General features: G+C 39.9%; 1 protein-coding gene across 1 annotated transcript; it reads right to left on the bottom strand.

Moving 5' to 3' along the window:
- Positions 1 to 4,363: 4,363 nt before the first annotated feature.
- On the bottom strand, positions 4,364 to 55,409 carry pip5kl1 (phosphatidylinositol-4-phosphate 5-kinase-like 1). Its single transcript, XM_085413329.1, has 9 exons — positions 54,993 to 55,409; positions 30,379 to 30,429; positions 30,140 to 30,294; positions 21,497 to 21,621; positions 18,752 to 18,786; positions 18,603 to 18,658; positions 18,141 to 18,253; positions 17,798 to 17,960; positions 4,364 to 7,995 (listed from the first exon to the last, which is right to left on the bottom strand). The coding sequence occupies exons 1-9, from the start codon at positions 55,407 to 55,409 to the stop codon at positions 7,554 to 7,556; spliced, it is 1,557 nt and encodes a 518-aa protein (XP_085269455.1). The 3' UTR covers positions 4,364 to 7,553.
- Between the last annotated feature and the right edge of the window lie 9,736 nt (positions 55,410 to 65,145).

Consider the following 65,145-nt stretch of genomic DNA (forward strand, 5'->3'; position numbering starts at 1 on the left):
AATAATTTTTATTATGCAAATTTAGGAGGGTTTTTATCTCAAAACATGCCAAGCTTAATAAAAATGTTTTTATAAGGAGAACGCTACAGTAGAGAGAGAGCGAGAGATAGAGATGAACTTTTCAAAACCAAAAGAGAAAGGAAGGGAGCACATGACCAAGAGGAATGACAACTGACTCAGTTGTACGGGCAACAAAGGTGGGAGGACAAAAATGAAACAAAGGAAGTGAAACTTCATGTGAGACACAGGCAACAGTAATTGCAAATATTAAACAGGAAGACAAACACAAGTGAAAGCAGAGAGGCTAACAGAAATGAGACCAGACTGGAAAACAAAACTGTTACTAAACTGAATACTACTCAACAGATAAACAGGAAAACTACAAATAATACAAACAATGCTATATTATCTTATATATCCATACAAATCATTGCGATTGATCCAGTAGGGTTTTTTTTAAGAGGCTGACATTTTTTCCAAACTAATGTTATTTTGGAAGAAAATTTTTATACTGAGTAATACACAAACTGTTTTTTGATTTCTAGTTCATTCGTTTTCTTAGCGATGCGCAGGGCAGTAGGTACGCGATTATTTGCATTCATATCTAATTCACTTATGTGAGGTTGTGCTACAGCTACACCTTAAACCTGTGGGTGGGTCCGCCTCTGCTAAGACCACTAAACCACACAGCATGCCTATAGTTCTCAATAGCGTTGCTTGTGCATCTTATTAAACCCCGTGTATTAAGAATATGCTGTCACTAAAGTTTATATGTATGTGAAGGCAGACGAGGGAGCAAAACTAAAACACCAATGATCCTCACAACTCTTCAAAGAAACTCAAATGACATCAGTCCTCTTTGTTTTATCGTGTCGTTTTCTTTATTGTATTTCCATGTGTTGGGTTGCCATTATGCTCTGTTTTTGCAAAAACTAAAATTAGTAAATAAATGAAAGCAATAATAAAGATATTGCCTGCAATTATTTTTTCAAAGTAGAAAGACCTGTTATGTATTCAAAACGGCACAGGGGATTTAGGAGTGGGATCTCACCGCTGCTAAGAGTTTTATTCACATCACATCATGCAGTTGACAGTTTACAGCTATGACAGCACAGCCTCCTTTAAAGTCATGAACAAAAAATAAATCAAGTTGCATAATCTCACTGTCAGTGTTGAGATTAGCACACTAGTCGCTCATTTAAAGTCCGCTGAGCACAGTGGCCTTTAAATGAGACATCAAATCATCTGCTCGAGGATGCGATACTGATGTGAAAAATGGTAAATGGCCTGCATTTGTATAGCGCTTTACTCAGTCCCTAAGGACCCCAAAGTGCTTTACACTACATTCAGTCATTCACACCCACATTCACACACTGGTGACAGCAAGCTACATTGTAGCCACAGCTGCCCTGGGGCGCACTGACAGATGCGAGGCTGCCGGACACAGGCGCCACTGGGCCCTCTGACCACCACCAGTAGGCAAACACGGGGTTAGTATCTTGCCCAAGGATATTTGGCATGCAGCCAGGAGGCAACCTGGGATCAAACCACCGACCTTCTGGTTAGTGACTGACCTGCTCTGCCACCTGAGCTACAGCCACCCATAAGAACAATGGAAAGAACAATGGAACCTTTTTTGAAAATGACGCAGCGTCCAAATCACCCAATATGTAGACATCAGCTAACTGCACATATTGTGCAAACAGCTGATGTCATACAAAATCATCTACATACTGAACAAAAAGGGGAGGAAATAATGAGTTCCCGAAGCTGCTGACGGTGCTTTTGTTTGCATAGACGTAATTAATAATGAATCACCAAAATATTGCACATATTGTGCTGATTTCACAGTAATCAGTGCAATATGTTCTGATTTCAAAATGTATGTGCAATCAGCTGATGTTGTACAAAATTGTACATTAACCTAACCGGGCCTTTTTTTCTTTGTACATATGACAATAAACGCTTTGAACCTTTGAAAATTGTATGAAAAGGTGAGAAAAAAAAAGAGTTCCTGAAGTTGCTGATGGTGCATTTGTTGGCTTGACGTAATTAGTAGGTCCATTTTAATTTGATATGCTCAGGCATGTAAACTGTATTATTGTTAGTGAATTAATGTTAGCTATGAGATTTTAAAATTGCTCTGCTGAACCCAAAATAGTTTCAGAGACTATGGCAAAAAACAAACAAAAAAACATAAACAAAACAAAACCCCACAGAACCAATTACAATCTCTGTAATCCAGAAAGTGAGACTTTTAAGCGCAAGTGTAAAGGTATCATAAAGAGCTACACTTACATACAGACCAAAATAAGAATAAAAAAACAACAACAACAACAAAGAAAAACAAAAAAAGGTTTATTGAAATGCTGATAAGCCAAATTCCAGAGCCAAACAAAAAAAAGGCAAAAACACAAACCACAAAAACTGTAAGCATAGGAGATGAAAGAAGAAAGGAAGTAAAAGCGAACATAACACATGAGAAAACAAATGGTCAAACTACAACAGGAAGTCAAATAATACTAAAACATGACAACATCCAAACCTGAAATACTGAACATAAAAACAATAAAAGGGGAACACAGAAATCAGAGGACATGACAACAAAGCCAACCAGCCTAACATGGATCACAACACGAGTGGAATCAAACTGTGTCATCACACACAGAAAGGTTTAAATCAATGAAAATCGGTATAGCGGCAGCCATTACATGCTGCTCGTGTGTCTGTTCTGGAGAAACCTTACCGTTGTAACAGCCTGGTGCCGGCGACTACCCATCTCTGCACATGTATGTACGGACCGAGTAGAGCCGTGGAGACCTGGCTAGTGTGGTCTTATTTTGCTGACAGCGAATAAAGGTCTGTTGTTTGATTCAACTGACTGGCTTTGAGTTATCCGGCTAACCTCCACACCTCATGCCCGCTGGACCTGCTAGCCGCTCCTTCCTCGCCAGACTGCTGTTACAACAGTTTGTCAGACAACATCACATAGACTAAACAGGAATTTTGCAAGGACAGCTTCTGATTCTGGATTTTTCTATTTTTCCTTTCAAAAACAGAAAGAAACTTCCATTGTATCATTCCACACATGCAGAAAAAACTGACGTAGTCTCCAAGTCTGGTAAGTGAAGGCAAAGACTGGTAGAGTCCTCCAGCTAGAGAAACACTCCTAGCTGTATAGAGGTCTATGAGAAAATGGCCCTCAGCTCCATTAATCTATAATCTATATCTATAATCTTCCCCATGACCTTCACCCATGACCCATAACTTAATATTTCCCCATGAAATATCAAGTTAATTTGTAAATTATGGTCATAATAACAGGCAGAATTCAAGTTATTCTAGGTATGCTTGTTGGCTAAGGACTTAAAGAAGCTTAGATATAGAAACACAGGGAGGAGGGTAGGGGAAGGGAGGTGGGAGGTGGCATCCATCTCATGTGGTGAAGGTGGCTGTCTTGTCCTAATAACCAGCCTTCCAAGATCCAGTGTCCTTGGATCTTGGCTCATTCTTCACCACCTGGCTCAGCCATAGTGGAAATCCTCAGCTCCAGATTTATTAAACCGGATTTTACAGGAAACAAAGCAATAATTAAACCTTGATTACATTTAAGTACAGCTTAAGTAATTTTAAGTAGTGTAATTGGTATCATGGTAATTATTTTTAGAAAAACCAAAATAAAACACAAAACATTCCCAATCTTAAATTGTTTTTTTAATTAATTAATTGCTGTTTGTTTTTAAATTTTCCTCGCTAAATATCTGTTGGGGTGACACGGACCATCATATTGTACTGTGTGTTCTGTCTGTCTGTCTGCCAGCCTGCCAGCCCGCCGCGTTAGTTTATTTTGTATGCTGTTCAGCCAGTTTTCTGTTTTGTCGTCCAGCATTAAAGCCTTATTTAAGTTCACCTTTTGTTTCCGTGAGTCTGCATTTTGGGTCTTTTTCCTGCCTGCACACAGCCTTCACTTGACAGAAGATCGCGACCATATTATGGACCCAGCAGACATCGAACTTCAGGAGCGACGCCGAGCAGCCTTTGTCCAGCTGGAGGAGGAACTCCGCTGGAAGCCATGGCTCACCCCTGACGTCGGGCGCATTTTCGTTGAAACCAAGCACACCATTGTTTTTCTTGTGACATTACCAATAAGTTTGATGTGTCACATGGCCCTCTTCCTTTTGAAAAAACAAAAGTTTTATCCAAGATGGCCGACTTCTAAATGGCCACCATGGTCATCACCCATCTTGAGGAGTTTGCCCCCTCACATATACTAATGTGCCACAAACAGGACTTTAATATCACCAACCATTCCCATGTTATTACGGTGTATCCATATAAATGGCCCACCCTGTACTTCAAATAACTCACGCTATACCTTGTATTTCCTTCCCTGTAAAATATTTAGGCACAACCTACATTGAAACTCAAATAAAATGCATAAATAAATAAAATAAAACAACTAAAGTCTGTTTAATTATAGGGGAATAATGCCCTTACTGTCGGGTCATATTATAAAGTGTCACCCAGGATTTCGCAAACTCGCAAGTGACCTCTCAATAGATACGGCCACATTTTAAACCCCTGAGTCTGTGACTGCTCTGTAACGCTACATGGTCAGAAACAGAAGCTGGTTTACTTTGGCAAAGATGCACAGAAAGAACGTAGCCAAAATAACTGTTTAGGTTTTTTTTTTTTGTCAGTGACTTTGGTGAGAAGCATTTTGAAGTAAGGGTGGTGTTTCTCCACCTTTAATGAGGCATTGCACTGTTTACTTCAAACTCTCAATCATTTTGTCCCATGGTGCAGTTAGTTTGTGCAGATACCAACATGCTAATCAAACTTGGGTGTGGACTAAAACAACCACATTGAAAGCCTTCGGAGTAGGTGGTCTTGATCTGGTTACAGTTGAACTCCGGAACAGTTAATTTATGGTGCAATTGTGATCCAGTCAAGTTTCTTCTTCCTGTATTTATTTATTTTTTGCTCTTCCCCATCTACTCAGTGGGCACACTTTACTTCTTTCTGTGGGAAAGGAAATTATTGTTTTTTGTTTTGTATGTTTGCATTGGGTGAATTACTGCTGCCCATGTCTTCATTTTTATTTAATTTTATTTGCACACATTAAATCCTTCATGCATTTGTGAGATCTTTGTATTGTCAGAGAAAGAATCACGAATGTATTCAACATCACAACACTAAATGCAAACAGAGCCATACAAAGAGAATGTGCAGCCAAGAGAAGATTAAAAGCACAGAGCCCTAAATAGGTGTCAAGGTGATTACAAGGTGATTACATAAAATATTAATTTGCCTCATTTTTTTACTGCTTGCTGCACTTTCAATTAATTTAGCTGTTTAATAAACCCATCATCCATCCATTCGCTTACGCTTCTCCTTTTCAGGGTCGCGGGGGGCGCTGGAGCCTATCCCAGCTGTCATAGGGCGAGAGGCGGGGTACACCCTGGACAGGTCGCCAGTCTGTCGCAGGGCCAACACACAGACAGACAACCATTCGCGCTCACATTCACTCGCACAATCACACCGAATGGCAATTTGGATTTTCCAATTAACCTATCCCCACAAGGGTTTAATAAACCCATCTATTAAATTATTTAACTTTTTAAAAAAAATCTTTTTATTCCTTTTTTTCCTCCATCTATTTATTTTTAAGGCATTTTCACTTTGCTTTCAGTGCCAGAAACTTCCAGTCAGTTTATCAGATTCCTGTAGCACTTTTACTTCCACTTTATCAAACAATGGTTTGTTCAAGTCATTGGCATTGGTTGGAAACACCAGATTATTAACTGCAGTTAATTTAATGGATGTTAATAACAGCAGTGGTTTTCTGGAAGTTACACTAAGCTCTTTTGCTATTAGCTCTCTAACATCACCCTATGCTTTCATTTATTCGGGTGTCGTTGTTCCAAAATGGAAATTTGGATTCAGTTTACTCAAAGACGTCAGTACAGAGGTTTTCAAGGCACATGGGGAATGATTTTCGAGTGGACTTTGATTGCAGAGCAGCTTTGCCCTGCGTATTTGGGTTGGCCCTGCATAGGCGTAGCTGAGTTAGGAGAAAAAAAATGTTTTGCTGAGAAATGCAAGCACACTCATGAACAATATAATTTATAGAGAAAATTCAATTACCTGTTTTTAATTTGTTTCTCTCAAATGTTTTTTCAAATCTAAGGGTAAGATGACATGAACCTACATGGCTGTAGGTCTTTTTTCTTTTTAATATATTTTCATTCTTATTGACTTCTGTAATGTACAGGGTGAACCTACAGCCATGGACCTTCTGTTGTTCCCCCATCTACAGGGTGAACCATTTATATTATATATAATAAAATGGGAATGGTTGGTGATATTAAAGTCCTGTTTGTGGCACATTAGTATATGTGAGGGGGCAAACTCCTCAAGATGGGTGGTGACCATGGTGGCAATTTAGAAGGTGGCCCATTTTATTATATATAATATAAATGGCCCACCCTGTAGATGGGGAAAAACAGAAGGTCCATGGCTGTAGGTTCACCCTGTACATTACAGAAGTCAATAAGAATGAAAATATATTAAAAAGAAAAAAGATTGCAAGTCAGCTTTATTCCATGATGCTAGAACATGTATGTGATCTTGAGGAATGAGGCTCCCTGTGCTGCAAATATATTTGCTTCACAAACTCACTGGTTTGCAAAACACAAAACAAGTATTTATTTAACCCTTTAATGCACCCATGTATTTAAATTAGTCTTTCTGAGGTAGCATTAGCAGTAACAGAAGAAGAAGTGGATAGAAACAATAACAGCTGGATAGAGGACATCACAGTCTCTGTGTATTAAAGGCCTTACACCTGCATTACTTTTAAAACCCTCTGGTTGCAAAAAGAAGTATGAATGTATAGAAGAGAAATCAGAAAATAACCCTGTGTTGTTTTGGATTCACGACTTCTCTAATCACTTTCTTGATGTGTTTGTGGTCAGAGTCACTCAATTTAAGCCATTTTGAACACAACTTGGTGTTTAGTCTGTAAATTATGGTCCCACTCAGAGTCAAAATGTAGAATAAAGCAGCTTATGCGTTAGGGTGGGCCCAAATACAGAGTTTTCGGCTCAGACTCATGGTCATAGCAAGCTAAGATACCCCAAACATTCAGCTTGAAGCGTCAAATCCAGAATATAATTCTAAAATTTGAACACAGTGGGCTGAAACGCATACTTGTCTTAAAACTATTTGGCAGGTTAAGGAAGTATAAAGAAGTAATCCAATCCAAAAAAATGTTCAAATAAATAATGAAATTCCTATTTGCGTACAGCCTGTTTCATTGCATTGTTTCGTAATCAGCCATCCATCCATTTTCTACAAAATCTAATTTATGTGTGTGCAAAAATCATTTTGGTATCTGCTAAAGGCTCAGAGGTGAGGCCCACATTTAATGTCTGAAGTTCTTATGATGAGAAGGTTTGAGAGGAAACGTGCTTTACGCCATGCGTTTGAACTTTGGTTATTTGGACTTGCAGGTGAGAAGTGGAAATGAGTTTCCACCTCTTGTTCAGGCTCTACTTGGTGTGGTCTTGCACCCACTGACACAGCCTGAGGCAGTAAGTCTGTGGACTGACGGTTGAGAAGGACCGACCGGGGTGCCTCAACCTCTTCCACAAATGCTCCAGCCTCTTCTTAAAACTGTAAACTGTGAAAATGTCAATGATGCCGACAAAGTAGCGCTGCTCGGGGCCATCAATGATGTGAAGAGGATTCTTTAAGTTTGGCAGCAAACGTCGGTTTTGGGCTTGGAAGTCTTGCAGCTCAGCCTCGGCGCTTGCTGGCCCAGCATCCTTTGCACATGTTCGAGGAGAGCTGCTCCTTGATGCAGCTTGAGAGTGTGGTGTCTTTAAGCCGCTGTCTGTTTCAGATAAGGATAGGGCAGGGTCCTCGTCCACGACTGCTCCGGGAACTGTGGCTGCATTCATATGGAGTGGACTGGAGCCTGGATTCACAGACCTGAAAAGAAAAGCCATACAGATGAGAATGAGTCACTGAAACGGACACCCTAATTGACCCTTTTGTAATCCTTTCAGTCCGGTCTAGACAGATTACAACAGAGTTTAGGGCACCAAGTGAATCCAGACTGAATATACACATTGAATTCCCACGCCATTATACTCATGCATTAATTTCTGAACACCAGGTAACTGATGACTCATTTAGGGTTAAGCCTGGGGCTTGGGTTAGGTTACAGTCTACCATTTTTTATAATATTTATTCAAATTTGAAACAGTTAAAAAGAAAATATGTTAAGAGAATATATAGTCAAAAATCTGAAAGGTAATATCTTTTGGTTTCTGAGAAATGAGCCTAAATAAAAGCAACCCAGAGCAACCCTAAAATTCCACACTGGTTACTGCTGGCCTAATGGGTGTCAAGATGGTAAAGGCAAATATTTCATCCACCACTCCTATAGAAGAATGCACTAAGGCGTGTGGACATGGTTGAAACGACTGCTGGTTGAACATCAGAATGGAAAAAAGGGCTTATTAAATTGACTTGGAACTTGGTGTGGTTGGTGGTGCCAGACAGGATAGTCTGAGTCAGAAATCCTGATCTAATGGAATTTTCACACAAAATGGCAAGGTGCACAGAGAGACAGGGAACCGAATTAAATTTGAGCATGGTTTTTTTTTTTTTGCCTGTCCCGTTTGGCTCTTTTGCCATCAGAATTATTGTCTAAAGGCAAAGAAAGATGCCCAACGGATTTACTTTACCAAACTGACCATCCCAGCCTTGCCGTAATGGTCCATTTGATTCACCTTTTATTGTTTATTTTATTTTCACTTGCTGAATACGGGAAAGACTTGACTGGGGGAAAGAAGGGGAGAAAGAAAGAGGGAAAGAAAAACAGCTGAGAAGAGGGACGGGGGAGAAGGGCAAAAAACAAAAACCAACAGAATGGGCAGAAAAAAAAATACATCTATCGATCACCTGGATCACCTGTTGAGAAAGAAAAAAGAAAACAAGCAGAAGAAAACGAGAGTAATAGAATAAACAACATCACAATGATATATGGGAATATGACAGTAAATACTAAATATTAAACATTATTGTGCAGCACATAAGATCAACAGAACACAGTGGGCTTTGAGGTAGGAGCCAAAAAGGGTGCAGTTTGTGGGTGTGATCACCTGTGTGTACACCTGTGAGCATACCTGTGAGCATGGACGCGCTTGTTTTTTTAAAAGGTTCCTTCATGTAATGATCTGCTAGAGGGTGTGGGGGGGCCACAGCCCCGTCCTCCAGGGCATGAAGCAGGTATGGAGGAGATCAAAACTCCAGACATCCAGAGGCCCCCAGAACACAAGAGACCAAGGAAGACCAACAGAGGGGCAGCCGCGCCACTGTCCCAGAAAGAGCTGAGGAGAGTCCCAGATGAGGGCTCACTCAGTAGCCGCGGAGCAGAAGCCAGGGCGGGTTGCAGTGACGCGCCCGTGAGCTCCGACGGCAGCCAGCTGTGCCTGAGTGACCGAGCCCCAGGCCGAGAGGCCGGGGGCACCCCACCTCCAAAGTGGCCCAAGCGAGCCCCAGGCTCCAGGCCCTGATAAGCAGCCGCCAAGGAGTGAGCCGGTGTGTACCCGGACGCCCATCCCCAGACACAACGAACTGATGTCTGAGGGAGTCTGCCACCGGCAGGGGAAGTGGTGGGGGGAGATAGGCCTCCAAACCTTGGAGGGCCTGAGATGTCCCCAGAGAGATGGCGTCTGATACCCAACCTGACATAAAGACACAGACATACAGGCACACACAGATACAAACATCCATTCCCACCCTCATGCTCTCATATGCACTTACTCCACACTCAACCAACGTGGAGACAGATATAAAGAGACGCTGTACACACGATCACACTCCCCAAGCGTACTCTACAAACCGGGTCTAGGTACCCTTGCCCCTGGAGGGGGGGACTGCACCCAGACCCAGGTAGTGTTACCCTTTTCCCTGCGGTGGGGAGAAGCAGACCGCCCCGACTCCGCAGCAGCAGGGAGGCCCCACACTCCAGACCGCAGTCGGACGACCAAGTCCTCCTTCTAGCCCCCCCGCTTCAGCAGGCCGCAGAGAACGGGGGTGAGAGAAGACTCCAAACCTCCCTCCACCCGCTCATTGTAGTGTTGATGTATGTGTGTTCTAAAGTGCATTTAAAACCCAGGAGGGCATGGAGCTACCTGCCAGAGAGCAGCAGGTAAGCGCATAGCCCCTCCTGCTAGCCCTCAATGTCTACGTGTATTTAAAATTGAGAGGTGGGCATGGAGCTACCTGCCAGAGAGCAGCAGGTAAGCGCATAGCCCCTCCTGCTAGCCCTCAATGTCTACGTGTATTTAAAATTGAGAGGTGGGCAACGACGCCAGGGGTGAGGTGTACACCCTGATGATAATTTGGATTCCGTGTAGCGTGTCCACCCCCAAGATCCTATATGTATGTGTAATGAGAGTGTGAGTAATGTGAATGTCTGAGTTGTGGGATAAAATTGAGGCAGAGGCAGCCAGAAGGGGACAGAGGGGGGGGATGCCTCCTCTGCACGCTGGTGACACACCCCTACTCCAAGGCCCTGCATGTGTCGGTGGTTGTGGTGGAGCTGGGGTCAGCTCCCCCGCTGACCCCAGTAGGCACCCCCATACTCCGCGACCCGCCAGGGAAAGTGGGCCCAGGCCCATCCAGACTGGGGCCCAGTGCAGCAGCGATTTCTGGGATTTCTGATTAGATGAAAGGTTTTTAAGCAAATCTGAGACCAGAAGTTTTGGTCTAAGTTAACTGATAAATCCGCTTCCCATTTTGCCATAGGAAGTGATATTGATTCATCTGTTTTAGAAAGCATTCTGTATATTTTGGATAGTAATTTGGGGGTTTTAAGAGTAAGAAACTGAACCACACTTGGTGGTGTTTGTAGTTTATTATGGATTTAATTTGTTGATATTCTAAAAATCTTTTCTTGTTGATCCCATATTGTGTAACTAGTCTGTCAAATGAAATAAATTCTGTTCCTTCTAGTATATGTTCTACATATTTGATTCCTTTACCACTCCAATCTGAAAAGTTTATCATATTATTGTTTTGTAATATGTCAGGGTTATTCCAGATAGGTGTACGTTTGCATGGGATTAATGAAGACTCCGTTATTTTTAGAAACTCCCACCATGCTGTCAGAGAAGAGCCGATGTTGACGCTTTTGAAGCATTCATGTCGTTGGATGTTTGAGCTGATAAATGGTAGATCTGAAATCTCTAGATTATTGTAAAGTGCTTTTTCTACATCTAGCCAAGGTTCATCTAAGAAGGTATGTTTTAGCCATCCTGAGATAAACTGAAGCCTGTTGGCTAAGAAGTAGTGCTGAAAGTTAGGTAGTTCTAATCCTCCTTTATCCTTGGTCTTTTGTAGTGTTTTTAAGCTTATACGTGGGGGCATATTTTTCCAAAGGAATTTGGACATATATGAATCTAGAGATTTGAGCATGTTGGGAAAGAGTGAAAACACAAGCGAAAAATGTAAAATGAGCAGTAGCAGCTATGTTTTAATGATGTTAGAGACTCAAAGCTGAGCACAGAATTAATAAAATTAGGAGGTGGCTAAAGTGGCTTTTTATTTTTAGCCATTTTCCATTGTGGAGGACAAAAAGCTTCAAACGTCTCCAGGCCTTAAACCTCGTTTGTGTAAAAATAAGGCTTTTATGAAAACACTGAATGATAAATTGATTCCTTGAAAAGTTTTAAGTTCAGTACTGAATATTACATAAAACTAGAAACAGTTGCATTTCCTGCGAAAGTGTGAATGCCATGTAGTGGAATCTGCTAAACAGCTGAAGAAGCAGAATTATCTGCTGAACAGAGGTGTAGAAGCTGAAGTGCTTGCTGAAGATGGCTGTATTTGAAAGGGTATACTGCAGAGTGATAAGAAAGCAGTGTGCATGCAAGCAGGGAAGATGTGCGGCAACCCCCACAGGTAGGATTCGAAACTTCGCCACTGGGTCTCACAGCGGCTACTCATCCCAGTAAGCCAAACCAGTTCTACTCCCAAGCAACGATATGATGAGAGAAAAAATGCGCACTGTGCAGAAGAAGCTGAATTGTGCTGAAAAGAGGTGAAGAAGCAGAACTTTGTGCTCAAAAGCAGTGAAGAAACTGAAATTTGTGCTGAAAAGAGGTGAAAAAGCTGAATTTTCAGCAAAAAAGAGATGGAGAAACTGAAAATTCTGCTGAAAAGAGCAGAAGAGGCTTAGATTTGTGCTGAAAAGAGGTGGGAAAAGCTGAACTGTCTGCTGAAAAGAGGTGAACCTGTTGAACGTTCTGCTAAAAAGAGATGAGGATACTGAAAGTTCTGCTGAAAACAGGCCAAGAAGCTGAAACTTCTGCTGAAAAGAGGTAAAGAAGCAAAAGTTTCTTCTGAAAAGGTGTAAAGAAGCAGAACTTTGTGCTGAAAAGAGGTAAAGAAGCTGAGGGTTTTGCTGAAAACAGCTGAAGAATCTGGAATTTGTGCTGCAAAGGGGTGAAGAAGCTGAAATTTATGTTGAAAAGAGTTAAAAAGGTTGAACTGTTAACTGAAAAAATTGTTGCCATAAGCAGGATTTGAACCCGGGCCTCACGGCATTCACACAATAAACTATATACACAGTCTCTTTGAATGGCAGAGATGCAGAAATGTGTGCAATTAGCACATGGCTCAGTGTCTGAGTGTCTAAATGAGACACACAGTCGTGATTGTGCACTTGCAGCTATTTATATTTCAAAAACTGGACACTGGTGCCAATTTCAGAAACTGAAAAGAAAAAACTGAACGTAACCCTAGCTCTAACTTTAACTGCAAATGAGCTGCTAATGACCTGTTGGTTTTGATTTAACTTTAAGACATTTATGCATTCACAGTTTCTTTGGAAGCTATGCTAATTTCTGTTTTTATAGTTGAGGTCTTGACTAAAAGTTGGCTTTATCAAATCTTTTATATGGTGCTTTGTAGTCAGGGCTTAAACAGCTGCGGTAAAACACACCAAACCCTACCAGCTTTGGAAAAAATGTCAGGAGAGACTGATGACGGAGTTTCCAACAGATTTAGAAACTACTGTTGGGGCTGGTATGCAGAGATTACATACCTAATTAGTTACTAAAAATGCTTTTTAATATTGATTTGGGTTTAGGGTTGGGGCTGGTAAGGCATTTGGTTTACCACTCACATGGTAAACCAAAACGTCATGTTTCTAATGTATTTTAGGTAGAATGATTATATTTTTGATTGCTAAGTCACTAAAAAACATTTTATAAATGCAAACAAATCACCTGAAGAGCAGAGTCCACCACTGAGGACTTACAGACCACAGGTACATCAAAAACACAGAGGCCTCTGTAATCCTGTCACTTAACATACACTAAAGCTGACGTGCATTGCTGTGGAAATATAACTGCTTTTCAGTACTGTCGATTGCTGCTGTGGATTTCAGGCTACTTTCTCATTGCAGCTTTTAATTTTATCAGTGAGAGAATAAGAGTCATCACTTTAGTATAAGGACAGATGAAGCTGTGGGACACAACCACAAAGTAATTAACACATAAAACATCACAGAAAAGCATGAATCCTGGTAATGGTGTCAGCTATTAATGTCAGTTACGTTGCAAGGTCTACAAAGATTCACCACAGAAGTAGTGCAGAAACCCTTGTTGACAAGCACAGAGGTAAGGCATTTAGTGTAGGTGGTCACCTGATCATTAACAAGTTCCTGTCATTAGGTTTTGGGTCATCCACCACCTTTTAAAGATCATCTTCCCTTCATGAGGCAAAATCTTGCATGACATTCCAGACCCAGGGCCACTAATGGTCATTTCATATTTCTTCCATTACCGTATAATCGGATCAATACTCGTCACCTCGGCACCAAGCTTCTTGCTGATGGCCCTTTCCCCCCCCTTCCAGCCTTAAGCATGTCTACAGTCTTGTCCCTGACTCCCTTTGTCAGCTCTTTGGTCTTTATCACAGTGTTGGAGAGGTTGGAATGACAGGGGTGCTTTAGGAACATGACGAATTGAAATTTGGATGAGCCACTCAATGACATGCAAATCAATTTATAATGTTTATGTAATAGGTTTTTTTTTCTGGCTTTTTGGTATTTTTGATATCCTGTCTCTCTCCATTAAAATTAAAGTACCATAAAAGTTAGAATCTGTTAATTTCTTTCTAAGCGAGTAAAGTTATAAATTCAACCAGGAATTAAATCTAACTAACCCTTGTTTATTTTAATTACAAAAAGTTTAATTATTAGTTAGAATATTGGCTCTATATCATCATGCAAACATATGTTCAAGAGAAAAGCAACAAAGAGCTTAGAGGCATATCAGTCAGACTTTACAGGGCTAAATGAAGCAGGCTTTATAGCTTGGGGAAGAAGACCTCAGACACTGACCATGAAGGCCCATTTCTACTAATGGACATCAAAATATTTATTATAATTCTTATTAGGCACGCACATTGATTTGAGAAACCTAAATATACAAATAACAACTCTAATAAACCCAAATAAATGAAATACAGTGGGGCAAAAAAGTATTTAGTCAGCCACCGATTGTGCAAGTTCCCCCACCTAAAATGATGACAGAGGTCAGTAATTTGCACCAGAGGTACACTTCAACTGTGAGAGACAGAATGTGAAAAAAAAATCCATGAATCCACATGGTAGGATTTGTAAAGAATTTATTCGTAAATCAGGGTGGAAAATAAGTATTTGGTCAATAACAAAAATACAACTCAATACTTTGTAACATAACCTTTGTTGGCAATAACAGAGGTCAAACGTTTACTATAGGTCTTTACCAGGTTTGCACACACAGTAGCTGGTATTTTGGCCCATTCCTCCATGCAGATCTTCTCGAGAGCAGTGATGTTTTGGGGCTGTCGCCGAGCAACACGGACTTTCAACTCCCGCCCCAGATTTTCTATGGGGTTGAGGTCTGGAGACTGGCTAGGCCACTCCAGGACTTTCAAATGCTTCTTACGGAGCCACTCCTTTGTTGCCCGGGCGGTGTGTTTTGGATCATTGTCATGTTGGAAGACCCAGCCTCGTTTCATCTTCAAAGTTCTCACTGATGGAAGGAGGTTTTGGCTCAAAATCTCACGATACATGGCCCCATTCATTCTGTCCTTAACACGGATCAGTCGTCCTGTCCCCTTGGCAGAAAAACAGCCCCATAGCATGATGTTTCCACCCCCATGCTTCACAGTAGGTATGGTGTTCTTGGGATGCAACTCAGTATTCTTCTTCCTCCAAACACGACGAGTTGAGTTTATACCAAAACGTTCTACTTTGGTTTCATCTGACCACATGACATTCTCCCAATCCTCTGCTGTATCATCCATGTGCTCTCTGGCAAACTTCAGACGGGCCTGGACATGCACTGGCTTCAGCAGCGGAACACGTCTGGCACTGCGGGATTTGATTCCCTGCTGTTGTAGTGTGTTACTGATGGTGACCTTTGTTACTTTGGTCCCAGCTCTCTGCAGCTCATTCACCAGGTCCCCCCGTGTGGTTCTGGGATCTTTGCTCACCGTTCTCATGATCATTTTGACCCCACGGGATGAGATCTTGCGTGGAGCCCCAGATCGAGGGAGATTATCAGTGGTCTTGTATGTCTTCCATTTTCTGATGATTGCTCCCACAGTTGATTTTTTCACACCAAGCTGCTTGCCTATTGTAGATTCACTCTTCCCAGTCTGGTGCAGGTCTACAATACTTTTCCTGGTGTCCTTCGAAAGCTCTTTGGTCTTGGCCATGGCGGAGTTTGGAGTCTGACTGTTTGAGGCTGTGGACAGGTGTCTTTTATACAGATGATGAGTTCAAACAGGTGCCATTCATACAGGTAACGAGTGGGGGACAGAAAAGCTTCTTACAGAAGACGTTACAGGTCTGTGAGAGCCAGAGATTTTCCTTGTTTGAGGTGACCAAATACTTATTTTCCACCCTGATTTACGAATAAATGCTTTACAAATCCTACCATGTGAATTCATTGATTTGTTTTTCACATTCTGTCTCTCACAGTTGAAGTGTACCTCTGGTGCAAATTACTGACCTCTGTCATCATTTTAGGTGGGGGAACTTGCACAATCGGTGGCTGACTAAATACTTTTTTGCCCCACTGTATAACAGTTAGATACATATCAAGGGGTAGCTAAATAGTTTGCATGCAATTCAAATACAAAATATTCAGTGTAAATATTTGAGCTCCACATGCATTATATTATTCTGTGATTCAGGGCTTGTGCTTGAATTGAAGCCAGATATCAAGCATATCGTGGGCCAAAAACAAAAAGGCAACCATGACTCAGTGTCTGAATTTTATATTCGCCTGAAGCTGTGTCTACAGTCTGTAACTGAACAAAACCAGTAATGACTCAGTTTTCTTCTAATTTAAAGCAGAGTGAAAAAAAAAAAAACTTAAGTGGAGGAATTCTGCAACAGGACCCTATGCAGGAAGCTTAGTCTGGGAGCCCAGCCCACTGCTCTGGATGTGAGTGAGTGATGAAGCAGCATGCGTCACACACTAATGGAAATTACAATTTCTGGCTTAGGACGAGGTGTCTGATGCTCCTGATGTTCCACTTTTATTTTAGGAATGAAAAAAAAAACCATTCGGCCAGCGAGTTGTTTCTGATTGTTTTCTCTTATTTTGTCTTTAGTGCTCCATCTGCTGAGTTAACCTTGTTAATACAGCAGCTGGATTTTAAAACACGTTTGTGTTTGTGTTTTTGTGTTCGTGTTCATTTGGAGCTTTTGTTTCATACACCTTAAAGATCATAATGATGTCATGCTGTGCTTTCACTTTCTCCATGCTTGCATGTTGTCATGACTGCAGGTATTTGTTATTGTATGGATAAATCTGGTGTTAAGAGATTTATCTATATTTATTGTAATGTCAGCAAAGAAACAAACCAAACCCAGTCTGCTGGTGAGGCTCTCTGTACTTTCTGTGGTTGTTAGTTCAAAGAGCACTGGCTGAGACAGAAGTCTCAGGTTTCCTAAAACAGTGATGCAGTGCAATTCTCACAACGCGTTACCCAACATTTTAACAGCCATGTTTAAAAAATGTTTAATTTGCAACTCACATGGCAGAAATTCTGTGCATTTAGGCACGTAAACCTTTTGAAGATTAAACCAAGCATCAGGATAGGGAATTTGAATGAGGCAGTGCCATTAGTGCCAGACCGGCTGATCTGAGAGTTTCAGAAACTGCTTAGCTGCTGAGATTTTCCCGTACAACCATATCTAGAGTTTACAGAGAATAGTCTGAGAAGAGAGAGAAAATATCAAGTGCCAGGCAGTTCTCTGGATAAACATGTCCTGTTAATGAGGCTGACAAAAGAGAATTGCCAGACTGCTTTGACCTGATAGGAAGGCAACAAAAAAAAAAAAAAAAAAAAAACCCCAAATAAACAAAACAAAAAAAAAAAACCCTCTCTGAACACACATGTTGAATCTTGAAGCAGATGCAGCAGCAGGAGAGCACACCAGGTTTCATGCTTGGATAGAAAAACGTTGCGTGGTTCGATGAAGTTTGGTTTCTGCTGTGACATTTGGATTGAAGCTGCAGCAACTGTGTGATGTGTGATGTCAATATGGACCAAAGTCTCAGAGGAATGTTTCTAACACCTTGTTGAATCATGAAGAATTGAAGCAGTTCATCACTTTTCAGTGTTTTAAAATTGCTGGAATCCTCCCAAAATTAATACGCAATCAGAACTCTCTAAATGCAACAAAAATGAAAATCAGGGTACTAAAACGTACTTTTTTGCTCTTACGATGAGCGTAGCAAAGGAGAGGCCCTGGTGGCGCTCGTCATGGTGTAGGGGCTGATGAGCCAGGAGAAGGCTGTAGTCCAACACGTTGAGCTGGCGAAGGAAGTGTGTGTCAATTTCCACCTGTCGCAGGAGCCAGGAACGCTGCTGGTCTAAACAATTAAACAACGCACAGCTCGAAAAACACAATACTGACACAAAAACTGGTATTTAATTGTTACTCCGGCACATGGACATGACATTTGCAGTGAGATACTGCAGTGACAGGCCTGGAAGAAGGTGCAATAATGCTACCTTTTGAACTTATACCCTGAATACATAAATGCTCTTACCCAGAGTGATGAACTGGCCCTCGAAGTTGAGGTCTTTGAGAACCACGATGATGTGGCTTCCCTCTGGTGCAGGCTCTGTCCAGCGACTCACCTCACAGCCCTTAATGTCATACCTGACAACACAAAAAAGGCATAACTGGATGTTTTCAAGGTTCTGCTAGAGGCTTGGACCATCGAAACGTGACCCAAAAGTTCCAGGAACAAGGTTCACCTGGTATAGGTGAACCCAATCCCTGGTACATAATGCATAGAAGGCACTACAAAGTAAATGTCTAAAAAGTGCAAGCGTGAAAAAAAAGTCACAAGAGAGTCACGGACAGCACCTGTCGCATCAGCATCCAAAGCCATGCAAGCATGTGCTAGTCTGTTTGTAAGAGATCGGAAGGTTTGCAGTTCCTGAGCAATAGTCAACTTCAACTTGTCGCATATGGATGCTTGTAAAGGACATCCTTCCAAGCTTACCTGGCATTGATGCGATCATCTGGATAAAACACACTTTGCATGACAATGAAGAACTTCTGGAACAGATAAATGGGAAAAAGTACTTTATAATCCTTTGTTTCACATTGTAATTCTCAACAGAACTGAACAGGTGTAAAATGTATCTGTACCTTTCGTCTTTGTGGGATTTGGATCCTGTGAACACCTAAAAACAAGCAACCAGTTACTTAATTGAGACATTTATTTTAAGTGGGATTTATTTTAAGTGGGATGTGGGATTTGCAACATAAAACCTCTTACTCTAAAACCTACTCTACGGTTTATTGCAAATGAGAACTCGCTGTCACCTGTTCAATTCAGTTTAATTCAGTTTTATTTATACAGCCCCAAATCACAATAAGGTGCTTTATTTTGTAAGGTAGACCCTACAATAATACATACAGAGAAAAACCCAACGATCATATGGATTATCCTTGCTCCCCTATGAGCAAGCAGTTTGGCGACAGTGGGAACGAAAAACATCTTTTTAACAGGAAGAAACCTCCAGCAGAACCAGGCTCAGGGAGGGGCGGCCATCTGTGGTGACCGGGTGGGGTGAGAGGAGGAAAGACATGCAGTGGAAGAGAGCCAGAGGTAACAGGAGATAAAGACAAAACCACCATGAGATGCAAATCACAACTCTAGGTAAAACAGAAAGAGAGTCCACCAGAAATACACGTACGATAACATCCAATACTTGTGATACTTAGACATACCAGGACAGTGGTGTAGCTTCCCTATGGAGGCTGAGGTTTATGATCCCTTGGTTCACCACCTTAGTCTGCCAATCCGAGGGCACTGTCCTTGTTTTCCATGTTTTGTGTTGGTGCATGGAATTGGTGACAAGTCGCATTCATCCGAGGGATTGTTCATAAAAATGTGTTTGTCATAATCTGTTCTTCAATTATTCACTGAAGTTCTGTACTGCAGTATTATTAAAGTTTAAGTTACTCATACAAGTAAAAAGAGCCAATGTTACACGAGTAATAACACATGGATTGTTCTTCTCATTCGCCTTTCAGGGCTCCATACATTTCCCCTCTGAGCGTTCAGTCTAGGTCGATCATTGAAGGCTGACATTTCTCTCAGTTTTGGTGTTTTCACTAGTTACAAAAATCGTTTTGGTTTTTTTTTAAGTTTCATTTTTAATCACTTTCTCTTTTATTTTGAAATTGCTTTCATTATTTTATTTTCCAGGCACTTCTTACTGGCTATGTTTGCATAGAAAAGTGCTTGATATTTAAAATTATGAACAAAGAGGTCCTACCCAAAAACGAAGTTCCTTTCATTTCTCATGAGATCCTAAAACAATAAGAAGCTAGCTGACCTCTTTTGTTAATACAAGTTAAAAGCAGCACAATAATGGAAACTAGTGGGCTCAACAGATGATAAATATCGTATTTATGAAGCCAATTAATCACAAACCTAAGATAAGATACAAATTTTTAACATGTGTGCAATCAGATACATGGACAAAAGAGGATAAAACTAATATTAGAAAAATCAGAAGAGGTCAAACACATGATACGCTGAAAGTGACAGCTACTGCAGACAAAGCAGCACAGTACGAGTGAAAGGAAAAGGATTCACAGGACTTTGTGTAAACTTTAAGAGCTTTGCTCCATAACACTGGAAAACAAACTTCTATAAACCTTTTTTTAACCAGAAAAGAAGGGCAGCAAAAATCACAGCTGTTTAAGCTGACAGTTCCAGTAATCACAATGTTCAGTAATAAAGTACTTTTCAAATTGAAGCTAACAGGGGAAAAATCAATAAAGTTGATTCTACTAATTCATAATTGTACTCATTTTCATTCACTACAGACAGACTTCACACCTTCTTACTGTCTGCACGCTGAAGGGATTTTATGCCCCTTGCAATACGCCACACCACTTTCTGTGGAGTTGCTGGGTTGGTTTTGGTTTTGTTCGTGCTGATCTGTTGTCTCGAACGTAATCTGCTCCAGAGCATGTTAGGCATGCATCAGCAGCAAGATAAGACGGGAACCAGTGATCAAAACCAGCCAAGTTTAAACCTGAAGTGACTTCCTACACACGTCTTCTGCATAGCACAGGCCTCTGCTTTTCACTCGCCCACTGTTTGGTGTATTTATAATAGGGAGCTAATTTCTGTTGCTTTTCACTCGCCCACTGTTTGGTGTATTTATTATAGGGAGCTAATTTCTGTTGTTTAATTGTTGCTGCAATTTCAACGAGGTAAAAATCAAACTGCAATGTGTCATTGTGAAGGTAAAAGGCTTTCGGTGGAATTTCCCCTGCAGAGTTTGTTTAACATTGCACTGAAAAAAGGGATCATTCATCAGAAAGCTGTAGGTGTGCTTCAAGTGTTTTCTGCTCTGATAGGACTACCACAGAGATATTATGCCTGTGCCAAGATATACAAAGGACGAGTGCAGGGTAAATGTCATCCAAGATGGCATTTTATTATTTGTGTATCATGGCACAGGTGTGAAAGTGCTGTGGTAGGCCCCGGGGCAGGTTTATTTTTGACTAGTAAAGCGCTATATAAATACAGGCCATTTACCATTATTCTGTAGCAATTACACAAGAATATCCAGTAATGTCCCTGCCTACAATTAAACACATTCACTTACCGAAAATCGGGGGCAAGCCTTTTACCACAAACTTAGTCACTGCTCGGTGACATTCGTCTATCCTGGCCTAAAAGGAGACGCTACCGGTAGACTGCAGTGAGAACTGCCAGCATCTGAGCCAGCCAGACTCTGGACTCTTAAAATGTGCCCACTATACTGTAACACTGTGAACAGAAGCATCCAGTCTAATGTGGAGGGTTGACCGGACCCTGGGGATTGTGAGTGATGTACAGAGATATTTCTCAGTCTGTGTGTGTGGTACCTAAAAACTTGACCAGCAGTGAATGTGGGTATTTCCTCAGGTGCTCCATGTAGATCTTCAGGTTGCCCAGAAGGAACTTAATTTCCCTTTTGTTCTGAGTCTTTAAGAAGAAGCGTTTATCATTCCTAAAAGTTGAAAAACACGGTGTCAGTATATCTCTCTCTTATCAGTGACCAGAGATGGGCAGTAACACATTACTTGTAACAGCACATAAAATAATTTTTTGTGTGTGTTTACCAGAGGTGTGGACTCGAGTCACATGACTTGGACTCGAGTCAGACTCGAGTCATTAATTTTATGACTTTAGACTTGACTTGAAAAAATGTTCTAAGACTTGTGACTTGACTTGGACTTTTACACCAATGACTTGGGACTTGATTTGGACTTGAACCGGTTTACTTGAAAAGACTTGATATTTTACCCCAAATATAAAATTTAACATGCATATTATATAGAGATTGAAAATGTGACGTCATTCACGGGTAGAACCGCAAAGGATTCTGGGAACTCGTGGCAAGCGGTACTAGCGCACGCAGGCTTTCAATTAAAATCAGTTATACAGCGATAAAAAGAAACACAAAAATGTCAAGAAGCCGCTGTATTATTAACTGCAATAGCCGGTCGCATGACAGCCACGGGAAGCCGACGGGTAAAGAGATCGGTTGTTATCGGATTACGTCGTTGAAGAGAAATTGTTCAAGCCATGTTTCCGAAGTAACAAAGACGACGGATGGCCTGGATTGCAGCCATTCAAAGACCAAATATAACGTCCCAGAACACTCCAGCTCACAGGTTAGTCTGCTCCAAGCATTTACACGAAGGTCAGTGTTTTTTAGTACTTAATACGTCATTTTCATAACATAATTAGTGATATAGGTTACAAGCAAGTCTGGCGCTGAACAGAAATTGTCGCGCTATGCTCCTTTGTTTATTGTGCATAAATAGTGAATTGTCCTGACACAATATTGCGTTTCGCTTCTGTTATTATGGTACATTGACAAAAACATATACTTTTATTCACAGGATAAAACAGGTTTTTTGTATCACTAATTGCCCAGTACGATTACAGCATACAATATTGTTGTCACTGCTACATTTCTGTGATGGGTACCAGAAATTATTTCCACTACTAATTAATTACCGTTGAGCTCAAAGGTCCTATTAATAAACAGTTAAGGAATGTGTATTTATGACGACAATTTGTGAGACTGGTAAACTTATGATACGTACGATGGTCTTTCGTTCTACACGGTGCATTTCAAGGTCCTGCACCCATCTGTCGGTAAACTGTACCTGGGCTTGTTGCAGTGACCTGAAGTTACTAAACTTCATGAGTGTATGCACTCACTCCAAGAACCGTATGATTATAAATATGCATATAAATATGCTAAGATGAGATAGCTGACTTCATCTAACTAGCAAATCTTGTCCAGGCTACGTTGGTGATACAGTTTTTTTTAATGTGTATGATATTTTTGTCATGCGATTTTAAAGCTGGTCCTACAACCGCATCCAAGAATAACATGCAGCTTATCTCAGAACTGTCGGTGAAAATTATTCTTGGAGCTAGGTTTAATTGAGCTGCATTTTAAAGAGGTGCAATTTCACAATTTGTGTATATTTTCTAAGTTCACTATTTTGTCATGTGTTGAGAAAAACACAGATTTTAAAATTACATGGTCTAATATTTACATTTAGCATAACTGCAACATTATTTTTTCGTTTTTTTTTTTTAAAGACTCGAAAGGACTTGAAATTCAAAGTTTCAGACTTGTGACTTGACTCGGACTTTTACACCAGTGACTTGAGACTCGACTCTGACTTGCCTGACATTACTTGAGACTTGACTTGAGACTTGAGGATAAAGACTTGAGACTTACTTGAGACTTGCAAAACAATGACTTGGTCCCACCTCTGGTGTTTACACTCACTCTTTCAAATAGATGCAAGTAAATCGCATTACAGTAACGCGTTACTTGTAACGCGTTACTGTAATCCGATGACTTTTTTCAAGTAACGAGTAAAGTAAGGGATTACTATGACAAAAACGGTAATTAGATTACCGTTACTTTCCCGCTGCGTTACTGCGTTACTAAAACTGTGATTTTTTTGCGAGAATGTCTCATGACAGTGACGTAGGCAAGTGCGGCGTTCGTGACAACAGCTGTGTGCAGATCAACAGTGGATAATATATCGAGTGCGGGAGAGAGTATGACCGTGCAGCGTTTAAAGCGTGGAAGTACTGACCTCACTTTAAGTTTGATTCCATAAAAAGTGACAAAAACATTACCGTCCAATGTGCGTGGGAAGAAAACTTCTTTTTACAGTGAAAAAAACCCTAAACTTCCAAGCAAGCACCGAGTGCGCAACGACGTAATGAGAAATTCACAGAGAAACTCGCGGATTCTTCCACTGACCGCCGCGGCACACCTGCACCAGGGTAAACCTCCGCCTACCGCACTCCTGCTTTACAGGTGAAAATAGAGCAACAGGACTGCTAGTCTTTGACTTTATTTATTGTGTGGATGCTTTAAGCACACATATTGAGTTCCTCTTGATACTTCCGTACACTTTTTGGCACTTAACTACTTCCACAATTTTCAGCCGATTTTCACTGTTCAAATTTTAAACTATTCTGCTACTTCTGCTAATGTGTGCTATGTCTTTTGGTATTTTTCACTATTATACTTTTTAAAATATTAAGCTTAATTTGTCCCATTGAAATGAATGGGAAACTTCTGCAATTCTGCTAAAATGTTCTTGTTTTTGAAACTTAACTACTTCCTCATATTTTCACGTAGAACAACCATTCAAACTTTAAATTGTTCTCAAATTATTGGGCTATTCAGGTATAAATCAGCTTTTTCAAATCTTTTACCGTTTTACTTTTATGCCTCTTAACGTTTTCAGTTGCAAAATTGTGATTTTTCACAAAATACATGCGTTGTTATGGTTGCTATTGCACTTGGCTTCCAGTGTGCCACTGAAGATTTTGCAGTCTTCTTTTCATGTCCGAACAACTTCTTGCTACTTGCTCAATTTCCACTCAACTTCCACAAATTATACATCAAAACGTAGGTATTTTTGCTGGCTTTCCGAAAATGTCACTATCATTGTTGTGGGATTTATAGAATTTTGGCAAATCTCCTCAGACCAACACAAAGTCGCAAAACTCTCCATAGAAAGTCAATGGAGAGTTTGTTCAAAATCACCGCTTGATTTCTGTAATGAGAGGCATATTCGAATCGTCATATCTCCTTAATGAAGCAAAGTTAAGACATAAGGCTTGTCCCAGTATATCTTCAGACACTCCTGACGCTCACAATTCAAGAATTATTTTCTCACCTATTACCGTTCTGAAATGAGTTAGACTTGTTTGAGGGTAGGAAATTCGTCCTTCGCTCAGATTTCTTCAGATTTCAAACTCTGGAAATGAACCACTTATTTCTCTCGTCATATCTTTTTAATGAATTTCCACAGAGACCTGAAAATTTCCATGATTGTTCACCAAAGCCTGCTGTCTCTTACAGAGAAAGAATGATATTGATACTCCAAATAGATTTAGAGTTAGAAAGCGTTGTTTGAGGGCAAGTCAAGGCAGTTTTTGCTTTGCTCTGCTCAGTTATGGTGCATTAGAAGTCAAATATCTTTAATAATTCATATTTTAATGATAAATTGTCAACACTTTAAGATTCCCCCATCTCTTCTGAACAAAACGGTGTAAGAATGACCGTTCTAGCCCCTACGGTTAGGAAATTATGGTCATTTGTTTGAGGGGAGTCGTCATTATGAGAAATAGACTGCAAAAATCCTGTGTCTCTCTGTGCTGCGTGCAGCTGTTTGCTTTTTATAGGATTTTTATAGGATTTTTATAGGATATTTATATTGCTTAATATAGTATTTCTGCTTTTTATAGTATTTGTGCTAAAACATAGTATTTCTACTAAATGTAGTATTTATGCTTAATCATACTATTTCTGCTTTTTATAAGATTTGTGCTTAATATAGTATATCTGCTAAATTTTAGTAATTCTGCTTTTTATAGTATTTGTGCTAAAATATAGTATTTCTACTAAATGTAGTATTTATGCTTAAGCATACTATTTCCATATATTACTGCCAGTTCCCCAGGCAGCCAATCCTCTGTGAGGCCTGAGACATTCAAATTTACATATCAGGGCCTCCACGGCTTCCCAGCCAGCCAATCATATATGTGGGCTGAGGCATTCAAATTTGCATATTGGGGCCTTCGTGGCTTCTAAACCAACCCGTCATCCATATCATATATCTCTAAAAATTCATATTTTAATGATAAATTGTCAACACTTGACGATTGCCCCATCTCTTCTGAACAAAACTGTGTAAAAATGACAGTTCTTGCCCCTACGGTTAGGAAATTATGGTCATTTGTTTGAGGGGAATCCTCACTATGAGAAATAGACTACAAAAATCCTGTCTCTGTGCTGCGTGTGTGCACCTGTTTTGGCGGGAAAAGTTTACAGCCTCTCTGATTGGTGGATTCAAATTTACCAGCTCCCAGGCTGCTTGACTGACCTAGAAACTTGCTTCTCTCCCTGTGTGTGTGTGTGTGTGTGTGTGTGTGTGAGAGAGACAGAGACAGAGAGAGAGAGAGAGAGAAAGACCCTCTTTAGGGCAGCATCTCATTGTTTGACTGGCATAGACCCTGTGTGTGTGTCTCTCTCTTTACATTTCTGTATTTATTTATTTGTATTTCTTTTTTTCCCCACAGTTGAACAATAATTAGTTTTGAGACAGCTTAACCATGTTCTGTTTTTTTCTCAGCTTGTCATTTTAGTTTTCCAGTATTTTCACTTAAGTTATAACTATTCTGCTCAATCATAGTATTTGTTCTAAATCATTGTTATTATGCTATATTGTAGTATTTCTGCTAAATCATACTATTTCTACTATATTATATTTTTCTTTCTAAATATAGCATTTCTGCTATATAATTGTATTTCTGCTATCTTATAATATTTGTGCTAAACCAGAGTATTTGTGCTGAATCATAGTATTTCTGCCAAATTATAGTATTTCTGCCAAATTATAGTATTTGTGCTAAAACATAGTATTAATTTAAAATTACAATATTCATAGTTCATCACAGTGTCTCTGGTAAAACACAGTATTTCTGCTATGTTGTACTATTTTTCTAAATCATAGTGTTTCTGTAATGTTTAAGTATTTTTGGCTAAATATATTCTTTCTGTTTTCTTATACTATTTCTCCTAAATTCTTGTATTTTTGAGAAGTTGTCATGTTTCTGGTAAGTTACAATATTTCTGCTAAGTTCTGCTATGCTATTGTATTTCTGCCAAGTATTATGTTTCCTCTAAGATATTGCAGTTCTGCTAAGTTATTACATTTTAGCAAAGTTCCTTTGCTTCTGCAAAGTTTTTACAATTTCTGCAACTTTTCAGCTTTTTCAGCTAGTTTTTGCATACAGCTTCAGCTTTAAAGCATCCACACTGCATTTTCGCAGGAAATGCAAATTTTTCTAGTTTTCTGCTGTGTTTTACTTGCATCTATTTGAAAGAGTGAGTGTAAACATACAAAAAAATTATTTTATGTGCTGGAATGTGCAGAAAATAAGTTTAAATATTAAACAATTTTCTTCCAGTCAGAGAATGTTGCATATAATTACATTTTTGCTTGATGCATGAAGTTAAAAGATTAAAACTAATAAAACAAGTTTTAAAAAGAGACTTTTCCATTTGATTACATTTTGTATGATGGATTATGCAGAAAAAGTAGAATTGGGCTGAAAGATCTATCACTTTATCACCTATTCAGGTTGTAAATCGTGTTTTTAAAAAGTAACTAAGTAATTAATTACCTTTGAAAATAAGTAATCAGTAAAGTAACGGGATTACTTTTTTGGGGAAGTAATCAGTAATTAGTTACTGATTACTTTTTTCAAGTAACTTGACCAACACTGTCAGTGACACACGTGGACTCAAAAAACACAATGTTTTTTTGAGTTGAGTTGAACATCTATCAGAATTTGAAAAGAATAAGAATTTTAACAATCTAATTCATCTAACTTTGCTTATATAATTTAAAATAATGAAATCCAAATACAAGTTATGAAGGTGATGCGAGAGTCTGTAACCAACAAGAACATTTACACTATTATTTACAGTATTATCATATTGTTAATATGATAATAATGGCTGTACATCTCTCTGGAAGCTCTTAAGACGAGCTGGAAAGCTTACCAGAGGGCAGTAAAGACCGCCAAAAACTCCTTTTTTTCTCACCTTATTGCTGTTAATTCACATAACCCTCGTGCTTTGTATAATACCATAAATTCTGTACTGAATACAGAGGATCATGTTCTTTTGCAGTCTTCTGAGGTTATGTGTAATAAGTTTCTTAATTTCTTTGTGGATAAGGTTGCCGGTTTCAGACCCTCCACTTTATCTTCTGGTGACCCGGCTGTGGATGTTCCCTGTTCAAATTTGTGTATTGCTTTCCAACCAATTGTTCTACCTTAACTAGAGGAGGTTGTGTTAAATGCTAAACCGCGTGGTTCTCCGAATGATGTTGTTCATCCCCGTTTTCTCAAAAAGGTGTTTCCTACTGTTAGACCACATATTCTGAACATAATTAATACCAGCCTCTTGTCAGATCAAGTACCAAGCGAGTTTAAGCATGCAGTTATTCATCCCTTACTTAGGAAGCCAGGCTCAGATATTTCAGTTATGTCAAACTTCAGACCCATCTCTAAACTTCCTTTTCTGAGTAAGATCTTGGAAAAGATTGTTCACGCTCAGCTGATGGATTATCTAAATAACTCTCAAATGTTTGACATTTTTCTTTAAGCCATTTCACAACACAGAGACAGCTCTCATAAAGGTTATGAATGACACTCTGGTAGCGATGGACTGTGATAAACATGTAGTGCTTATATTACTGGATATGACTGCTGCATTCAACACAGTGGACCACAACCTGCTGATCTCTTAATTCCAGCATTGTGTGGGCATTTCTGGCTTGGCTGTCCTGTGAATAAAATCATATCTCTCAAACGGGAGCTTCTGTGTTAAGTTGGGCTCGTCATCGTCCTCTGTGGCCCCTCTGTTGTGGGGTGTACCACAGGGATCTATTCTTGGGCCATAACTGTTTTCGTTGTATCTCCTGCCACTGGGAGCGATCTTTCGAAAACACAAAGTCTCATTTCATCTATATGCTGATGATTGCCAGCTTTATTTTCCTTTCAGTCATTCTGATAGCTCCCCAATTAAATCAAATCAAATCAAATCAAATCACTTTTTATTGTCACATCACATGTGCAGACACACTGGCACAGCACATGCGAGTGAAATTCTTGTGTGCGAGCCCCACAAGCAACAGAGATGTGCAAACACAACAACACAAACGAGCAAAATACAATTAGACTCTTGCTTGATTGCCTTAGTGATGTTAAGTCATGGATGGCTCTAAACCTTTTAAATTTTAATGAACGTAAAATGGAAGCAATTCTGTTCAGCCCGAATTGTACCTCTGATACCCCTGATGTCAACCTTACTGCTCTGGCCCCTCACCTGAAGAGCTCAATTACACGTGAATGGGTGGTGAAATCATCATTCTATCATCTCAGGCATCTGTTGAAGGTCAAACCTTTTCTTTCAAAGTGTGATTTGGAGACTGTTATCCATGCTGCCTGCAACTAGTACAGAATGCTGCAGCACGGATTTAAACTGGTAGAAGGAAATTTGAGCACATTACTCTAGTTCTGGCCTCCCTGCACTGGCTTCCAATTGAATTTAGGATTCATTTTAAACTCCTTCTATTAGTTTTTAAATCCTTAAATGGTCTGGCATCTGCATATTTGTCTGATTTGCTGAAGCCCTATATCCCCACTCGTTTGCTCCGGTCAGCTGAGCAGCTGTTTCTCTCAGTCCCCAAATCACGGATGAAACTGAGGAGACCGAGCGTTCTCTATTGTGGCTCCAAAGCTTTGGAATAATCTTCCTCTTCACAAATGGCAATCGACATCAGTGCTGGTTTTTAAATCCAGATTTTTAAATCCTGGCCTTTGACTCAGTGGTTAACTGACTTGTATTTAATTATATTTTATTGTTATTACTATGTTTATTATTTTATCGTATTTATTATTCTTATTGTGTCTCTTATATTTCTGTTGTTCAGCACTTTGGTCAGCCTTGTGTGTTTTTAAAGTGCTATATAAATAAACTATGATGATGATTATGATACACAGCTACTCTTAGACCGCTGCTTATATACAGTTAGGTCCATAAATATTTGGACAGAGACATCACCACAGTGAATTTCAAACAGAACAACACCGATGCAGTTCAAATGCAGACTTTCAGCTTTCATACTTAAGCACTGAAACACTTATTTCCAAAAAGGTAAAAATGTGCGGAACTAAAGCATTTTTACTACAATTTCATAGACTCAAAAGTAATTGGAAAACTTAAATAACTGACTGATGAAAAGCATAATCAGTCCCCTTTAAGCAGCATTTACTTAACTGGGCACATCTGTGTGTAAAGTTTATTACTCGGGTTCATTATTGCAGGCCCCGCTAGATTTATCTGTCTTTATCAGACTTGTACATTTTGGCAGATGATCAGCCAATTTGTTGTAACTCACGTGAGGAAGAAGTCTGCTTTGCTCTTGGAGTTGCTGATGAACTGGAGGTAGCAATTTTCAGAGCAGAGTGACTGCTGATACTCCTGCTCAGTCATTCCTAAAGATCCACGCAGCGTGGCAAACACAGGCCCTGCAAACGTCTCCATTGTGAAGTCCTACACACAAACAGAAATCAAACAGGGAAGCCTTCTGCACAGTAATACATCTGAGAGCTGTCAGAGAAACACACAGGATCCTACCTTATGGATCTGAGTGACCTCCAACCTGAAATCTTCATCTGTCAGTTCATTCTAAAGCATAAAAAGAAACAAAAGCAAGTCACACAGAAAAACAGGACAACTGACAAAATAGACTTATTAAAAGTTATGTGTGTACAGCAGAGATGGGCACTGTAATCCGATTACTTTTTTCAAGTAACGAGTAAAGTAAGGGATTACTATTGTGAAAACAGTAATTAGATTACCGTTACTTTCCCGTAGGAACGCTGCGTTACTGCGTTACTAAAACTGTGAGTTTTTTGTGAGAATGTCTCATGACAGTGACCTAAGCAAGTGTGACGTTCGTGACAACAGCTGTGTGCAGATCAACAGTGGATAATATATCGAGTGCGGGAGAGAGTATGAGCGTGCAGCGTTTAAAGCGTGGAAGTACTGACCTTACTTTGAGTTTGATTCCATAAAAAGTGACAAAAACATTAGTGTCCGTTGTGCATGGGAAGAAAACTTCTTTTTACAGTGAAAAAACCCCTAAACTTCCAAGCAAGCACCGAGTGCGCTATGACATAGTGGGAAACTCACAGAGAAACTCGCGGATTCTTCCACTGACCGCCGCGGCACACCTGCACCAGGGTGAACCTCCGCCTACCACACTCCTGCTTTACAGGTGAAAATAGAGCAACAGGACTGCTAGTCTTTGACTTTATTTATTTTCTGCTGTGTTTTACTTGCATCTATTTGAAAGAGTGAGTGTAAACACACAAAAAAATTATTTTATGTGCTGGAATGTGCAGAAAATAAGTTTAAATATTAAACAAATTTCTTCCAGTCAGAGAATGTTGCATATAATTAAATTTTTGCTTGATGCATAAAGTTAAAAGATTAAAACTAATAAAACAAGTTTTTAAAAGAGACTTTTCCATTTGATTACATTTTGTATGATGGATTATGCAGAAAAAGTAGAACTGGGCTAAAGATCTATCGCTTTATCACCTATTCAGGTTGTAAATCGTGTTTTTAAAAAGTAACTAAGTAACTAAGTAATTAATTACTTTTGAAAATAAGTAATCAGTAAAGTAACAGGATTACTTTTTGGGGGAAGTAATCAGTAATTAGTTACTGATTACTTTTTTCAAGTAACTTGACCAACACTGGTGTACAGTAGTAATGATTGTGTGTATTGTGTGGCAACTGTTAAAGATGGATAAAATATAAGTTAGTTTGTATATATTAGCTTAAAGTTAAAATATTCAAGTGGCTTAGATATCATTATTACTATTTTTATTTATTTATGTTACATTTGTATGTGTTGGTTTTTGGACATGCTGACTACCATTTAAACAGCCGTGAGCCAGCATCCTCTGATCAGGTCTGGGAACAGCTCGGAGCTGTCAAACCGTGGTTGAAGGAAAATTCTTATTGCATACACTAACATTGACAAGAGCCTTGGTATTTGTACTCCTTCGATAATCTCATTCAGTTATTGTCAGGATGCAATTAATCGTACTAACACAGCTTTAAATGGACTATGCACCACACACCCTGCTGTCTGTCCCCCTACTAGCCTGTTTGTTTTAGCGAGTCTATTTGAAAGGAAAATCTACTAGTTTTTGTGTTTATTTAGAATGTCTGTATTACAAATTCTTGTAATATCACCAGCAGATCACCAATGACAATAACTAAACACTGGCCTGTTTTAGCTCACATTTACACCTGTATCCTGTGAGACTTGTGTGCACCAAAGGGCTACAAAAACAAAATGCTGTCATGAGACCCTGTGGATGAAACACAAACAGAGCTGCCACACTTCTACCTGCTGAGCCAGCATATTGTGTTTAAACAGGATTAGGGTGAAGCAGCAGCAAATGGCTGCATCACAGCAGGCACTGCAGAGCTCTCTGTGGTTTAAGGTCTTGTTGAGTTTTGGGTGTGTTATTTACACACTTTCACATGAGGAAGGAAAATCACTGCCATTTGTTTAACCTACCATTTTAGATCTCACTTACAGGCTTTAAGAGTATGAGGCAGGCACTCACCACAAAACCAAAAACAAAACAAAACACAAGCCTTTCAAAATCTGAAAAAAAGAGCACTTTATATTCAGCAGGCTGGACCAGTGTTTTTACATTTTTGTGCCAAATATGTACTGGAGGCAGTATTCCACACCTGGTTTGTGTCTACAAACCTGGGGCCTGTTCTTCGTACCTCGCTAAGTAAGTTAGCTGGATTAGATTGTTGACGATTTTGCGTGATCCTGGATTGTTCGGTTCCCCGAAGCTCATCCGGGACTTGCTGTCATAGCAACAGAGCCGTAAGCGTAAACCTGCTCGGGAGCAGGTTTACTTTATGTAAACAGGATTAGATCGCGGCCACGCAGGTATGTCCGCTTCATTTATACGAAAGCAACAGCGATATTCCACCACTGTTTCACCATAAATAAATAACATCAATGTAACTAAAGATAATGCAGCACTTGATCCTTTTATTGATGTCACACAGATACATACAGGTCATTTCCTAAAAAAGGGAAATGTACTATTAACATTCTATTACATGTATGTGATTATTACAGATGTAATTCATATTTCAGAGTAGTAATTGTAAATTACTTCGTGTAATCAAGATGAGAGACCACGGCTATAAAAGCGAAGGTGGATTTGGGAAGCCTGTCGCAGCCATGTCCTGTCCGTATACGCGACCAACCCATTGCGGAAGGTGCAAGATTGATAAGGAGAGTCCTCAGAATTCAGCGTATATTGCGGGATAGACAGGATCCTTTAGCTCAGCGCGACAGTGTGCTCATTGAGAGATATCGATTTTCCCGTGAGGGTATTATTTACTTAACCAACTTGTTGACGAGGGGGTGCAGGACCACCACCTGTCTTTTTTTCCTCTGCCCTTTTCTTGGTTGCTGTTATGAACAAACTAACAGAGTATTACAGGCCAGTATTACCTTGCCAAGAGACGAAAAGCAATCTAAGAGATAAATATTACCATTCTGTAGAATACTCCTGTATTCCACTTTTACTTGTTCCCATGTTCTTGTGGGTCCTGTTGTGGCTCTAATGTGAAAGGGGATATAATATAACATATTATAATATAATATAATGCCATATGATATTGGACAATATAGTGTCATATGATAGATCTACCCTACCGCCTACTGGTGTTGGCCAGAGGGGCCGATGGCGCGATATGGCAGCCTGGCTACAACCGTAGCTGCCTCCACCAGTGTGTGAATGTGGGAGTGAATGAATAGTGGTATCGTACAGCGCTTTGGGTGCCTTGGAAAGCGCTATATAAATCCAATCCATTATTATTATTATTATTATTAAATTACCTACGAGTTTGATTTGTCAGCAACTTCCTGCCAGCCCTCTCTCCTTGCTTTTGCAGCCTTTGCAGTGTTCTCTTGCGTTTTCATTAAACTCTGAAACTCCTGAAATCCCTCACTCATGAGTTCTTGCTCTGCTGCCGGAAAATACCGAGCGCGCTCCTTCGACATTTTCGCCGACCAATCAGCGGGTTGCCGATCAATGTTTCTACTATCGATGCGTAGCCCCTTTTACGACACCCAGTGATGTCACATTACTGCGTCCAGCTGTACTAATCGTCAACAGCAGGTGTGTTCGGGGAACCGGATTAGCGAGCTCACGGTTAGCGCGATGGTTTGGTCTTGGATGTGTCATTTGATCTTGGATGTAGTAAGCGACGTACGAAGAACAGGCCCCTGGACAACCCTCCAGCACCTCTGGATTAATATTTTTGTTTTGATGAGATTTTCTTTGTGTGCAAAACTCCTGTCATAACTGTCAGAGCTTGATTTGTGTGTATTTTACTTACTGGACTTGTTCTGGCCTAAAAAGAAATGAATAACAGGGCGAATGTTCCACATCAAACATACACAATGTGTGATCATAAAGTTTTGTAACTTTGCCCGTGGAGCATCTGCAGCTCATTGGCTACTCATCCTAGGTAAGAGTTCAGTAACATTCATACTTTTTACGGACATTACCGAACAACCAAATGGAAAAACCTTTAAGATAAACCTGTAAATGAAAAATAAATGTACAACACTTCATCTGAAAGTCATCGACTTGCAGTTTCACAAAAACACTCTAAGCGATCTAAATAGTCATTGGTCATCAGTGTTGGGTAAGTTACTTTAAAATAGTAACTTAGTTACATTACTAGTTACTTCTCTCAAAAGTAACTCAGTTACTTCAAGTTACTCGTTACTTTCAAAGTAACTAGTTACTAGGGAAAGTAACTTTGGTTTTACTCAGAATTCTCTTGTTAATGTGTTGCTTCCATAACTTTGCCAGTCTTCTAGCTTGCTTACTTGCCACAGTGCACTGTGCCACCTACTAATAGAAAGGAAAAGATAATGTGCACATTTCCACGAGAGAAATGCCACGCCTGGACCGTCGTTGACTGCTGCCATGATTCTAGCCAACGTCACAGTGTCATGTCCGCCTTTTACATCCAACACAAAAACTGCAGTCGTGGTGCTTTCGATTGTACTCAGAACTCGGAGATTCTGCCTTCCAAATAGGAAGATGTAGGTAACACCAGACTGCAGATGAGCTGCATACAGGGCTGGACTGGGACAAATAAATCGTCCCGGGCATTTTGACCACCATTATAGGAAAAATCATAAAGCCTTTGAATGAAAACAAACGCTGTTGTGACAGTGATGTACACTGTTTTGATGGTATATATGCATCAATCTATCAATCGTTTGTTGTAAGATTCAGATAATTATTTTTTAAAAGCTAGACATTTTAAATGAGAATAAGAAAGAAAAGTATTTCTTTGTGCCCCCCTTTCCCTTTTAATACACCAACACTGAGCAGTGCTGATTTTCTAACACTGGAAAATAACTCAAAATGTTAGAAATAACAAAACTAGTCAGTTTTGTTAACCTTCAAAACTGACTAGGTTACTTTTAAACATATAACACTGTCAAAAGTGTTAATTTAACACTCAACAGTGTTGTATTTAACACTCAGAGGTGTGGACCCATATAGACACTCTCTAGTGTTAATTTAACACTGGAGATTTTGCTGCACAGTTACCAGCTGTCAGCTACCTAAAAAAGGATCCTGGGGTTATTTGTCTCTCAGAAACAGTTCATAACTTCCCTTCAACTCATTCATGTCACCTAAAAGGTAAACCTGTTTCTCCATCACAGTTCTGATGATTCAGTAAGGACATCTCCTGGTTTCATCTTCATGTTTCCCTCTCACCAGATAACCAAACCATATCATGACCAGCAGCTTTTTTGCAGCTGTGGCTCCAGCAAACATCAGCTGATACTAGAAATTAATATTAAATAAATTCTAACAGCTGATCAAGCTTAAAGTGCTGCTGTTGTTTAGTGCGACATCCGCTGGTTTCCTCTTTGTGGCGCAAAGTGGGCGATAAACAAACAAGAGAGCCGATCAGCTGATCACTGATCAGTTTTCATGATTGAAGTAGAAACGGGAGAGGGAGGGGGGAGGATGAAAGAAGAAGAGGCAGCTGTGCAGCAAAGACACAGAATAACTCCAGCTTTGTGCCTTTTTCATTGTAGCTGAATTACGGGACAAACTGTTCCTTTTCACCTCAATAAGAAACGTTTAATATTTTCTCTGAATACCAGACGGGACGGTTGGCAACTCTAATAACTTATGAACAAAATAAAGTTCAACATCATTAACTTCATAGCACCCACCCAGCTGTATAGAAACTCCGTCATGCTAGCTAGCACGCAGTACGGAAAAAGTCAGAATAACGAAAATAAACTCCACCTAAACTCGGTTTATATCTGACCCAGAGAGACTGCAGGTCATAACTTCTTACCTGAAGTTCAGTTCACACTTGGACCGGCGGCCGCCTCGGGTCTCTTTTCCTTCTGCGTCCCTTTTCCTTCATCCACCTGCTGGCCTCCACCACTTGCTAATGTTACTGAATCTGTGGAAGCTCCGCGATAGCCACCACACGAAGTAACGGGTAACGACCCTATCTAAATCCCAGTAACGACTAACGCGTTCCTGATTTTGGCATAATAACTAGTTACCGTGCTCGTTACCACAATAATAACGTAGTTACTGTAACGCGTTACTTAATAACGCGTTAGTCCCAACACTGTTGGTCATGCACCCAACTTCAACCATTACTCTAACCTGAGCCAGTCAAAATGTGTTCTCAGTCTTGTCGATCAGTATATAAAAGTGTACTTGGGTAACACATTAGCAGCAGACTCTTCACTTCCCTGATCTCACTTATTTCTGAAAATTTGGGGAGCAGAATGTAGAACAAACAATGGACCGTGTTTTTTTTTAGGTGACAAAGCACAAAACGACAAACAGAAATCCGAAAATGGGCAAGATGAGGAGGGGAAAAAAAGAGACCTCTAGTCAGAACAGAAAACAAAACACCTCCTCTGCACAAAGAGCACGTAAATGTCCACATCACAACATCATGAAGCAGTGACAAGCAACAGGGGTGGATAAGGGGTGCAACAGGGGTGGGTAATCATAAAGTAAAAACAGAAACGAAAGGCTCAAAAAATGTCTCATGAAATAAAGCAGAAACACTAACACTACCAGAAAAAATGCAATCAAGATTTGCCCTGAACTTCTTAAACCCCTGGATGTTATAGGGCTGACTTGGTTGCCATTCCTCTGCAGCATTGCTCAGCGATCTGGGGCTGCACCTCTGGATTAGCCCATCGTTAAAAAGGGGGACACAAGGGTCTGCTCAGGGAAAGTCTGTTCCAGGCTACTGGAAAGTAGAGTTTGTGTATTGGTCAAAGCTTGGATGCAGAAGAAATAATGTGGTTTTGGTCCTGGTTGAGGAACACTGGACCCACTCTTCATCCTCTTGAGAATGTTCAAGTATGCTTGGGGGTTTGTCCAGCTAGTCTGTATGTGTTTTTTTGGACTTGATCGTGTCCCTCGGGGTATCCTGTGGAAGGTGCTTTAGCAGTAATGGGTGTCTGGCCCTTTCAACAGTGTAAAACTGTAGCTAGGGCTTGGTCACATTGCCGGTAATAAATTGGACTTGCTCCCAGTGGGTGGTGGACACCACCAGGGCTGTCCTTTGTCAATGACTGTCAATAATTTTTATGGACATAATTTACAAGCAGAGCCAAGTGGAGGAAGGGTTCTACTTTGGTGGCTACAGAATCTCATCTCTGCTTTTCATGGACAATGTGGTCTGTGGGCTTCATCAGGCAGTGGCCTCCAGTTCGTCATAACTTAAGATGTAGCAAGGAACGGCTTTTAACCCCACAACATAGGCTTCCATGTAACAGGAGCTCCCGAGAAATATAATTACACCTCGGGTCAACATAGCTTACAATGACTGAAAGGCATGAAGGGTTAAGAGGGGTTCAGTTTATGTCATAAGTTAGGATGTAGATTTCTTGCAGAAGTCTAAATCAAGCTTGAATTTGAAGTGGTGAAAGTAAGAGTTAGCACTTTCACAGAAAGATGAGACAGAGGGAGGAAGAGATGTTGACACACCAGGATACATTGAAGAAACAAAGAATCCATCTACGCTGTAAGAAAAAAGTAAAATAAAAGTATTTTACGCTGTATTTTACAGTTTTGTACAGTTTTTCTAGAATATCCTTAAATTCACATAAATAGACTGTGATTTTAGATTTCAAATGTAAAATAACATAAAATCACTGTAAATGTAATAAAACATAATTTTCTTGTTTTTTAAATATATTTGTCTGTACATATGCATATTTAGATTGTTAAAATACATTCACAAATGTATCATAATTTCACAAATGTTGGTCTGTTATTTGACAGATTGAACTGTTAAATTCAAATGTAATACTATGGAAAAATATATAAAATGATTCTAATAAACTTTTTTTACATCGCGTAATGTTATTTAGGGCGATTGTGGCTCAAGAGTTGGCAGTTCGTCTTGTAATCAGAAGGTTGCCGGTTCGAGCCCCAGCTCGGACAGTCTCGGTCGTTGTGTCCTTGGGCAAGACACCAGCTACTGGTGATGGCCAGAGGGGCCGATGGCGCGATATGACAGCCTTGCTTCTGTCAGTCTGCCCCAGGGCAGCTGTGGCTACAACTGTAGCTGCCTCCACCAATGTGAGAGTGAATGAATTGTAAAGCGCTTTGAGGGTCTCAAAAAGCGCTATATAAATTTCATTTCATTTCATTTCATTTTTATTTATTTCACACTTGGTACTACAAATCAAACAAAACAACCACATCTTCTATCAACAAAACACAACAACCATGTGTGAAAAGGAGCAGGAAGAAGAAATTATTCTTATTAAACCCTGCCCCCTATCTACCATCGAACTTGTATCACCGATGGGCACCAAAAATCAGGAACAAACTAATATTGACATTTCTCTCCGGTCGAATCCCAAACCAACATCACATTCATTCGCATTCTTCATACTGAGTTATCGTTTTAAACATATAACACTTTTTAAAACATTGTAGATTTATACAATTCTTTAAATTATAATGAAGTGAATTCCACAGTCTTATACCCCTAACCGTTGTGCTCATTAATCTTTGTGTAGTCCTGGCTAACTGATGTTTAAAATAAAATTTCCTTCTATTCTCTTCTCCCCTTGAACACATCAAAAATACTCTTTGTAACTTAAAAGGCAAAATATTATTTTTAGCCTTAAACATAATTAATAATGTCCGTAATTTCACTAAATCTCCTAATTTTAATAATTTTGATTCTATAAATAATTTGTTTGTATGTTCTCTATATTTAACATTATGAATTATTCGTATAACTTTCTTCTGTAATAGGTTTAAAGGTTTTATGGTATTCTCATATGTATTCCCCCAAACTTCAACACAATAGTTGATATATGAAAAAAACAAAGAAAAATATAAAATACGCATTGTTTTATAATTTAATAAATCTCTTATACTACCCAAAATATAAATACTTTTGACCATTTTCTTTCTAATATGTTCAATATGAGATTTCCATGTCAAATTCTCATCCACTATTACACCCAAAAAACGAAATTCAGTAACTCTTTCAATCAGTTCTTCCTCTACAAACATAATGACTTTATCCTCCTTTACACGATTGCCAAATATCATATATTTCGTTTTTGTCAGATTCAAAGATAATTTATTTACATCAAACCATTTTTTTATTCTTAACATCTCAGAAGTCATAATTTCAACCAAGTCTTTCAAATTCTCTCCAGAGCAATAAAAATTTGTGTCATCTGCAAATAAAATCGAATTTAACCTTTTAGATACGTCACAAATATCATTAATATATAAATTAAAGAGTTTAGGTCCCAAAATAGAACCTTGAGGAACACCACATACAATCTTCAGTCTTTCAGAAGTATTGCCAAAATAATAAACATATTGCAACCTATTCTCTAAATAACTCATTAACCAATTCAATGCTACTCCTCTCACTCCATGGTTATACAATTTAGAAATCAAAATAGAATGTTGTATCGTATCAAAAGCTTTTTTTAAATCAACAAATACTCCCACTGTGTATTTATTATTATGTGTTGCAGATGAAATATCTTCAATAAAAGTCAACAACGCTAATGCCGTTGACCTATTTTTACGAAATCCAAATTGGTTTTCATGTATTAGTTGATATTTTTCAATAAAACTATCAAGTCTTTGTGCAAAGAGTTTTTCTAGCAATTTTGAAAACTGTGATAAAAGAGACACTGGCCTATAATTGTTAAAACTATGCTTATCTCCTGATTTATATAATGGTATTACTTTTGCCACTTTCATTCTGTCAGGGAATACTCCTGACTGTAGCGAAAGATTAAAAATATAACAAAGAGGAGTACTTATACAATCTATTGTCTTTTTAATTATGACCATGTCTATACCTTCACAATCAGTAGATTTTTTATTTTTACAATTTTTTACGATTGCTACTATTTCTTTTATGGTAGTATCGGCTAAGAATATGGAATTAACCATTCTATTATCACCTATCCAGGCTTCCTCATCTCCTGGATCATCATTTTTCCTGATTAGATTTGCTAAGGTAGGTCCAACATTTACAAAAAAAGAATTGAATTCGTTTGCTACTTCGGTCTTATCTTTAACAACTTGATTATTATTAATAAAATAATTAGGCCGAACTATGGGTGTGTTCTTATTACCCAATACCTCTTTAAAAATATTCCAAATGCCCTTAATATTATTTTTGTTTTCCTGAAAAACTTTATTATAGTAATCTTTCTTAGCTTTCCTCAATATTAATACCAACTTATTTTTATATAGTTTATATTTCATTTCCGCATTTTTAGTTCTATATATTATATACTCCCTATATAAATTATTTTTCTTTTTACACGCATTTGCAAGACCCTTAGTTATCCAAGGTTTCATATTTATATTCTTTTTCTTATGCTTAAATGATATCAATGGACAATGTTTATCATACAAGGCCAAATATATATTTAGAAATACTCCGTATGCAATGTTGACCTCATTAACATAAACCTCCTTCCAGTCCGTTTCCATGAGATCTTGTCTAAACCTATTAATTGCTTCATCATTTCTTAACCTTCTATAACTCACAAAACTAGCTTCTTTCTTTCTTTTCATATTTAAATCGAAAATAAAAAAGACTGGTAGATGATCGCTTATATCATTTATGATGAGGCCACTTTCAATATTATTCTCCAAACTATTAATAAAAATATGATCAATTAGTGTTTCTGATTTATCCGTTATTCTACTCGGCTTTATAATTAAAGGATAAAATCCTTTACCATATAATAATTCAAAAAAATCTGACGAAGCCTTATCATTTGTCACTTTACAAAGATCAATATTATAATCACCACACAAACATACAGTCTTATTTCCCTTAACCTTACTCAATAAATTTTCTACTGCTTCTGTAAATAACTCAATCTGTGATCCCGGTTTCCTATATATACACGTTACAATTATATTACTTCTCTTTTCTATATCCAATTCTACTGTCACAGACTCCATTAAATCATCCATAACAACAGACATACATTCAACTTTTTTACATTTCAAATCACAATTAACGAAAAGTGCCACCCCTCCTGCCTTTGTCTTAATTCTATTCACAAAGTACAAATCGTATCCTTCAATACAAAAATTACAACCCTTATTCTCATCTAACCATGTTTCAGACAGAGCAATTATTTGAAACTTGCCTCTCAGACTATACAGAAAATCTTCAATCGAAGCAAAACTTCTATAAAGACTTCTGCAGTTAATATGAATTAAAGAAAATGTATTGGCTATATCAACCTTATCCCTGAATTGCTCCTCTGTAAAATAATCACATGTGACATTAATTGTATTAAGCACATTCCTTTCAGGGTCAATACCTACTTCAAAATCATATGATTTATAATCTGTGTCGTCAAACATAATGCATAAATTATTCTAGCGCTATCTATTACCTCATAAGAAAGAGAAGGAAATGTTGGTTTAAATGAAATCCATTATCATTTAAACCAACTGTTAACTGCATATTTCTGTACATTTAAGTATTATTATTCATATTGCCGCATTCATTGACCTTGTTTATAGGTAATTTCATTGTTTAATCACATTAAAATGTCCCTAATTTAATGTTTAATAGAACTTGAAAAAGGCAAAATCCCATGTAAAATTAGGGCAACAAACTGCATTGTCATTACTGAAAATAACCGTATTTTCATGAGAAAGTTATTTTATGTTATTTTACGGTGTTATTTTGGCACCCCAGCTGCCGGAATATTACTGTTTTTTTAAGATTTTTTTTTTTACAGTGTAATAGAAACAAAGACAGGAAACAAAAATAAAACTCACCTCTAGACTAATCATAAAGTAAAAATAGGAATCAAAGTCTCAAAAATTTCACTAGAAATAAAGCGCTCATAATCAACATCAATCAACATAGGAACCCAGAAACCAGAAGTTCAAAACTTTAAACATTCAGAGTCATAATAAAACCTTCACAGAAGTCCAAACTCAAATATATTCACTGGAAATTCAAAACTATGAGGAACAGGACTCTGGACGCCAACTCAGACATAAAATAGAACTTAAGTTTTACTCTTCTCATTTCACATTTTCCATTTATTCCTTTTTTAATATCCTAGTTACTCTCACAGTCACAGTCCTTCTTTCCATAAACCGTCAGTCTGACCAGCCTGCCCTGCTGCTTTAAAAAACATACTGAAATTCAGTATGAGTGCAGGGTATCCAGTGATGAAAGTTATTACATTTACATGAATATCATCACGTAAATATTCTGATATTTATGTTCACATTTTCCATTCTTGAATTTAACAGATTCTTTCTGTTGTAAAATCATGTTTTGTTTTGGTTTTTTTACCAACTAAAGCTTATTTCTAAGGTCAAACCTTATATTTTAATAATTTTGAGAGTGTTATACCTGCTTTTATTTGAGCTCAACCCATTTAGGATTGATTTTAAGGCTTTCCTGTATGTTTTTAAATCCTTTAACCACCACCATAGTCATAGAAAGAATTGTAGGTATTTAGGTTGCATGATCTCATACATTTTTCTGACCATTTAGACATATTTATCAAAGCATTTAGGCTTGTGTGTAAGACTTTTTGGAGTAGCTTTTATTTTATTGTATAAAATAGCTTCAAAAGATTGGATTGGAGAAATACACTCAGTAGTTCCCACTCCTACACTTTAAATATAGCAATTCCCACTTAAAGTGTATTTTCTCAACCAACAGATATGACCACAAGTCATGACTGTGGCTTCTAAACACCAGTGTTGGGAAGGTTACTTTTAAAATGTATTCCACTACAGATTACAGGATACATGTCCCAAAATGTATTTTTTTAACGTATTCCGTTACGTTACTCAATGAGAGTATAACGTATTCTGAATACTTTGGATTACCTATTATATTATTGTGTTTTTTACAACTACATGAATGTACTATTGATGTGTGATTTATTACTATTACAGAAGGTTACTCGCCATACCAATACCAACTACATTTTTAAATCTTAATATAAAATGAGTAACAGTAGGGTGGACATTAGGTAAGGCTGCACTTTTTGCAGCAATCTTGTAAAAATATTCCGCGCGTATATAAAACAGGTCCGCGGCTCCGAACTGTAGTAAAGGGACCTCTGGCTAATACAAGTGAGTTAACCACTGAGTCAAAGGCCAGCGAATAAAAATGCGTTTTTAATCTGGATTTAAAAACCAGCACTGATGTTGATTGCCATTTGTGAAGAGGAAGATTATTCCAAAGCTTTGGAGCCACAATAGAGAACGCTTAGTCTCCTCTCAGTGTCAGCCATGATTTGGGGACTGGGAGGAACAGCTGCTCGGTTGACCGGAGCGAACGAGTGGGGACATAGGGCTTCAGCAAATCAGACAAATATGCAGATGCCAGACCATTTAAGGGTTTAAAAACCAGTAAAAGGAGTTTAAAATGAATCCTAAATTCAATTGGATGTCCTAAAATGTACACCGTAGTCGGGTTCCGTGTCGGGCTCGTAGCCGAAAACTAGCTTTACTTTGTTGTCTGGGTCAACTTTGCTAGCGAGAGACAGAGAGAGGCGTTGAAAGGCTGCTCCAAGGGAACTTATTGTTTCGGAGGAAAACACGAACACAGTGTACAGGGAGTGCAGAATTATTAGGCAAATGAGTATTTTGTCCACATCATCCTCTTCATGCATGTTGTCTTACTCCAAGCTGTATAGGCTCGAAAGCCTACTACCAATTAAGCATATTAGGTCATGTGCATCTCTGTAATGAGAAGGGGTGTGGTCTAATGACATCAACACCCTATATCAGGTGTGCATAATTATTAGGCAACGTCCTTTCCTTTGGCAAAAAGGGTCAAAAGAAGGACTTGACAGGCTCAGAAAAGTCAAAAATAGTGAGATATCTTGCAGAGGGATGCAGCAGTCTCAAAATTGCAAAGCTTCTGAAGCGTGATCATCAAACAATCAAGCGTTTCATTCAAAATAGTCAACAGGGTCGCAAGAAGCGTGTGGAAAAACCAAGGGGCAAAATAACTGCCCATGAACTGAGAAAAGTCAAGCGTGCAGCTGCCAAGATGCCACTTGCCACCAGTTTGGCCATATTTCAGAGCTGCAACATCACTGGAGTGCCCAAAAGCACAAGGTGTGCAATACTCAGAGACATGGCCAAGGTAAGAAAGGCTGAAAGACGACCACCACTGAACAAGACACACAAGCTGAAACGTCAAGACTGGGCCAAGAAATATCTCAAGACTGGTTTTTCTAAGGTTTTATGGACTGATGAAATGAGAGTGAGTCTTGATGGGCCAGATGGATGGGCCCGTGGCTGGATTGGTAAAGGGCAGAGAGCTCCAGTCCGACTTAGACGCCAGCAAGGTGGAGGTGGAGTACTGGTTTGGGCTGGTATCATCAAAGATGAGCTTGTGGGGCCTTTTCGGGTTGAGGGTGGAGTCAAGCTCAACTCCCAGTCCTACTGCCAGTTTCTGGAAGACACCTTCTTCAAGCAGTGGTACAGGAAGAAGTCTGCATCCTTCAAGAAAAACATGATTTTCATGCAGGACAATGCTCCATCACACGCGTCCAAGTACTCCACAGCGTGGCTGGCAAGAAAGGGTATAAAAGAAGAAAAACTATTGACATGGCCTCCTTGTTCACCTGGTCTGAATCCCATTGAGAACCTGGGCCATCATCAAATGTGAGATTTACAAGGAGGGAAAACAGTACACCTCTCTGAACAGTGTCTGGGAGGCTGTGGTTGCTGCTGCACGCAATGTTGATGGTGAACAGATGAAAACACTGACAGAATCCATGGATGGCAGGCTTTTGAGTGTCCTTGCAAAGAAAGGTGGCTATATTGGTCGCTGATTTGTTTTTGTTTTGTTTTTGAATGTCAGAAATGTATAATTGTGAATGTGGAGATGTTATATTGGTTTCACTGGTAAAAATCAATAATTGAAAGGGGTATATATTTGTTTTTTGTTAAGTTTCCTAATAATTATGCACAGTAATAGTCACCTGCACACACAGATATCCCCCTAAAATAGCTAAAACTAAAAACAAACTAAAAACTACTTCCAAAAACATTCAGCTTTGATATTAATGAGTTTTTTGGGTTCATTGAGAACATGGTTGTTGTTCAATAATAAAATTATTCCTCAAAAATACAACTTGCCTAATAATTCTGCACTCCCTGTAAGAGGACAGCTAACAGAAACTATGACCCACAAAGACCGGAACTTACAGGAACTGCTAAAGAATTGTTGACTGTAGATGGAAATTTCTATAATTTCAGAGATTTTATGTTTCTGTGTCTACTGTTTCCATGAAATGACTTGAAATACTGAAAGTGAGCTAAAAATAAAACACAATAACAGATGAAGACTAACTAAACACATCTGTAACATGGTTGCTCTGCAACCTGTAAACTCAGTTCAATTAAATTAAATGTATTCATATTGCACAAGTAAGCCTGCAGTCAGGGAGCAAAGTGCTCTAATGGGGTGATACAGTAAGGTCATTAAGATAAGATTTTCAGGGCTGAGTAAAATAACTTCAATGCCCTCTTATTCATCAGAGTACATGTTACACAAACATTTTATTCATAGACTGCGGTCTCAGGACATTCACCGTTCCATCAGTTCGTACTGAGCTCGCAAAGAAGACATTAAAGAAGGATTTGAAGCTCATTCAGTTGATTTCAATTGACTTCAAAAGACGTACAAATGTTTTTGTGAAATCATCACTGGGAACTTGTTTTTGTCTTTGGTATGACTATGTACATTAGACAAATTTACTTATTTTATTGATTCTTTTATTTTTGTAATTTTAATACATTTGTCTAGAACAGCCATTCCTCTGCAGATGACCAGCCTGCTGTTTTACAACTACAATTACAAATTTTAAGATTGGTCCATAATTACCTAAGACAGGTGGGTCAAGGAAAGGCTTTTTAATGGGGGTGGGAATTTAATGCTTTGTTTGCGATTAATTAATTGAAAAAAAATAGCACGTTAAAAATAATAATGCATCTAATCACACTTTGCATTCCAAGCAAAAGGGAAAGTTTGTCATTGTATGATCTCCTGCTATACCAGTTACACTGTTGCACAAATCAGACCTACAAAGAATCAGAAGAAAGTGCGTTGCTAGGACTGATCAGAGGCAAATTTCATTTCAAAAGACTACCCGATGGAAGATTTGATAAAAGCGAGGTTTTGTGCAAATTGTGCAAAAAGGAGTTTGCATACCACCGAAGCACTTCAACCTTATGGCAGCATCTAAATGCAAAACATGATGCAGCGAGCACAGAAATTGTGAAAGCTGTTAGTGGTAGCTAACAGCTAATTTGTCCTAAACAAATTTGTAGTAACAAAAGGTGTCGGTAGCCCAAACTTGATGAAATGACTGGCTTCAGGACCAAAATTAGTAAGTCAACATCGGACAAACTTACAGATTCTCTTGCAAAATTAATTGCTCTGGACTGTAGACCACTATCAGTGGTAGAAGATAGGGGGTGAGAAAATGTGCTACAGTTAGCATCAGGTGATCCAACTTTCGAAATGCTGTGCCGAAAGACTATTTCCAGTAAAATTCTTTATTTCTGTTTTAGATGCCTTTTCAAATTCAAATTCAAATTCAAATTTTATTTGTCACACACACACAACCATACACAGTATGACATGGGGGTGAAATGCTTGTAGCTGTACAATGCCCGACCATTAAATGACAGAAGAAAAGTTTTACAATATTTACAATTTACAGTTTACTACAAAAATTTACAAATTAACTTAGGAATTTACAGTAAATAATGTGCAAATAGCAGAAGAGATTATAAAGATAAGGATTATAAATTATAGGAATTATAGGATTATAGGAAATGTGTGGTGGTGCGTGTGGTGACGTGTGTGAGAGTCCAGTCTTATAGTGACATGTTTGGGAGAGTCCAGTCCTACACCTGGTTCAGGCCCCGAATAGCCTGGGGGAAGAAGCTCCTCTTCATTCTCTCTGTTTTGGCCTTAAGGGAGCGGAAGCGCTTCCCAGACCTCAACAGTGAGAAGAGTCCATTGTTGGGATGGGAGAGGTCCATCATAATCTTCCTAGCTTTGGACTTGCACCGCTTGGTGTAGATGGACAGCAGGTCAGGGAGCTCTGATTGAATGATGCGTTCGGCCGAGCGCACCACTCTTTGCAGATCTCGTCTGTCCTGCTTGGTGCTGTTCCCAAACCAGGTGCAGATGTTTGCCGTCAGGACGCTCTCGATGGTGCAGGAGTAGAAGTTCTTGAGCGCCTTCAGTGGCAGATGGAAGTCTCTAAGTCTTCTGAGGAAGAAGAGACGCTGACGGGCTTTCTTAACCAGGGTGTTGATGTGACAGGACCATGACAGGTCCTGAGTGATGTGGACACCCAGGTATCGGAAACTGTCCACTCTCTCCACTGGCATGCCACTGATGATGAGGAGTTTGTAATTCCTCGCCTGCTTTGTAGTGAAGTCCACGATCAGCTCCTTAGTCTTGCTGATGTTTAGGAGGAGGTTATTCTCCTGGCACCAGGTCTCCAGGTTCCTAATCTCCTCCAGGTAGGCCGTCTCGATGTTGTCGGAGATCAGGCCCACAACAGCAGTGTCGTCAGCAAACTTGACAATGGAGGTGGTGTCTGATGTGGCTACACAGTCATAAGTGTACAGTGAGTACAGCAGGGGGCTTAAAACACAGCCCTGAGGCACTCCAGTGCTGAGTGAGATGGAGGGGGAGACTTGTTTTCCCACCCTCACTGATTGGGGTCTGTCTGTGAGGAAGTTGAGGATCCACTGACACAGTGATGAGCTGAGTCCTAGATCCGTCAACTTGGTGAAAAGCTTAGAGGGAATTATTGTGTTGAATGCTGAACTGTAGTCCACGAACAGCATCCTAACATAATTCCCTCTGCCAGTGTCCAGGTGACTCAGGGATGTGTGGAGCAGGTGAGATATGGCATCGTCTGTGGAACGATTAGTCCGGTAAGCAAACTGAAGTGAGTCGATGGTGGCAGGAAGTGAAGAAGTGATGTGATCTCTCATCAGTCTTTCAAAACACTTCATCACAATTGAAGTCAGTGCTACTGGACGGTAGTCATTGTGGCAAGCGGGCTGTTGTTTCTTTGGAACAGGGACAATAATGGACTGTTTGAAGCACGTGGGAACCACAGCTTGGGCCAGGGAGAGGTTGAAGATCTCCGTGAACACCGGTGCTAGTTGATCAGCGCAGGCTCTAAGGACCCGGCCAGGGATTGCATCTGGTCCTGCTGCCTTCCTGGTGTTCACCCTCCTGAAGGTGTTCCTCACGGCATGCTCTGTGATGACGAATGCATTTTCTTCACTGGTGCACTCCGAGCGTGCGCAGCCGTTTGTTGTTTTAATTGCTGCGGCGTCGAAGCGAGCATAAAACGTGTTCAGCTCATCAGCCAGTGAAGCATCTGCATTCATCATTGAAGAAGCTGGTCGTTTATAGTCCGTTATAGTCCGCAGTACTTTCCACAGGCTCCTAGAGTCGCACTGTCGTAGCTGTGACTCTAGTTTTTCCCCGTAGCTCCGCTTTGCCTTTCGGACCGCGCTGCGCACGTTGTAGGACACAGCCTTGTATAGGTCCATATTACCGGAGACAAGCCCTTCATTGTAGGCAGCGGTGCGTGATCTCAGAGCGTCGCGGATGTTTTTATCCACCCACGGCTTCTGGTTGGGAAACGTTCGGATGATAATTCTTTCTGCTGTGTCATCCGCTAGTTTCCCGATAAATCCCACAGCCGCTTCCGTAAACATGTTGATGTCATCAGAGCTGCGCCGAAACATGTCCCAGTCTGCGTCATCCAGTGCATCATCCAGTGCGTCCTGCAGCGCGGCCACCGATTGGTCCGTCCAGCGAGCGACCTCCCTCCTGATTGGTGGTTGCTGCTTTAGCCTTTGTTTGTAAGCAGGCATGAGGAAGATGGCGGCATGGTCCGATTTTCCAAATGCCGGCAGGGGCTGAGCCTTGTAACAGTTCTTGAACGGGGTGTAGCAGTGGTCTAATGTCCTCGTGCCCCGGGTGGGGCAGTTGATGTGCTGGTGAAGGTTGTGAAATGTCCGTTTGAGATTCACTCTGTTAAAATCTCCCATAACAATGAGTGTGGCATCTTGGTGAAGTGTTTGTTGATGTGTGAGAGCCTCATGTAGCTCACATAAGGCAGTGTTCGAGTCCGCGTGAGGCGGAATGTAAGCAGTGCAGGCAATGACCGCAGTGAATTCCCGAGGGAGATAGAAAGGGCGACACTTAACGATCAAAAGCTCCAGATTGGGCGAGCAAGAGCGTGTGAGTGGGGAGATGTTTGTGCTGTCGCACCATCTGTTGTTCACCATCAAACACACTCCACCACCTCTTTTCTTCCCCGACTCCATTGTCCTGTCCATGCGGTAAACCGAAAAGAACCCCGTCGGCTGCACGGCGTGGTCTGGTATCGCTGGGTTCAGCCAAGTCTCGGTGAAGCAGAGGAGATTGCAGTCCCGAATGTCTCTCTGGAACTTGATTCTGGCTCTGAGGTCATCAAGCTTGTTCTTGATGGATTGAACATTGGCTAGCAGGATACTGGGCATGGGTGCGCGGTGTGCGCGAGCCCATAGCCTGTTCCTGATGCCGGCTCTTTTACCTCGAGGCCATCGCTTAGGGTCGCGTCCTTTGTTCTCTCTCAGGATCTCCTTTGGCCAGGTTGGGTCCGGAGTTAAACATGGTGAAATGTTCGTGTATTGCAGACCAATAGAAACCAAAGTGTCTCTACTGTAGCGGATTTGTGTGTTTTGCATGATGCCCATGAAAGATTATCGCAGATATAGCAAAAAGTGACGAAAAACTGCAAAAAGTGGAGAAGTTGGGGCAGAGCATCCAGCACGGCAGCCGACCTCACCGGCGCCATTTTAAAACGACAGCCCTGCTAGTATGGAGGAACTACACATGAGCAAACAAGCCTGGGGCAACAGAAAAAGCCACTCATACAGGATGTTTCCACACAGTGGAATTCAACGCTGGATATGGTTTCACATCTACTAAAGAATCAAGAGGCTGTTTTTGCTGTGCTAGACAAACAAAAGCACAAGCTAGTCATTTTAACTCCATCAGAGCTGGTAAAACTCCAAAGCTGGCAACTGTCCTTGAGCCATGCAGGTAAATAAAACTATTTTTTAACTTATTGTTACTGTTTCTTCAAAAAGCTTTATAGTTTAGTTATTGTGTAGGTTAATAATTACTTTCTTGAACAGTCTACTACAGGTTTGTGACTGAGCTTCGTGGAGGTGAAACATATGTCTCATGTTCAGTGGTTTTTCCTGCTTTCTGCCTCCTGCATCACACCATGGAGGTCTCTGATGATGACTCAAACTACATGGTGAAATTTAAGACTGCCTTCACAAAGGACCTATCCCAACGTGTAGCTACACTCAACCATCAGTTGTTCAAGATAGCTACTGTGCTTGATACACACTTTAAGGATTTGTGTCTTGCAAGGGGAGAGTGAGAAGAGGTTTGGACCAGCCTTGAGGCCCTGCTGCAGGAACAGTGTAAAGATGCCACCACAAAGGAGCCAGCAAAGACAAAGAGCCTCTTCTCTTAAATAATTTCCCCCAGGGATCAATAAAGTATTCTGATTCTGATTCTCTTCATTGTCCTCGGACCCTGATTCAGATGATGAAGCCCTGCGTAACAGGGTCGAGCAGGGACCCACCAGCAACTGTCTGTCCTGGCCTGCAAGTATTTGATGAGTCCTGCCACTTCTATCTATGCGAACAGGCTAGTTTGTCTAAGTAACTGGCTGAAAGAGACGGCCAATAAATAAGCATGCAGGTATTGTGAGTCCAATGGGTTTGTTATTTTTTGCACTAAAACGTTCGATGATCACATTGTTTTAGCCTAATGTACAAAATACTTTTTGGCTAAGGGTACTCAGAGTTTAAAGGTGAACCTGGTCAAATAAACGTTTATGTTTCTGCCTTAGTCTTTTAAAGAAGAAAAACTGCACTTTATGATGACATTTTTATTATTATTATTTAAAGACAATGCCATTTTGAAAATGTACTTAACCTCCTAAGACCCGAACTCTTCCACGGCATGCATTTTTAATTTCTTTTTGATATTTGGGCTGATTGGGGCTTGATGAATGTAAAAAAAAAAGAATTACCACATTTTTTTTTTTGGCTTTTTTTTTTTTTTTTTTAAAGAAAAATAAGAGCCACATATGAGGATATTCATTTAAAATTTTGATAAAACAGTACCAGCATAGTGTCCTCGTAAGTGGATATCAGGCCCAAATTGAGTATTTTGGTCTAAATAACCCAAAATGCGATGTCCACATATGTGGACGCCAGGTCCTAGGAGGTTAAGGTACTTAAAATAGGACTTTATTTTTAAGTCTGCCCAATTTTGGCCAGGGATATTATTTTTGTTTCTCTGTTTTGAATTGAAATGCAGTTTAAATGCTTTTTATTTAGTTTCTCCCCAGAAATTAAAAGAGCTTGAGTTTACTATATTCATGTCCATGACTATTATTTATTCTGTCGCATACTAAAACCCTTTTAAATTAAAAAAAAATATTTTTGATTTTAATTTAATTAGATTTTAGAGATTACTTATTTACAACGCCTCTTATTAATTACATAAAAATTTTAATCGAGTTTTTACTTTTTAAGTAATGTCTGAAGTTTTTTTTTTTTTTCAAAAGTGATATAATCTAATCAGCCATATGCTGATGATAGTATTGCAACCATGACTTTGACTTCAACATGAAGGGAATGAAAAAAAGAAAAAAAAGGATTGTTGAGTGAGGGAGCAGGAACATAGGAAAATATTACTTTATAATTTGTAAGCGTTTCTCTGTGGCCTCAAACTGCAGCACATGAAAAACGAACTCTGTTGAATTATTATTTAGGAAACTGACCTTCCAGTGCATTTAATAAAAGGTAGCCATTGGAAAATGACTAAATTGATCAACAAAATGCAAAGAAACAAGCAACATGACTTCATACAGTAAGAAGGCCCAGTGACTCATGACAGCATCCACTCTGCCAGTCTCAGTTTGAGTGTGCCAGTGAGGAAATACTCACTGGAATCATAAACAATATAAAGGATGGACCTAGCTTCTAGGTCTGAAAAGTAAAGGAAATGCAGAAATGCTTTAAGCTTGCATTCTTTTTAAAGGCCACCAGGCACAAAAAAAAAAACGACTTCCTGTCCTATAAAAGTCCAAGGAACCATCAGCCCTGACCTCTGTAAACACTTTCTTACAACTTTACGGTCTGACTCATTCATTTCGAGTCAAACTGATTAAAACATGATTCATTTTTAAAACTTTGGTCATTCTAAGAATCAGAGAAAAGAGGATTTCATCATCCACACTCCCTGTCTTTCTTTCTGCTTATTTAGAATCAGTTAGATCCTCTTCCCTCTACTTATTTAAACCTCCCTTGTATTTAACCTTTTGCTTGTTTCCAAAATCTGCCTTTTCCCAGAATTGGTCAGACACTATCTAAGTGTCAGTGTAAGTGTCAGCTTCTCTCACTCAACCTCAGAGTGGAAACAAGTTTTAGATTTTCTTGAACTTTCTGTGCATTATTGAGCAATTCTTTGATAAGCTGGAAAACCAAAAGAACACATTTACTAAGCAGGACAGTCAAACCATTAAACCTCTTGCTTTCAGGTAACATTTCATCACCTCAGTCTCAACAATATTACATTTTCTTAGATTTCAGATCTCGGTTTTACAATACTGCCCTCCTGTGGTAGAAGTTATAGTACAGGTTTGCAGAGGGTAATTACAAAAATGACCTTTTATATTCAAAGTCGAACCGTTTTTAGCCCGTGTTAACCAGCTAAACTTCAACAAAATATTCATTTATATTTCTCAGATATGTAAGCATTCATCATATTATATTTTATATTTTCGTGAGTGGTTTCATCTGTCTCTCGGTTTAGACAAGCTGTTCAGTCACTGTAGCTCTGGTGTCCCTACATTAACAACAACTGAACTAGTTCTTTGTGTGAATCTGCACAGTGAAATTCCTCAGCCCTCATTTCTCACTTTGGAATGAGCGTGAAGCTGTGATTTTTGCAGCTCACAGGTTCTGTGCAGTAATCCAATAATCAATGCCTTCACAGCTGTGGTGTCGCTGTAGATGCCATTACAGACGACCTTTGTAGTCTGATTACGCCATGTGACACATTATAGTTGATGATGTAGAAATATTATGCAACAGCTTTCATTCACTCTCTCATGACTTTTTGTTGGCACTCTGAAGATTGTGTCAACAGTCCAGTGTCACAGCTCAGTGGTACTTTAATGTAATACCAACTTGTAATACAATACATTTACACAAGCAGCACATTTTCTTTGGAAGAACTGCATATTATAAATGGATAATAAGGTTTTTTTTTGGTGGTTGGAGGGTAGGTTATGGCTCATTCACATGAAACTAAGCAGACAAGACAAGACAACAAGGATAATCAGGCCTCATTAATGCAATATAACAAGAGAATTTTCAGTTTGGTAATCTGCTTTTATTTTTTAATTTATGGAAGGTAAACAAAAGTAATATACTGCCAAGGATTCACTGACTCTGCTACTACTGCTACTAACACAAAACCAGGCAGAAATCTGAGCTAATATGGATGTACCACAAACTGCAGTTCCTCTGATGTCCACTAGAGGCTTCAAAAAGAAAAACTGTTAAAATATGAACCTTTGCAGCTTTAGAGCAGAAATAAAGATCTTACAACCTGTTATAAAGAACGATTTTGGTCCCTGTAGCTCATTTTTTCCCTTATAAGAATTGTACAACAACCCACCAGTCCAAATGTTCTTAAGGATTATATTAAGTTTACAATTTTAGAGGTGCAGCCTCTTTGACTGAGAGGTGGATGTGACAAAGGTGACTGTAGCTGCTAGGCTTCACCTTACTTAATTGAAATCCTAGAACTGGACCACTTTGTCTTATCCAACAAATAATAAGGCAAAATTTATCTTTATTTGGATTTTACTCAGCACCAGTTAACAGGTATCTTTGTCTGTGTGATGTAGCCATATGGTTACACTCCACACACCATCTAATTTTGGTTACTTTGGGCTCCTAAAGCCCAACATGACAACAGCCATAAAGGCTTGATTGTTCATCTTTCATATACAAAAGTAAAGCTAATGTTTTAGTACGTAAGAGTGTATTATTTTTAATGGGGAGAGACCCCAAGTTTTTTTTTAAAAGTCTGATTGTATTGAAGTCACTTGATTTATGACCTCAGTATCACTTTCCTAATGAGTTTATAATTGAATGTCCCACTTAGAGGATAAAAGGACTACTGGAGTTGTTTGAGAATGTAGTATTTTCCATTTATCAGTCAGCTCAAACCCTCTTTTTTTATGATCTCTACTTTCAAAAACATAAACTTATGACAGGTAAAATTCATGTGTCCACGACCTAAATGGGCTCCTCTCAAAACACCCACAACTACTCCATGGTAACTGTTAGTATATGTGGTAGTGACACCTTTCAGCTTATTTTGCTAACTGCTTCCACTTCACTACAAAGCAGGTGGCTTTGTGTGAAGCCGCCATGTGTAAGTGGCTGCACTGTTTCCTGACAGCTACTCACTGCGGGTGGGTCATCGATGGTGTTCTGGATGGCTGCAGCCAATCCCTCCTTCATCATGCAGGTCAGGCTGTAGAACTCATGCTGTTGGTCAATCTCAAACAGGCCCAGAAGTTTCCACTGCTGCCTCAGACCTCCCCACCGCCTTCTCTTCATGGAGCGCTGCTGGTGACTCAACATCCCTGGACCGGCTGTCGACATCTCCATCTGAGATAGAGAAAAACAGCCCGATGAGGAAAAAATGTGACTGCTCCACTGTGGACGCAGAGGAGAAAAGAAATCAGAGTGTGAGTGGAGGCCAGAGAGGCCAGCGACTAACACAAAAGACAGCTGACTGTCAGTTGAGTCTTTAACAGAGTAACCATGGAAACCAACACAAAGGGATAAAAGCTTCATGGGCTGTGCTGTGGATAATGCCATAATGCTGCTCCTCTGAATGCCACAGAAAAACATTTTAATTGCGTGGTCATGTCATGTGTTTTACAGTAAATGTTTGACCCTGTGAGCTCTACACACCCGAGCCACTCAGTACTAAGCCAGAGAAACAAAAAGACTCCTATGGAATAAATAGTAACTGATAGTTTTTGATGGTGAATGATGCGTTCATCAGCGTTTAGGCATAAAAAGCACTTGTATAAATGTGTGACTGAGTGAATGAGGTACTTGTAGCAAGAAAGACCGTTGAGAGTAGAAAAAACTACCTTATCCTGCTGGAAACAACTGCCAAAAGATAGGTAGAAAGGTTGACTGGTGGACATGGTCAGCAGCAGCTTTTTTGATAGAGGCAGGATGGCTCCGCCCTTTCTTGTTGTTGTTTCCACCAAATTTTGACCCTACTATCCAAATGTCACAGCACAAACTGAGAAGTTCTTCCAGGCTTTAGTTGTCCAGTTTGATAAGCATAATGGGAATTGTAGTCCTAGTTTCCTGTTTTTAGCTAAACGAAATGGTGCATTGGGTGGTCTTCTCCTGCCCATCTGCAGTGCTACTTTGCTTTCAGAGAAGCTCTTCTGCATGCTGTGTGGTCATTCTCAGCTGATCTCTAACATCAACAAGGCTTTCTATTTTTCTTTCTGACCATTTTCTGTAACCCTAGAGATCTCAGCTGTTTCTGAAATACTCAGACCAGCTGACCAACAATATCCAAAAACCTTTAAATCACATTTCTTCCCCATTCTGATGCTCAATTTGAACGTCAGCAGCTCATCTTCACCATTTTTTATATGATGAGTTGCTGCCATGTGATTGACTGATAATACATCTGCATTAACATTCAGCTGAACAGGTGTATCTAATAAAGTGACTCATGAATGAAAATAGACACTAAAACCACTTGGTTTTATTTTATGAAGATGGTGGTTTGGGTTATAATTCACTCCTGGAAAACTTCATATCTGCTCAGTGACCAATGAAGCACAGTGGGTCCTGATGATGTGATTACATGTGAGGAGGTGTCAGTCTGAGCAGTCTCAGTGTTGCAAAGAAACTAAAGAAACAAATAAAAAAAATACTTGTATTTGGCTTCAAATAAACAGAGTCACTTCATCAGTAATAAAACCTTCATTTTAGAAACAACATTAAGATCTGTTATTACAGAGTCTTTATCCTGCAATTTAAACCCATCTGAGATTACCATTTTTATCAGCTGGTGCTTTATAAGGAAAACAGTGCCTCAGCACTCACGTCACAGCGTTACCTTCCTTTTGTAAATTAGCCTGCCATGCCATTGGACGCGTCCATAGCAACATGCATGACGCTGCGCTCCTTGGACCTTTTGAGCTCCTCTCTCTGTTCTTCACTTTGACTGAGAAACAAAAGCTTCCTGTCTGATCACAGCCTCTCCTGATGCTGTTTGATGGTCTGAGTGTTCGGCTTCAGCACGTCTTTAACAATGGTGACAAACTGTAATAACCATTGTTAATAACTGGTAAAAAAAATAAAATAAATTGCAGTAAATTATATTTAATAATGTTTAATAACTGGCACATAATTGATTAGTAGAACATCATCTGGCAAAGTTGCAACTGATGTTTATAGAACGTTGCAAATCTATTCATCATTCAACCTTACTTGGCTCTTATAATGCTGAAACTGACATATAACTATTTCACAGGGTGTAAAAATGGACAGGTGTCCTGCTTCATTAAGTTTCCTGTTTTTTGGGTTTTTTTGCTTTAACTTTCTGTAAACAAATACATAATAAAGTACAGTGACAGGACAGGCCTGCTGGAGTCCAACGCCCACCCTCAACGAATCAGATTTACTGCTGGCAGTGCAAACCAGGCTCTAACTACAGGGACCAGATGACCCATAACAATGGGCCTGATACCCAGTACACTCAAAGCGCCCCCTACACTAATCTTTTTGTCACTTTTTATGGAATCAAACTCAAAGTAATGTCTGACCTTCCACGCTTTAAACACTGCATGGTTGCACTCTCTCCAGCACTCCATTTGTCCGTTGTTGATCTACACACATCTGTTGTTGCCATGGATGTTGCACACTCGTATGTCATTGTCATGAGACACTCTCACAAACAAAATCACGACTTAATAACGTAGTAACGGCGCCTGCTTAGGGGAAACTAACAGTAATGTAATTACTTTTTTGCTTTAGTAATCCCTTACTCTACTCATTACTTGAAAAAAGTAATCGGATTACACATTACTGCCCATGTCTGTTAGTCACCCAGGTATGTTAACAGCTGTATTCTACAAATAAGTTTAGAACGTATCTTTAATCTGTTTAAGAGGACAACGACGTCTTGTGATTTTACTTGCGGACAATCTGCCGCTCTTATTTTGAAACCTTATCGAGGCTCATCGAGGCTGCAGAACAGCAGCACGAGACACAGGTCTTGTTCACAGTCCAGGGAAGGATTGAGTGGAAGAGTGACTGATTGATGCAGCATCTGCCGAACCCGTTCTGCTGTGGTGGAGAGCTGAGCGTTGAAGCAAAGCTTTAGATTTACTGGTTGATCTACATTCCACATCTGTGCTGTGGGTACAGACTGAAAGCATGAGGGTGAGGTACGTGTGCTAGACATGAGCCTCCCCTGAAGGCAGGATGGGCTCAGCTTCAGAGATAAGACTAGAGCAGTTCCTCTTCCACATCAAAACGCAAGACTTAAGGTGGTTTGATCAGGGTGCCTTCTAAGTGTCTTGGTATGAGTCCTCAGGCCCGACCCAGGACATGCTGGAGAGACTTTGTCTGTTGGGTAGACTGGGTTTTCTAACATTATAAAAAGTATTTAGCGCATCACGTGGAGAACTGGTTTATGTGTTGAGCTCATTAAAGCTGCAGAGCTGGTCTCTATCTCTTGGGAGATAAATCACGGGCGATCCATTTTTTTTGAGCAACTTCTGGAAGTTAAAGCACAATAATTACTGGCAGCTGGATGTGCCGGCAATAAACTGGTACTTTACATTCGACCTCCTGAAATCTAACCTTTATACCTTTACTTAACTGTAACTGAAACAGTGCTGTATTCAATTAATTAAAAGAACCATTAACTAAGTTTCAGTCTTGATTACAGCAAGACTGGAAGCCTTCAAACATCCATTACAATCAAGTGTAAACTCTAAATAACTGATAAGCCACCACAAACCCCCCAAACTGATGAACTGTATAACCCAGGTAAAGTCTCCCAAGGCAAACTGGTCCGAGGAGATTAATTAGACCTAGAGCGATTTCAAAAACTCCAGTGAAGCCTAAAACTTGGATCTGGATAAACTTGTAGGAAGTGTGAATCTACACCCAAGAGGAAAGCTAGTAGAGAGGGAGTGCATTATTTGATTTACGAGGCAGGTGGCTGGAAGTCTTTTCTTTTGTTTCTTAACCTTTTCCTTGCTTTGGAGCCTCAGGCGGAGATGCAGTGATGGCTTCTGTCTCCTGCTCCACCCCCTGCCTGGAATTTCTCCATTGAAACAGTCCTTCCAACACCTGCCCTCTATCTGGTAATCAAGTGTAGAGTACAGCAGTTCTCTGCACCATTATATGGTGAGAATTAGGCCACCTCTGTTACCTGCCGCTTTTGTGGTAACGCAGTGTGCTTTCACGTCTCCAAGCTAGCTGCTCCAAACTTCCACAGAAGGAGAAGGTTCATCTGGAAACTTGCTTATCTGGAAACTTGTCTACCTGTTGCTTGAAGAAATTTATAGCTGTACTTACCAGCTCTGAACCCAATTACCTGTAACATGTCACAGGAAAGACTTACCTGCTCTCTTGCCTTTCTGCCAACTCTCTGATGCTTGCCAGCTGTCGGCACACCACATCCAACTCATGTAAGACTGTTAAACACCCGCTGGCTTTCTCATGTGAATTCAGTAGCACAGCAGCTGATGTGCACACCAGCCTGCCATAAATTATTATTAGATCGTGCTAGGACTTGCTCCGTACATTGGCGGCTGCTGTTTGTGACAAACATGGGTTCCAGTGGAATTCATAGCAGCTTTCCCTTCCAGAGAGTTTCACTTTCACCAATGAAAATAAAAGTGTGTCAAAGCAACGCAAGTGAGCAAAACATCAGCAATATGATAACAATAGAAAGGATAAAACCCAGAATTGCATGCCAATTACAGGCCAAAAAAAATATAAAACAAATGAAAGGAATTAAATATTAAATAAAATAATAACGTTACAGACAGAGATTGGATATGGCAAACATACTGCCCTTTTTATAAACCCAAGTATAGAAAAGATTTTAACCGTCAGATCATTTTTTTTGACCCCAGCTGTTGTTATTTTTATGTACCATAAAACATTTATGGTACATAGAATCTTTTTCAATAAAAAAAATACTAACTAATACACGTTTTGGTGATTTTTGAAGTCCACCCATTCCAGGCTTCCAGGCCCATTGCTGTGGTAAAGATGATAGGTGGAAGGTTGTGTGGGAACCCAGGAAACAAATAAAAAAATGTAACACTAGCATAGGATTTGAGTCAGTTGTAATTTCCCTGGTCTTGTGATGTTTTGCAGAGTAATGCACAGCATGACAATGAAAACAGCTAAACTGATGGAGATGAGTCAGGATATAAAAATGTGTGAAAACCATCATTATCAATAGGGCTGGGCTATATCATGCCGTTCACGGTAATACCGGTGTAATGTTGGGCAATGATAAGAAAATGAAATATCGCGATAGAATATGGGTAAAACGCACATGCGCAGTGCCTTTGTTTACATGCGCACTTGGCTACGACGCAGAATGAGACGAGCGAAAGTGGATCGTTGAATGAAACAGATGAACCAGAATTGGTTTGTAAAAATGCTGCAACTTCAGTGGTGTGAAACTGGTTTAGCTTTCGTCCGTCAGATACACAACAAAGCACTATTTTTGGTAGAGCATGCTAGCGGGCCGTCGTTATTACCGTGTTGTTTGGAAAATACGGCACACTTAAAATAAATCCTTTGATTTTTCTGAAAATCGACAGGTCCCCTTATAATCCCGTGTGCCTTATGTATGAATTCTGGTTGTGTTTACTGACCTCGAAACGATTTTATGTACACGGCGCTGGAAAATCTGTCAAATGTTTCAGTACGACTTTGCTAAGCTACGAAGCCGCACCGCTTGATGGATTGTCGGAGCATTACTGCTATCGTAGGCAGGAGCCTCGCGGAGGGATACGTACTGTGCTTCAATATAATATTACCGTATTGCGTGTGTATAACCTCTTTTTAAGTTTTGTGGATATTATACATGGTTATGCTGAGGATATGTCGGCCAGTTTCCACTGAAAATGCCTTTTGGTTAAACTGTCAGCAAGGAATTTGCATTTGCACTGTTAACTTTTTATATAACTTTAATGCACTTAAAAAGCTGCTTGTGTAAGTGAAAATACATTGATGGGGGTGTTTTTTTGCACCAATAAAGTAGAGGAGTTGTAAAGTATTTTGTCTAGTGTCAATTATATCGTCAGTTATATCGTTATCGCAAATTTTCAAATGTATATCGTGATAAATATTTTTGGTCATATCGCCCTGCTCTAATTATCAACATTAAAATGTTTTGATTATCTTTCATATGAACAGTGTAAGTATGCAGTGTTACTGATCAGGCCAAGATTTTAGTGGATATTTTAAGATTTCTTTGGTGCAACAACAAGAATAAACCCATCATAATAGATGCCTACCTGCCGACTAATACACTCACTGAACTCTGATTTGCATTTTTTTCTACCCTCTTGTCAGTCCAAACTGGTCAGGTGCATTTACCACAGAGTTTGCTTATTAGCACAGAATCATGTCCCACTGCTAAGACAGGTGAGTCAAATACGTGGCCCTAGGGCCTGAACTCGCTCACTGAAAGACCCAATCCACCCCACTGGATGGCTTTAAAAAGTCTAAAACCTGCAGAGAAGCAGGGCACAGCTTAGTTTAGCTTTTCCCTGTTTTCCTGTGTGAATTCTTGTGTTGCAGGGTTTTAAACTCCTAACATCTACCATGACACTGGCAATGATCAAGGATTAGGGTTTTGGTACAGTTAGCGTCTAACCTTTCTTCCAACCCTTCTAATAAATAATTAGTCTATTAAAAAAAGTTTTATTTATTTTTGCAGAAAATCTGTGACGCCAATATGAGAGGGAACATCTTCCAGTTATGAAAGCGTGCCTAGTTAACATGTGGCCAAAATAAAGCACAACCCTGTTAAGTGCCATGGTTTGTGTGCAGGGAGGCATGAAAGGTCCCAAAATTCAGACTCAAATGCAGAGGCCAAGCTGAAACTCAAAATGTTAGCTTTATTGCTGAACACTGGGGAAAAACTAAATTAAACTTGGCAGGCTTGGCAAACAGAACACACAGACATACAGTGGGGCAAAAAAGTATTTAGTCAGCCACCGATTGTGCAAGTTCCCCCACCTAAAATGATGACAGAGGTCAGTAATTTGCACCAGAGGTACACTTCAACTGTGAGAGACAGAATGTGAAAAAAAAATCCATGAATCCACATGGTAGGATTTGTAAAGAATTTATTTGTAAATTAGGGTGGAAAATAAGTATTTGGTCACCTCAAACAAGGAAAATCTCTGGCTCTCACAGACCTGTAACGTCTTCTGTAAGAAGCTTTTCTGTCCCCCACTCGTTACCTGTATGAATGGCACCTGTTTGAACTCATCATCTGTATAAAAGACACCTGTCCACAGCCTCAAACAGTCAGACTCCAAACTCCGCCACGGCCAAGACCAAAGAGCTTTCGAAGGACACCAGGAAAAGTATTGTAGACCTGCACCAGACTGGGAAGAGTGAATCTACAATAGGCAAGCAGCTTGGTGTGAAAAAATCAACTGTGGGAGCAATCATCAGAAAATGGAAGACATACAAGACCACTGATAATCTCCCTCGATCTGGGGCTCCACGCAAGATCTCATCCCGTGGGGTCAAAATGATCATGAGAACGGTGAGCAAAGATCCCAGAACCACACGGGGGGACCTGGTGAATGACCTGCAGAGAGCTGGGACCAAAGTAACAAAGGTCACCATCAGTAACACACTACAACGGCAGGGAATCAAATCCCGCAGTGCCAGACGTGTTCCGCTGCTGAAGCCAGTGCATGTCCAGGCCCGTCTGAAGTTTGCCAGAGAGCACATGGATGATACAGCAGAGGATTGGGAGAATGTCATGTGGTCAGATGAAACCAAAGTAGAACTTTTTGGTATAAACTCAACTCGTCGTGTTTGGAGGAAGAAGAATACTGAGTTGCATCCCAAGAACACCATACCTACTGTGAAGCATGGGGGTGGAAACATCATGCTATGGGGCTGTTTTTCTGCCAAGGGGACAGGACGACTGATCCGTGTTAAGGACAGAATGAATGGGGCCATGTATCGTGAGATTTTGAGCCAAAACCTCCTTCCATCAGTGAGAACTTTGAAGATGAAACGAGGCTGGGTCTTCCAACATGACAATGATCCAAAACACACCGCCCGGGCAACAAGGGAGTGGCTCCGTAAGAAGCATTTGAAAGTCCTGGAGTGGCCTAGCCAGTCTCCAGACCTCAACCCCATAGAAAATCTGTGGCGGGAGTTGAAAGTCCGTGTTGCTCGGCGACAGCCCCCAAACATCACTGCTCTCGAGAAGATCTGCATGGAGGAATGGGCCAAAATACCAGCTACTGTTGTACAGTGTCCTTGGGTGCTTTGAAAGGCGCTATTTAAATAAAATGTATTATTATTATTATTATTATTATTACTGTGTGTGCAAACCTGGTAAAGACCTATAGTAAACGTTTGACCTCTGTTATTGCCAACAAAGGTTATGTTACAAAGTATTTTGTATTTTTGTTATTGACCAAATACTTATTTTCCACCCTGATTTACGAATAAATTCTTTACAAATCCTACCATGTGGATTCATGGATTTTTTTTTTCACATTCTGTCTCTCACAGTTGAAGTGTACCTCTGGTGCAAATTACTGACCTCTGTCATCATTTTAAGTGGGGGAACTTGCATAATCGGTGGCTGACTAAATACTTTTTTGCCCCACTGTATATGAGGGAGATCGTGACACTGATGAAGAGAAACACGGGGCTACACTGAGGGATAACAAGGGGAATGAGACACAGGAGGAGAGCACAGCTGAGAGTAATTAGGCAGGACGAGACAAGGGAAGCAAAACTAGAAATATTAACATAAGATGCAGACTGTCAAAGTAAAACAGGAAATATAATACAGACGCGGACTTGACAAGGGGTTACAGCGCAAACATGGAACACAGAGAGAAACCAATAGACTAAGAACTCTAAATAACACAAAAGAGAAGATTATTAATAATAAACAACACAAAACACTGGGTCACAGACCCAGTCATCCAGGACCATGACATTAAGAACTTAACTTCATTCAAACCAAAGACCGAAACAACAACCTTCACACTGACGCCCATAATCCTGAGTGCACATTATCTTACATTTGTTGATTTATGCAATTTTCAGAATACAATCCCAACCCCAGTAAATCCGGCCATGGATTGATTAGCTGACTAATGTGATGGGGAAGTAACCGCTCACTAATGTCATGATGGAAGCCATTAACGCGGTCAATGCATGGTCAACATTTATGGCACTCAATGGCCACAGAGGCATCTTTGCAGTCAAAAGCAGTCACAGTGTGATGGTGAAACTTCCAAACAAACAGAAGTTGATGCTGTTTTTATGGACAGCAAAGTTGCAACAACTGATTTGGTCACTATACGGCTGTGAGCAGACAGCCAACTCAAAATGAATTGAGGACATTTCATCTTTAAATGAGAATCTGATGATTGTAACAAAAACAAAGCTGACAGTGTCTAATAACTGCACACAGCAGCCCGGGGAGGTGACTACACATCAGCAGCTTGGGTGAAACCCCTCACACAGTTGATCTCTAGCAGTGACTGCACGCATTATGGAAGCAATCAGATTCAAAGCGTTTCACTTGCCTCTGTACAGCAGCTGATGGTCGGCCTGTCCGTGTCTCTCCCAGTGTGTGTCACTCACTGAGTGCATGTGTGTCACATGTCAGCCTGCAGAATGACCGTGTGATGTCATCGGAGCATAGCCCGGCTCACCCAGCGGTCACACCCACACTGGCACTGACTGTCTGAGGCAGACACGACTGCCGGCAGCTGCAGCTCTGATACTGCAGTCAATATGAGGCAAGCAGAGGTGCAGAAATAAAAGGTTTGTTGGCAAAGTGGGAATGCAACTGCAGCGCAAACTCTGCTGACTCACTGCTGGAGGTTTTCCAGCCAACTGGACTCGAGTCTCCATCCATCTGAAAACACACCCAACACTCCACAGACAAGAAACCCCAACTCCTCTCAGACGATATACAAACATATACAATACCTTCAACGTAGATTTTCACTTGGAGACACCAGAGTTATTGGATTTTAATTTGCTTTTTCTCCATTTTTTTTTTCTTTTTTGCAAATTCTTTCGGATCAAATCAAATCAAAATGTATTTCTATAGCACATAATAATACAACAAAGCTGACCAAAGTGCTTCACAGTTGGTCAGAGAAATAGCATAAGACAGCATAAAAGAAACAGGTAAAAGGAGGGCAGGAAACAATATGAACAATATGAGTAAAAAACAACAACAACACATAACTAGCCATGAAATAGCATATTAGTTTGAATCAAAAGGTTATTCCAGAGTCTGGGAGCTACGGCA

This window comes from Rhamphochromis longiceps, linkage group LG7, assembly GCF_057381845.1.
Source record: "Rhamphochromis longiceps isolate RC_006_pf linkage group LG7, R_longiceps_female_GT1.1, whole genome shotgun sequence".
Lineage (NCBI taxonomy): Eukaryota > Metazoa > Chordata > Actinopteri > Cichliformes > Cichlidae > Rhamphochromis > Rhamphochromis longiceps.

Coding starts and splice junctions, on each gene's coding strand:
- pip5kl1 (XM_085413329.1), bottom strand. CDS start 55,409: ATGGCATTATCCACAGCACAGCCCATGAAGCTTTTATCCCTTTGTGTT. Junction 21,622..30,139: donor AAAGCAGACTTCTTCCTCAC/GTGAGTTACAAC, acceptor TTCAACTTTTAG/GAATGATAAACGCTTCTTCT. Junction 17,961..18,140: donor GGGCCAGTTCATCACTCTGG/GTAAGAGCATTT, acceptor TTAATTGTTTAG/ACCAGCAGCGTTCCTGGCTC.